We start from the raw sequence: 71,544 nt of genomic DNA, 5'->3' as shown, positions 1-71,544 counted from the left end.
TCACCAACCTCAGTTCCCGCCACTCACCGCGGTGTGCATCCGCAAGATTGAAGGTTGGCACTTCTTCATCATCATCTTGGGCGGCATGCTTATCCTTCTTCTTACCACCCACTGACTTGGTTCTTCTCCTCTCCGAGCTGCCAGTGTCAGTAGTATGATGAGCTGCAGGAGGAACACGACCACTAGACCGGCGGGGTGGATCAACAGTCCGGCCTCTCTTGGCAACAGTGCCCCGTGGTTCACCACTCCAACTTCCTGTGAATGCGAGAATAGAGCGAGGATAGCAGTGGGGTAAGTGTACATGTCATCAATAAGAGAGGAACCAAAAAGCATAGCATATATTCAAGTGTATTGATGAGATTGTGCGAAAAACTGGGCGATCCGGCGCACAGGCCGGTCCAACCGGGCGGCAGACCGGACAAGCCAGTTGCCAATCCGGTCAGACCGGACGACACGCCGGGCCGGCCGGTTGAGGGGCCGGTTGACCGGGCGGCAAACCGGATCTGTCGAGTTGTAATGAGTTGCCCAGATTTTCTACCACAAATTCATGCAAAAACTCAAGAACTTGAACATAGACTATAGCAATAGAGTGGAGTATGTGCTTTGTGTTGTGAGACACTCTAAAGGCATGAGGACTTGCAAACCCTAACCCTAACCCTAAGATCTCCTCAAATCTTGTCAAGAACTAGCAATGTGTGAAGAGGACTAGAAATTAGGGAGGAAGGGAGAGTACATTACCCGAAGACATTGTCCTCCTTGATCAAGAGAACAAGAAGAACACAAGGTAAGGCTTGAAAACCAAGAACACCAAAAATTCCCAAACTAGCTTGAGAGGGCTCAAATCCTTCGGTGGAGATGTCCCAAAGAGCCCGATCTATGGTTTGGTAGAGTTTGGGGGGTTCTTGTGGTGGGAAAGGGCTAGATCTTGGTGGAGGTGAGCAGGGCGCCGGCCATGGAGGTGTGGAGGTTGGGGAATAATGGGGAAGATGACCCCAAGGGGTATCCCTTCCCCTATTTATATCAGGCCGCGCGGCCGGTCGGGCGCCCGGTCAACCGGACCAGGCGCCGGCTGATCCGGCCCAGAGCCCGGTTGGTGCCCGGTCAACCGGACCATCCGGTCAGGAACCCGGTCCAACCGGGCCAGGAACCGGCCAGCCCAGATTTGTCTAATTTTGCCTCGTTTTGCCCCTATGCTTTGTGTAAATGTGTGTGAGTGCTCAGATGATGACATGTACATATAGATAGATAGATGATGATGAGATGAGCATAGACATGGGGTTGGAAACACAAAGTTCTCTAGGCATACCCATAGGAGAGAAAATCCAAACAAGATGTGAATAGCAACAATGGGCATGATTCGAAGTATATATCAAGAATCATAAGTCATTTGGAAATGATGTTTGCAATAAGATCATTTGGCCTTATATACTCAAATCAAGTTGTAATGAAGGCTCAATGAGGGGTGGGGGATTACTTCCCCTATGTGAAAGCGCAAATGTCATGAGACCTCGAAGAGACATGCTTGGGTCCATATAATGACATTGGGTCTATTTATGTTGCACACATAGGTATGCATCGTACCAAGACATGGTAGGATGACTATCCCCATATATATGTGCTATACCTCTAAGCTAGATAGCAAGATAAATGCAAGAATATAGTGCAAGAAGTTAATAAATCCAAGTTTTTAGGATCAAGAATACCAAGTTCTCCTCTCAAGTTAACAAAGCGGGCTTCATCCAAAGGCTTAGTGAAAATATCCGCCAATTGGTAGGTTGTTCCCACATGAGTGAGATCAATATCCTTATTTGCAACATGATCACGTAGGAAGTGATGGCGAATGTCAATATGTTTGGTGCGACAATGTTGAACCGGGTTGTTGGCGATCTTTATTGCACTTTCATTGTCACAAAGAAGAGGCACCGTACCAAGAGACACACCATAGTCTTTCAAGGTTTGCTTCATCCATAACAATTGAGTGCAACAAGATGCCGCGAATATGTATTCGGCTTCGGCGGTGGATAGGGCGGTGGAGTTTTGTTTCTTGGATGACCAACTCACCAATGACCGGCCAATAAATTGGCAAGCCCCGGAGGTAGACTTCCGGTCAACCTTATCACCGGCCCAATCGGAATCCGAATAGCCAATGAGTTCAAAGGTTGACCCCTTTGGATACCATAGCCCGAGAGTAGGAGTGAGAACAAGGTATCTTAGAATCCGTTTGACCGCCATTAAATGGCTCTCCTTGGGAGCGGATTGAAAACGAGCACACATCCCTACACTTAGCATGATATCCGGCCTAGAGGCACAAAGGTAGAGCAAGGATCCTATCATGGAGCGGTATACCTTTATGTCCACATCCTTCTCACCGTCACATGAGCCAAGTTGCCCCTTTACGGGCATGGGTGTCTTCATTGGGCTCACATTGGTCATGTTGAATTTCTTGAGCATGTCCCTCACATACTTTTCTTGAGAGATGAAGGTGCCTTTTGCAAGTTGCCTCACTTGGAAGCCTAGGAAGAACTTCAACTCTCCCATCATGGACTCTCAAATTTCCTAGTCATCAATAGCTCAAAAGCTTTGTTATGATTGGGGTTAGTTCCACCAAAGATAATATCATCAACATATATTTGACATATAAAGAGGCCACCCCCTTTAACCCGCTTGGTGAAAAGGGTGGAATCGACCGTACCCATGCAAAACCCATCATGTAGTAAGAAATCCCTAAGGAACTCATACCAAACACGTGGAGCTTGCTTGAGACCGTAGAGTGCCTTATGGAGTAAATACACGTGGTTGGGTCGGCATGGGTCTTCGAAACCCGGGGGTTGAGCCACATATGCGGTTTCTTTTAGGGGGCCATTCAAAAATGCACTTTTCACATCCATTTGATATAATTTGAAATTGTGGAAAGATGAAAATGCAAGCAAAAGACGGATAGCTTCAAGACGGGCTACCGGCGCAAAGGTATCCTCAAAATCCATACCTTCAATTTGGGCAAACCCTTGTGCCACTAACCTTGCTTTGTTTCGTATGACAATGCCATTCTCATCTTGCTTGTTCTTGAATACCCATTTGGTCCCAATGACATTGATGCGATGATCCTTGGGTCTCTCAACTAGAGACCATACTTCGTTACGAGTGAAACACTCCAATTCTTCTTGCATGGCAATTACCCAATCCGGATCGACCAAGGCTTCATGTACCTTAAGTGGTTCAAAACTAGACACAAAAGCATGATGTTGACAATAAGTGATAAGTAATGCATGGTGTCTACGAGTTACCACTCCTCTTGAGATGCTACCAAGGACTTGATCCACTTTCATGTCACTTGCCCTTGTAGCGGCCTTGATCTTCCGAACGGTTCCTTCATGATCAATGAATTCATCTCTTGCTAGTGCTTGATCATGAGGGATCACTTGAGCTTGATCATGAGTTGAGGATGTTTCTTGATCATCATCATAGTCTTGCTCCGTGGAATGAGGGTCTTCTTCTTGTTCTTCGGAACGTGACTCATCTTAAGTAGAGGATGGTTCTTGAGTTGCACTTGATGGTTCGGCTTGAGTTGAGCTAGGCTCCACTTGAGCCGTGCTTGATACATCTACTCCATCATCTTGATCATCATTATGAACTTCCATGGGCCGGATGTGTCCAATGCCCATGTGCTTGATGGCACTAGATGGATCATCATCATTATCTGCAACACATGGATCAAATTGCTCCACTTGGGAGCCATTATCCTCCAAGAAAACCATGTCACAAGATACTTCAATAGTCCCGGTGGACCGGTTGTAGTATCTATAGGCGTGAGAGTTCTCCGCATATCCAACAAATATACCCTCTATGGTTCTAGTTTCAAATTTACCGAGCTTTCCTTTGTTGTTCTTAACAAGGCATTTGCATCCAAAGACATGAATATACATGACATTAGGCTTGTTACCGGTAAGAAGCACGTATGGAGTTTTGTTGTGGAGAGGATGGAGGAATAGCCGGTTGGAGTAGTGGACGGCCGTAGAGATGGCTTCTCCCCAAAAGTTGTGGGGTGAGTTGAATTCACTCAACATGGTTCATGCCATCTCAATGATAGTCCGGTTCTTCCTTTCAACAACACCATTTTGTTGAGGGGTGTATGGCGCAGAAAACTCATGCTTGATGCCCTCATCATCAACAAACTCTTGCATAGTGTAGTTCTTGAACTCGGTGCCATTTCGGTCCTTATTGCCTTGATCTCGGATTCATACATACGTTGAGCTTTCTTGGCAAAGATGATGAACTCTCTATGGGTCTCGTCCTTAGACTTAAGAAGAAAGACCCAAGAGTATCTTGAGTAATCATCAACAATGACAAGTCCATACTTGCTTCCTCCAAGAGTATCATAATGTGATGGCCCAAAGAGATCCAAATGAAGGAGCTCCAAAGGCCTAGATGTGGTAACAATGCTCTTGATAGGATGCTTCTTCTTGAGTTGCTTTCCGGCTACACATGCACTACAAACACGATCTTTCTCAAACGAAATGCCGGTTAGTCCCACAATGTGCTCACCCTTTAGGAGTTGTTTAAGATTTCTCATGTTAACATGACCAAGGCGGCGATGCCACAACCAACCTTCGTCATGCTTGGCCGCCATTAGACATGTGGAGAGAGAGGGGCTCTCTTTCGAGAGGTCAACCACGTAAAGGTTGTTCTCCACATATCCAACAAGGACCAATTTGAGATTGTCACTCCTAAAGACTTTCACACAATACTTAGTGAAATACGAATTGTAATCGGCATCGGCAAGATGATATATAGAAAGTAAGTTATAGCCTAGGGATTCAACAAGCATAACCGTCTCAAGGCACAAGTCCTTAGAGATTGCTACCTTGCCATACCCAAGTACCTTTCCCTTTGAGTTGTCACCAAAGGTGATGCTTGACTTCTTGTTGATATCTTCAATGAATTGATCAAGCACACCTCTTCCTCCGGTCATATGATTGGTGCATCCACTATCAAACACCCATTTTGGACCACCGGAGGAATACCCCTACAAAATCAAGTAGAGGATTTAGGAACCCATCGATTAATGGGTTCCCTTGCAATGGAAACAATATCTTTCGGTACCCAAATTGAGTACTCTCTATAAGCATAGCCATTAGGAGGGCCAACATAGTTAGCATAGACATCACCATAATAATCAACAAATAATGCATAGTGATCGTTTGGCCCCGTGCGGTCACCACTAGTGGCTTTGCCCTTAGAGGCTTTGCCATTATTAGTGACCTTCTTGTTCTTATCTTGAGCGGGTTTCTCCTTCTTGTAGTTGTTCTTCTTGTGGGACTTGGGAACATATCCAAGTCCAAACTTTTGATTGTTTGACCTTTGCTTACTCAAGAGGTCATCCAATCCCATCTTGTTCTTGGCGGTGGTGAACTTTGCAAGTTCCTTTGTTAACCTAACATTCTCCTCAAGAATAGATGCTTGCTCACAAGAAGATTCATTAGGATGATAGTCGAGACCATATTTGGTCACCAAGGATTCAAGATATGCATTGGTCTCAACATGCAAAGAAAGTTCCTCTTGTAAACGAACATGTTCCTCAACAAGTTTAGCATGCTCACTAGTAAAGGAAGTGGAGGGACAAGCAAGCTTTTCAACATCAATGGGATCCTTCATTGATCCAAGAGCCCTTTTGTAGGATTCTTGGAGTAGATCATGGTTCTCTCCAAGTTTCTTGAGCTCATCCTTGACAAGCTTGTTAGCCTTTTCAAGGTGGTCAAGATCCCTAGTGAGAGAAGCATGAGCAACTTCAAGCTCCTCCTTTGAGGCATTGAGCTCTTGGGTCAATGATTGAGCCCTATCAATAGTTTCTAGGTCCTTAACTTTATCAAGTTCATAATTTTCAATTTGTTGCTTAATGCCTTGAGATATGCACCTTTCGTTTTTTAGCTCTTGTCTTAGGAGATTGAATCTCCGTTCCTTCTCATTCAAATGATATTCTAATTCCTCAATGGACTCATCCTTTTCTTTGAGTGAGTCCATCAAGAAATCAAACTTGACAAGAGCTTCACCACGAAGGGTGCATCTAACATCATAGAGTTCCTTAAGCACAATTAATTCATCTTGATTTTCGTTTTCATCATCAAGAACACTAGATAGGGAAGGTGGAGGTTCCAGTACCTTGGTTTCCCTTGCCATAAGACAAGAACCAATGATTGTAGATGAGGTAGAGTCATCGGAGTCATAATCTTCAGTTATCCTTGCCATGAAGGAAGATCCAACATCATTCTCCGTGGAGTAGTCCTTGGAGTAGTCATAGGTGAAGAGTGACCCGGGCTTAGAGAAAGCCAAACCGGCCACCCCGGCCTCTTCCTCATCTTCCTCTTCATCATCGGACAAGTACTCGGCTCCGACAAAGGCTCTTCCCTTGTTCTTCTTGTATCGATCATTGATTGGGTTTGGCTTCAATCTTGGCTTGACCCCTTTGATGAATCTTGGCTTGTCCACCCTTTTCTCATAAGGGCACTCATTTGCAAAGTGGCTATCTTCATCACAATTGTAGCAAGTTCTCTTCTTCTTGTCATTGAGGAGCATAGGGAACTTTTCCTTGTACTTCTTGGCAAAGAAAGAAAAGTCGGTAGCCATGTCACTAGTTGAAGTCATCTCTTCATGTTCTTCTATTTCATAGTCTTCTTTGCTTCCATGATCGGCCCTAGCTTTGAGAGCAAGGTTGTGTGGCGCTTCATGGTTGTGTGAGGCTTCATCAACACGGTTCATTGCCATGAGCCTCTTTCCCGCTTTGGCCATGTTTTCATTGGCGGCCACATAGGTGACTAGATCATCGGAGTTGAGGTCGGCACTCTTGGTCATGATTTGCAAGTTGAGTGCAAGATTGGTGTCTTCTTGTTTGGCGGCAATCATAGCAATGACCTTGGACTTTATGAATGCTTCATTCATCTCGAAGCCCTCATTGTACTTCTCAACACCAAGTCCCTTGACCCTTACTCTAAGAGCACCAAGTCTTGCATAAGCATCGGCCACGGACTCTCCTTCTCGAATCATGAATTGATGGGCCTCTTGCTTTGCGGTCTCATAAAGAGCGGATTGGATCAAATCGGTTCCCTCTTGGAGTACTATGATTCCTCCTCGAAATAGGCTTTCGCCCCGCTTTATAAATAAAGCCGCAACGGCCGAACCGATACAAGGTGGAGAGGAGAACCTCTTACAAAGCAGATCAAAGAAAAACAAAAAAGAGCACAGAGACCCCAAAGTTGCACGAGACCGAGTCAAAACGGGGCTCCACAACGACGCCCCCAAGAGGGAAAACGACGCGTTGCGCCGCCGCCGTCGAGACCACGAGGTCAAGGGTTTTCACCCGGAGCCGTACTGCAGGGCGGATACCCACAACGACGCCCCCAAGAGGGTTGCGATACCCGCAGGCACCACCGTCGTTGGCGCCGAGGCGCTGAGCTTTCGCCCGGAAGCATCCACACACCACGCCCGCTAACTCAGCCGCTCGCAGTCCCTAAGTTGGGCATCCCAAACACGATCTGGGGGTTGCCGAGGCCGAAGCGCCGCCAACACCAGGATCCCCCACCGTCCGCTCCACGCCATCCTCATGCCCGAAGAGATAGACCACCACCACCGCCGCGTTGCCCGCCGAAGAGCCAACCGCGCAGTCCACCTTCCAGGGCCGCCGCCCCGGCATCCCCACGATCTTGAGCCCATGGATTAACCAGCACACCGCAACTCGAATTGGGCAGGGTAGGAAGGCACCATTGACAGCAGCCATCAAAGCACACGGCAGCCCAAGGGAGGGGATCCACCCTCCGACACCCGAGGTGCCCGCCGTCCGGACGCAGTAGCACGGTCAATGTGGCCTAAATCAGGCCCGGCCGCCTGCCAGGCCTCGATCACGCCCATTAGCCATGCCACCACACTGCTACGCCTAGGTCACCGTCGCCATCCACCTGCAGCACCGGGCCGGACCAACCCTCGCCACCATCGAACCGCCACGTGCTAGTCAGACACCATGAGCGGCGTCGCCGCAACCTCACTCCTCGCAAACGGCCTTGGCCGAGACCGCGCACCGCCGCCAGGAAGCACCCTCGCCACGACGCCCGGGGACAGAGCCGCGCCGTTGTCGACGCCGCCATGCCGCCGGTCAAGCCGGACACTTTGTCGGCATCGAAGAACTCGCCGCCGAGCTCGAGCAAGAACCTCACCTCGGCTCTCCCGGACAGAAGATGGACCGCGCAGCCATATTGCCGAGGACCGCCGGATCTAGGCCCGCCTGGCCCAGTTCTGGCACCAGCGGCGGTGCAACCTGGGAGGAGCCCTGCCGGCGTTGGCCACCTCCACGGCCCTCCTGGCCCAGGACGCGACCCGCCTGGCCCAGATCGGGGCCCGCCTGGCCCAAACCCGGGCCGCCGCCGCCAGCAGCTTCCTCCACCGTCGCCCTCCGCTGTCGCCCTCGGCCATAACCTGCGCCAGCCCGCACCTCCGCCGAGAACAGCCGCCGCCAAGCCTCACCATCGCCGCCGGACCGAGCTTCGCAAGCCCCTAGGAGCACCGCCGCCGACCGTGCCTGCCTCGCGCAGGGCCCCTACGCGCGGGTAAAGAAGGTCCCGCCGCCGCCAGGACCGCGCGGGCTTTGCCCGGCGGCCCTCGCCAGCGGCGGCGGAGGAGGAGGGAGGGGGGAGGTCGAGGCTCGCGCGGGCTAGGGTTTGCCCCTAGCGTCGCCCGCGGGAGCGACGCGCAGGAGCGACTGTTCTTCAGTAGGACAATTTTCTAACGGAGTATTATGATTCGATCCCACAACTCTTTAGCGGAGTCTATGTCATTGACTTGATCAAGGAGCTTGCGGTTGATGCCACTCCTAATCTTGTCACGTGCAGAGGGTTGAGTTGACGGTTGTAGAATTCGGTGGAGGTCAACCGAATGGGATCTTGTGGCTCCCGGTATCCATGAACAATGATCTCCCACAACTCCACGTTGCAGCTGCGAATATGAGATTCCATAGAAGATTTCCAAAAAGGAAAGTGAGTTCCATCAAAATGGGGAACATTCCCACTATGGTTTATATGAGGCATGGGTGAAGTGTTTTTGGGATAGTCATGGTTGACTTTGCGATAGCTCCCTAGGGAGGCCGAAGCCGTACTAGGAGGCCCACTAGTCAAGTTCTTAAGCATGGCAGACATCTCTGCCATTTGGCTTTGTAGCTCATTCTCCTTTTTCTTCTTCTCGGCATCATATGCCAAGAATCTAGATTTCATCTCTTTAACCGAAAGGTTAGAGTCTTCATCTAGACCCTCGAATAGTTTATCCATCTCACTCTTAAGGCGGTGAAGCCCTTAATAAGAGTCCAGGCTCTGATACCAATTGAAAGTATAGAGATGGTAAACCTAGAGGGGGGGTGAATAGGTTTCTACAAATTTTAATTTCTTTCTTTGCAATATTAGGCTTTGCGGAATATAAAGGTGAGCCTAATGCAAACTAGGTGAAGCAACCTATATGAGGATACAACTAACTCGAGGACGAAGGCTCTCTCAGGCAGTTTAAATCATAAGTAAGGAGTTCGGTTAGAGATAACCGATAGCACGCGGAGACGAGGATGTATTCCCGTGTTCCCTTCATTTGCAAGAAGGTACGTCACGTTTGGAGGGGTGGAGGTCCCACGAAGGATTCCCCACGCCACGAAGGCTCACCCTATTCTCCGGAGCCTATCCCACGAAGGAATAGCTCACTCACTTGTGGTAGACTTTGAGGTAGCCTCCAAACCTTCACAATCTTGCCCGGAGCAAATCCACAGCCCCGATGCTTCCGGACTCCTCTTGCCCACCTAGGGTTTCCAAGGAACCCTAGGAAGCAAGCTTCTCGATGAATACAAGGGGGAATGAGATTTAGCTTGGTAGAACAGTAGATCGGGTCCTCCTCTAGTGATTCCCCGGAGGGATTTGAGTTTGGGTGGAGGAGGAGGGAGATCGGAGGCTTTTGGTGTTTTTAGAAATGGAGTAAGAGAGAGAAAGCTCAAGAACAGCTTGTAATGTAGTGCCTAAATGTTCTGAGGAAGGAGAAGGCCTATTTATAGTGTACTTCGAAATATGGCCGTTGGTCACTTGCCACCTCAGCTTTCTTCTCGTCAAACCCGGTCAACCGGACCAGTGACCGGACTGTCCGGTCTGTCGTCCGGTCCGACCGGACCAGTGACCGGACCAGCCGGTTGTGACCGGATGCTGGGCCGGATCCTCCTTTTCTTCGTCCAGGGGCTCCTCCGGTTGGCGCCCGGTTGGCGCCCGGTTGGCGCTCGGTCGACCGGACCGTACGCCGGACTCGCCGGTCTGGAGGCCGGCTGACCGGGCGGCAAACCGGATTCTTCAGCGTTGGTTTGCAGCCCGGTTGGCGCCCGGTTGGCACCCGGTCGACCGGACCGTGCGTCGGACCAGCTGGTCTGTGGCCCGGTCCAACCGGGTGACCGACCGGATTTCTTCTGTAGACCCCTTTTCGATTGTTGTTGAAGTGGGGGGTCTCCTTTAGCCTTCTTGTTCCTTTGATACACCATTTATGCCTCATATCCTAATACCTGAGATAATCCTTATAAACGTATTAGGTCAAATACTCTAGCACGGTGTCATTGTTACCAAAATAATGGATAAGGGTAAAATACCCTTACAGTATGGCAACAACTTTTGCGGAAAAAGTACGTTGGCTCAAAGGAGATATCCCAGGTTCTGTGGAAACCTGGAGATTCACACTTTTGGGCCGGCATAATGGCAACAAAGAAGTACTTTTTCCCATTTGGGTCCTTCTCCATTAAGAATAGGGCGGAGATATGTTTCTGGGAGGATATATGGTTGGGAACAACCACTCTTCGTGAACAGTATCTGGCCTTGTACACTATTGTTCGTCATAAAGGGGATACTTTGCAGAAGGTGATGAAATCTTCTCCCCCCTCTATGACGTTTAGACGTGATCTTGTCGTCCTCGGCTAGATTCCTGGAATGAACTGCTTCAGCGGTTAGGTTCTATCCAGTTGGTTCAGGGGACGGATGAATTCCGTTGGAGTCTCACCAAAAATGACATATTTTCGGTTAGCTCCATGTACAAAGCTCTATGCCTATCTACACAATCGGTTTAAATAATAAATCCATCTGGAAGATGAAGATACCTCTCAAAACAAAGGTCTTTGCATGGTATCTTTGTAGAGGTGTGATTCTTACTAAAGATAACTTTGTTAAGCGCAACTGACAAGGTTGTACGAAATGTGTGTTTTGTCACGAGGAAGAGACAATAAAACACCTTTTCTTCGACTGTCGTGTTGCTAGAGCTATTGTTATCACCAGAATTTAACCGGATCAGAGGTGGGCCGTGATTAAGATGGGCTTGGAGAATATACACGGAAAATATACATGAATCGGCCTTGTACAAGGAGTTTGGGCTAGATTGCCCGTGTATGTGTAAATATAGTAGGATACGTGTCGGTTAGGTAGAATTTGGCTCGTACACGGTTGGGATTATTCCCACGTTAGAAAGTCTACGGACTATAAATATGTATCTAGGGTTATTGAGAAAGAAGACAATCACGTTCACAACAAACCAATCTAGGCGCATCGCCACCCCTTGTTTCGAGGGTTTCTTCCGGGTAAGCATCATGCTGCCTAGATCGCATCTCGCGATCTAGGCAGTATACGTTTATTCGTTGTTCATGCGTTGCTCGTGCTGAAGCCTTGTTGATGGCGAGCAACGTAGTTATCGTAGATGTGTTAGGGTTAGCATTGTTTTGCCTTTATACATGCTTTTATCCATGCTATCCCTAGACATCTAGCCACCCTTGTACCGATCTGAGATGCAAGGGTGGCACCTTGCTTAGTCATTATTTAGTAGATCCGATCCGTTACGATTGCTCCTTGTTATTCAAGGATTAGTTTAATATCTACATAGTTAGGCCTTGCAAACGGGTTGAAGGATCCAGTAGCACGTAGGGTGTAGTTTGCTAGCCCTAGATAAGATGTTCCGGGAATCAACTTCATGTTGGTTTTTAGGCCTTATCTAGGGCTGGTTTATTATCATCTTGCGTGGCTGCCAGGCTCAATCACGTGTAGGATGTTCCGATTATGTGGTGAAAACCCTAAATCGTCGTAGGTCGTTTTAGCTTCATATTGATCAAGCAGGACCACCATGTTATCGTAGATCTCATACGAATCATGGGTGGATCGGCTCCTTGAGCCGATTCACAGGACAACCTGAGAGCCGATCGAGGCTCGTATTTAATGTTTACGTGTATGCCATGCAGGAAACTAAGCGAAGCAATCCATCACCTTCCTGACCAGGTATAGGTCAGGTGGCACGCCCTTGCACCAGCATCGGACGTGCGTGCCGGAGCTTTGCGGGCCGTCGCACGAGGGACCAGGGCCAACCGCAGTTCTGGGAGCCTCCCGGCTCTACGTGTTGCTCGTCGCTACTCGCCGGTGGGTTTCGGACGCCAACACATTCTGGCACGCCCGGTGGGACAATCTTCGACATCAACTGCATCGCCATCTGCATCTGAGATGGCGGAAGATCCAGTCACGTACGAAGATCTGACTGAGGAGCTCAAGAAGAAGTATGACGATGTCAAAGCTATCTTCGAAGCCGACCTCATCGGCTCTTTCCAGAGAACCCGCTCACACGGCATCAGGTGGAAAGGGTTCTCACCTGAAGGCGCGCTCGATGGAGTGGATCTATCTACCCCTTCAGAAGAACGCACCAGGTCTCTGCGTCAGGAGGTTAATCACATGGTAGCTCATTCGCTACACCGCCATTCTGAGAGCCTGGTGAACGGCTTGGAGCGTGTCGCGCTTCGCGTGGTCCAGGAAATCATGAAGCATCAGTACTCTCCATCAGGACCTGCTCTAGGGACTCACCAAGGAGAGATACCACTCCAGACCCGACCACCGCTGCCGTTCGCGTTGGCAGCACCAGAAATGCCGAGTTCACCGGCATTCATCGTCTACAAGATCGGTGGCGATCCTAGTGATTACCAGTTCTTGTATGAGGCGCCTAAGGAGATCCCGCACGGATGCACGTGCACATATGTGCCAGACTGCAGTAACTGGGCACTCACGAACCAGACTGCAACAGCAGAGATTTCTGGAACAGCAGGAGGGGCTTCTGGATCAGATCTTGAGAAGCAGGCGTGGCTAGCTAAGTATGCCACTCCAACAAACCTTCAAAGCTCAACTCCTGCAGCTAGCTCAGATCTTGAGAAGCAAGCGTGGCTAGCTAAGTATGCCACTCCAGCGAATCTTCAAAGCTCGACTCCTGCAGCTAGCACCGCAGATCAGATCAGTGCAATCTTGAGAGACCAGTTCGGCATGGTGCCGAAAAGGAGGGCAATCGGCTATTTCAAGCCGTACCCCAACGAGTACGATTTGATCCCACTACCACCCAAGTATCGGCTCCCTGAATTCTCCAAGTTTAGCGGGTCAGATGGCTCCAGTTCAATCGAGCATGTGAGCCGATATTTGGCGCAGTTGGGCACGATCTCAGCATCGGACCCATTACGTGTGAGGTTCTTCGCACAGTCCCTCACAGGATCGGCTTTCGGGTGGTATACCTCGCTGCCACCAGATTCAATCCGGACTTGGAAGCAGCTGGAAGAGCAGTTCCACATGCAGTATCACTCAGAGGCTTCCGAGGCTGGCATTGCCGATCTAGCCCAAGTACGACAGAAGCGCGGAGAAACAGTGTCAGAATACATCCAGCGCTTCAGGACCATCAGGAACCGATGCTATTCGGCTCGTTTGACTGAAAAAGAAGCAGTCGAGCTGGCGGTGGTGGGTCTTGCATCGCCGATCAAGGATATGGCTTCCCAAGCAGAGTACGCTTCACTGGCGCATATGGTTCAGAAACTGTCATTATATGAACAGCGCCACCCAGAGTTGTACCAGGACAAGTTCAAGCGCGCAGTAGTCCTGGTTGAGACAGAGGAAGGTGAAGGCTCTGCTGGAGATCAAGAGGTAGCAGTGGCTGAATGGGCTCGGGGGGCAAGCCCCGTGTCCTGCAAGTGGGTTAAGCCACAAGGTCCTCCAAGAGGGTTTGACTTCGACGTAAGCAAAGCTGAGCAGATTTTTGACCTCTTACTCAAGGAGAAGCAGCTAAAGTTACCCGAAGGCCATAAAATCCCTACGGCGCAAGAGCTGAACGGAAAGCCATATTGCAAGTGGCATAACACGTTCACCCATACTACCAACGACTGCAGGGTGTGGCGTCAGCAGATCCAAATGGCGATAGAACAAGGGCGTCTAATTTTCAGCCAGTACGCCATGAAAGTTGACACGCACCCCTTCCCCGCCATTAACATGGTGGAGTATGCCTACCCCGGGAGGTGCCAGCCAGGTTTCTCGTTCAACATTAACATGGTCGGGCCTGTGCACCACCCTGGTAAGGATAGAGACGAGGGCAGCCGCTCTCGTGGCAAGGACAAAGAGGAGGCCGTTCCACGCGACCGGCCCCGACACGATGGCAAGCGCTACATCACAGAGGGAGAAGTGAAGAATGTACGATATCAGCGACCTCTCTCTGATCATCTCCTCAACAAATATGAGCGCCAGTACGACCAACGCCGGCGATACAACGACGACGACGAAAGAGATCGTCGGTCTAGCGTAGACAACAGGAGATATCGTCGGCATGATCGAGATGACGAAAGTTATGAGCGCCATGCTAAGGAAAAGTCAAGAGAGCAGGACGACGTGGACAAGCACTGGGACTGTCCTTTCTTCAAGCATTGCTGGGATTCAGGGATGAGCCGATTGCCTACAATCGGCAACTGCCTAGAGTGTAGACAGAAGAAGAGGGACGCAGGAGACGTGTCAGTGTTCAAGCGTCTAGGGCCTCTCCCATCTCGGAACAAGCGAGCTGAGTCCTCTCGGGTGGAAGATCTCGAGGAGTTAGAAGACGAAGAAGAAGAAGAAGATAAATACCACCGTCCAAGGTGGTGCCCTGATGGACTCAGCCATTCCCAAAAACGTAGGGTTCAACGACTACGTTGCTTGGAGGAAGCCGAAAGGTTATACCTGCATACGTTGAGGAAAGCGCGGCCTGATCTGGCCGCGAAAATTCAACGAACTCTGGACGAAGAGGGTCGACCACAGAAGAAAGAGTGGCGCCCCAAACAAAAGAAAGCCGATGATGAGACATCGGCTGGCACAAACATGGTGTTCATCCTTCCGGCGGAGTTTTGTGCTCCTGGAACAGAGGAGGCACCTGTGGCACAACTTGACTGCGGCCCACGGCCAGTTATCTTTGAGAAGCCACGAGAAAGAAGTTATAGACACCTGAAGGCCCTGTACTTACGAGGTTATATCAATGGGCAGCCGGTCAACAAGATGCTGGTTGACACCGGAGCGGCAGTCAACATCATGCCATACTCCATGCTACGTCGTCTGGGACGCTCTAGCTCAGATCTGATCAAGACCAATGTCACATTGAGCGATTTCAACGGCCAAGCATCAGAAGCACAAGGTGTTCTGAACGTGGATCTGACCGTAGGAAGGAAGACCATCCCTACGACATTCTTCATCGTCGATAGCAAGAGCACCTACGCTGTCCTGCTAGGGAGAGATTGGATCCACGCCAACTGCTGCATTCCATCCACGATGCATCAATGCTTAATACAGTGGGATGGGGATGAAGTAGAGATCGTCCACGCAGATGAATCAGCCGAGATCTCAACGGCTGGCATGAACGTTTGGGAGATGGCAGGCCAAGAGCCACTCTCCGGCATCACTTTGGACGACTGTGAGCGCATCGACGTGACAAAAAACGGGGTGAGGCTGGTCTTATCCACCGGCCTGACCGTGTAACAAGAGCAAAGTCCATGGACGTACGTGACAAGGCCGATCCCCGCGATCGGCCCCAAAAAATAAAAAGTGATGATCTTGTCTCAAGCATGTCACGTAAAGCACGAACAAGATGTAAACCTTCATTGAGCAATGCAATCAAAATGGGGGCCGATTCCAGCAATCGGCCCATATTATCCTCGCCATACGTTTTGCCTGTGTTCAGTGTCGATCTAACCGGTGACGGAAAGCTAGGGTATGGGTTTACATCGGCTGATGAGCTAGAAGAGGTTGATATTGGTCCTGGGGATAAGCCACGACCAACTTTTATCAGCAAAAAGTTAGATCCACATCTCAGGAGCCAGATGATAGCTCTGTTGAAAGAATACCCAGATTGCTTTGCATGGGATTACACAGAGATGCCTGGGTTACACAGGAGCATTATTGAGCATCGGCTCCCGCTCAAGAAAGGATTTCGGCCATTCCAACAACGTGCACGTCAGATGAAGGCCGAAATTCTCGAAGAGGTCAAGAAAGAGATCGAGAAAATGTTAGCCGCCGGGTTCATCAGGCCATGCAGGTATGCTGAATGGATTTCCAGTATCGTACCTGTAGAGAAAAAGGACGGCCGATGGCGTGTGGCCATAGATTTCCGAGATCTCAACAGAGCCACTCCAAAGGATGAATATCCAATGCCTGTGGCAGAAACATTGATCAATGCAGCTGCTGGCCATATGGTGTTAAGTTTCATGGATGGCAATGCCGGCTACAACCAAATTTTCATGGCTCCAGAAGATATACACAAGACTGCATTCAGAGTACCAGGATCAGTGGGCTTGTTTGAATATGTGGTCATGACTTTTGGGTTGAAGAATGCCGGTGCAACATACCAAAGAGCCATGAATTACATTTTTCATGATCTGATCGGCAAGTTGGTAGAAATTTACATTGATGACGTGGTGGTCAAGTCTGTCTCCATGGAAGGACACTTGGATGATTTGCGACGCATCCTAGACCGAACTCGGAAATTCGGGCTGAGAATGAATCCAAAGAAGTGTGCCTTTGGTGTGACGGCCGGTCAGTTCCTAGGTTTTCTGGTTCATGAACGAGGAATTGAGATCGGCCTGAAAAGTCAGGAGGCAGTACGTACCATGCAGCCACCTACCACAAAGAAGGAACTCCAATGTCTTATCGGCAAGATCAACTTCGTCCGGCGGTTCATCTCTAGTCTGTCAGGGCGAATTGAGCCGTTTATGGCATTAGTGAAGATCAAATCTGATGACGAGTTTCATCAAGCGAGCAATGACGAGCGTTTGACGAGATTAAGCGGTATCTAACAACGCCGCCTGTGCTAGTTCCACCTCAGCAAGACAGACCGTTCTATATCTACTTATCAGTAGCTGACACGTCCATCGCTTCAGTGGTAGTGCAACGCTACGAGGGTGTTGAAAAGGTCGTTTTCTACCTCAGCAGAAGGATGTTGGATGCAGAGACAAGGTATCCTGAGGTCGAGAAATTATGCCTCTGCCTATTCTTCACATGCACCAAGCTTCATCATATCCTTTTGACGGCAGAAATCATCATCATATGCAAGTCAGACGTTGTCAAGTACATGCTGTCGGCCCCTGTTTTGAAAGGCCGACTTGGTAAGTGGATGTTTGCGTTATCGGAGTTTGATCTCCGGTATCAGCCTGCGAAAGCAGTCAAGGGACAAGCGTTGGCCGATCTTATAGCTGAACGGATCAATACTAATATAGCAGCACTATCTATACGTGCATGGGCTATGTTCTTCGATGGATCGGCTTGTGACGACGGTTGTGGCATCGGCATTCTGCTCGTGTCGCCTCGCGGGGCAACATATTCCTTCTCCATCAGGCTATCTACCCCTTGCACCAACAATATCGCTGAGTATGAGGCAATACGCAAGGGAATGGAGTTGCTTTTGGAAGCCGGGGCAGAAGCGGTGGAACTTTTTGGAGACTCGAAGTTGGTGATCTCCCAGCTCACGGATGAATACAAGTGCGAGAGTGAGTCACTCTTCCCATATTGGATGGAATGCCGCGAGCTGATGGCACAATTTCGGTACATCAACTTCAATTGGGTCCCAAGATCTCAAAATACCGAGGCCAACGATCTCGCACAAATGGCGTCAGGCTACAAGGACATACCAGACGGGTCAGAAGTTCAGGTGCAGTTCCTGGAACAGGATGACTGGAGAGCCGATATTTTAATTACTTGAAGGATCCGGCTCGGGGGGCACCTAAACGGATAAGGTACAAGGCCATGAAATATGTCCTTATAGGAGATGACATGTTCTACAGGACGTTGGAAGGGTTACTGCTCAAGTGCCTGGGACCAGCCGAGTCTAATCGGCTCTTACACGAGGTGCATGAAGGCGCCTGTGGAACTCACCAATCGGCTCATAAGATGAAGTGGCTGATCAGGCGATCAGGGTTTTACTGGCCCACCATGCTTGAGGACTGCTTCAACTACTACAAAGGGTGCCAAGCGTGTCAGATGTTCGGGAAGATTCAGATGGTACCCGCGTCAGCAATGAATCCCATCATCAAGCCTTGGCCATTTCGAGGTTGGGGCATGGATATGATCGGTAAAATCCATCCTGCATCGAGCAAAGGCCACGAGTGGATTTTGGCCATTACCGATTACTTCACTAAGTGGGTGGAGGCCGTCCCTATGAAGAAGGTGAAATCGGAAGATGTCATCAAATTTGTGAAAGAACACGTCATTCATAGATTCGGGATCCCCCAAACCATCACGACCGATGGAGGTTCGGTCTTTATTTCTAAAGAATTCAGAAAGTTCTGCGATGACATGGGAATTAAGCTGATCCGATCATCTCCATACTATGCTCAAGCCAACGGGCAAGCTGAAGCGTCCAATCAGAGCCTGATCAAGCTGATTAAGAGGAAAATTGACGAGAACCCTAGGGTTTGGCATGAAACATTGTCAGAAGCTTTGTGGGCCTATCGCATGTCATGCCATGGAGCTATAAAAACTTCGCCATACCAGCTCGTCTATGGGCAGGAAGCCGTATTACCTTGAGAAATTACGGCTGGATCGAGACGTGTTACGTTTCAGAATGACCTGACAGCTGAAGAATATGCAGCCCTGATGAGTGATACTATTAAGGATGCAACGGAACTTAGACTTTGGTCGTTGGAGAAGATTAAAGAGAACAAAGCCAGGGTGGCTCGCGCATACAATAAGTAGGTGAGACCAAAGGAGTTTCAAGTTGGTGATCTAGTATGGGAAGCCGTGTTGCCATTAGGAACTAAGGATAAAGCATATGGCAAATGGTCTCCTAATTGGCACGGTCCGTACAAAGTCGATCAGGTATTGAAGGGCAATGCATACATGCTCGAGCAGCTGGACGGTGTTAAATTCCTAGTAGCCGTCAATGGTCAACACCTCAAGAAATATTTCCCAAGCATGTGGGACGATGTACAGTGAAACATGGGGGCCGATGCATAAAATCGGCCAGTAAAAAAAGTTTTTTTATGCAAATCACAGCCGATGCACAGACATCGACTTTAGAAACATGGATACCAGTACAGCCGATGCTCGGACATCGACTTTAGGATAATAAAAAGCCGATGCATAGTCATCAACTCTAGAGGAATAAGCTAAGTTGAGCAGGTTAACAGATCAGTTTCAGGCCAGAGACCATGGCATTTGAGATGATTCTCCCATTGGATTTGCTGAGGAGTTGAATCTGCGCGTTTGAGATTGGAGGATGGCGTGGACACGGATTGGACCTGTTGTGGCCTTAAATCGCGTTTTTGAGTAAAAGCCGATGCCCTGCCATCGGCTCTTTGCGCGTTGACTTCGTTTGGCAATCGGCAAATTGGACGAGAAAGCAAAATCAATATAGGAATATTTTCTTCATTGATAAAGGAGATTTCTTACAAAGAAAGAGCCGATTGCTCAAGCGAGGAAGAACAAAAGAAAGGTCTATTGACCAATATGCTACTATTACTAGACCTATACTAGTAGAAGCTACCCTACAGGCCGTCGCTGCCCTCGTCATCGCCATCGGAGCTCTCATCGGCGCTGCTGCCGGCGGGCTCCTCGTTGCTGCTCCCATAGCCCTCAATGGGAGCCTCCTCCTCCTCGTCGTCGTCGTCATCGTCGTCATCATCCGATCCGGCGCGGAAGCGCTTCGCCGGCGGATAGTCCTCGAGGGAGTCGTCGTCGTCTTCTTCTTCCTCCTCGTCGGAGGAAGTGTAGCCGTCCCAGGAGAACGAGTCGTCCTCACTCGTCGCCTCCAGTTCCCCATCGGCAAGGAACTGGAGGTCATCGTCGCCGCTGGTCAAGGACTTGTCGTCCTCGGACCAGACGAAGGGGTCGTGGCCCTCCTTGTCCCACTCCGGTGGGGCGAGGATGTCGTGCGCCGCCAGCGAGCCCCACTCCGGCGTCGGCTCACGAGATGAAGAGGATTGGGAGGAAAGATCCGACGAGGTGGAGGAGGAGGAAGAGGACGACATTGCTACAGGAGAGGGGGGATTTCTGGTGCCGATGGCTAGAACAGAGCAAGGGGATGAAGAGGCGAACTGTTCGGCGCGTTAAATAAAAGGGGATATAGTGGATTTAATGCCACAGCAGTTTCCGAGGAAGTGGTGCCAAAAGAAAAAAAACGACTGTCAAATCACGCGGAGAAGTTGAGAAGGCAAGGCATCATGATGAAGGATACTGCGGCGGTTTTGCCCTGCCACGACGTGACCCAACGAAGAAAAGGCAGAGTGGTTTTGGAATTATCATTTCCAAAACCAGGGGGGCATGTGTTATCACCAGAATTTAACCGGATCAGAGGTGGGCCATGATTAAGATGGGCTTGGAGAATATACACGGAAAATATACATGAATCGGCCTTGTACAAGGAGTTTGGGCTAGATTGCCCGTGTATGTGTAAATATAGTAGGATACGTGTCGGTTAGGTAGAATTTGGCTCGTACACGGTTGGGATTATTCCCACGTTAGAAAGTCTACGGACTATAAATATGTATCTAGGGTTATTGAGAAAGAAGACAATCACGTTCACAACAAACCAATCTAGGCGCATCGCCACCCCTTGTTTCGAGGGTTTCTTCCGGGTAAGCATCATGCTGCCTAGATCGCATCTCGCGATTTAGGCAGTATACGTTTATTCGTTGTTCATGCGTTGCTCGTGCTGAAGCCTTGTTGATGGCGAGCAACGTAGTTATCGTAGATGTGTTAGGGTTAGCATTGTTTTGCCTTTATACATGCTTTTATCCATGCTATCCCTAGACATCTAGCCACCCTTGTACCGATCTGAGGTGCAAGGGTGGCACCTTGCTTAGTCATTATTTAGTAGATCCGATCCGTTACGATTGCTCCTTGTTATTCAAGGATTAGTTTAATATCTACATAGTTAGGCCTTGCAAACGGGTTGAAGGATCCAGTAGCACGTAGGGTGTAGTTTGCTAGCCCTAGATAAGATGTTCCGGGAATCAACTTCATGTTGGTTTTTAGGCCTTATCTAGGGCTGGTTTATTATCATCTTGCGTGGCTGCCAGGCTCAATCACGTGTAGGATGTTCCGATTATGTGGTGAAAACCCTAAATCGTCGTAGGTCGTTTTAGCTTCATATTGATCAAGCAGGACCACCATGTTATCGTAGATCTCATACGAATCATGGGTGGATCGGCTCCTTGAGCCGATTCACAGGACAACCTGAGAGCCGATCGAGGCTCGTATTTAATGTTTACGTGTATGCCATGTATGAAACTAAGCGAAGCAATCCATCACCTTCCTGACCAGGTATAGGTCAGGTGGCACGCCCTTGCACCAGCATCGGACGTGCGTGCCGGAGCTTTGCGGGCCGTCGCACGAGGGACCAGGGCCAACCGCAGATCTGGGAGCCTCCCGGCTCTACGTGTTGCCCGTCGCTACTCGCCGGTGGGTTTCGGACGCCAACAGCTATATGGTCAATCATTCAGATAGGTTCTACCTTGTATCCTCCCTGTAGCATTGCAAAGATTTTTGGTGGGCTTAATGAGGTGGATTCTAGGTACAAAACGATTATCATAGTGGGAGCGATTGCGGTTGGATGGTCGCTTTGGCTATGTAGGAATGATAAGGTTTTTAATGACAATTTTTTTTTCTCTTATGCAAGTCATCCACCACCGGTGTACGCCTTTGCTCCGTTCATGGTCGCCACTCCAGTGTTTGGAGGATCACGACCTCTTTATGGAGGTATCTACACGATTGGAGAACACGGCCACAGAGTTTATTTTCCAACATGGGTGGCTACATAGTAGGAGAATTGAAGCCAACAGAGTGTCATAGTAGTTAGCTTTTTTTTTTTATCGCAGGCTCTTAGACTTCGGAACGGCTGTGTGCATCTTGGTTATGCAGATGCTAGGTGTAATACTTAAAACTTTTTAAATAATAAAGTGCCCCTTATCGAGAAATGTTCTATGAATCAAACGGTAGATTTTTTTCCATAAAATCCAATTCCTACACAATTCTTATAGAAATCCTATGAATCATAGAGACCCTTATACTTAGGAGTGGGGGAGTAGATGAGAGGAAAAGAAGAATGAAAAAATTCTAAAGCAAGCGATGCATAATCCGTCGGTCTCGTCCAAAGCCGCCGATTCCGAGGGCCGACACACATCTCCCCGCGCCAAGGAGATCCGACAAGGACGCCAAGCTAGCTGCTAGCCGGTGCCGCTGTGCTCCTCCACCATCCAAACTTGCGAAAAATCGCGGTACCCGCCGTTCCCCATTTCTCCCGTCCCGTTCCCAACGAGAAAAATCCAAGCCAAATCGCCCACGGGTCCTGCTCTTCTTCTCTTCTCTCCGGGAGAGAGAGAGAGAGAGCCAAGTACACACTACATACACTGCCAAAGCTGCTTCGGTCTGCGGAGTGCGGCAGAGGAGAGCAAGACTTGTCACTTCACTTATCTCGCTTTTTCATCACGCCGGGCTTGATCGAATCGAATAAACAGTACTGCTGCTGAGAGGTCAGCTCTTGATCGAGTGGAATAAATTGATGCGCCCCGTGGGCGAGCTGTAGCTGTAGCAGGTCTGCTGGAGGCTGGAGCTAGAAGAAAGACAAGGGTAGCTTAAGCTCAGCTAGGCTTGTTGCTGCTTCCCCCCTTTTTCTGTTCAATCCAGGTTTGCTTTGCGGCTCATCTTGTTCGTTTCTCCTGAATGGATAGCATTTCTTTCCTTTTGGGGAGCTTTTCTTTCCGTGGCGAACTTTCTTGTTTTCTGTTTGGCTTCATTCAGCGTTCTTGTTTCTTCCAAGTAAATGCTTCCACTTGATAGAGATAAATGCACGGATTAATGGATAAGAGTGCTATCTTTCTTCCAGAGTGTGGATTTTTTCCTCCAAGAATCGTTGCATGGACGGCAATGGGAGATCGGCGGCGTACCAGAAGAAGCCTCTCAGGTAAAACATTTTGTGACACACATACCAAACGGGATTCTTTCCCCTTTTTATTCCGGCGAACCATCGATTGATCCGGCGGCAAACCGCAGCGCGGAAACCGATCTCGTGGAGCTGCTATGGCACAACGGCGGGGTTGTGGCGCAGCCGCAGACGCACCCGAGGCCGGCGGCGAACCCCTGCGGCGGCCAGAGCGCCAGCGGCCTCACCGGCGAGGAGACCGCCGCGTGGTTCGGCGACGTCGACGGGCTGGAGAACGAGATGTACGCGCAGCTCTGGCACAGCATTGCGGACGGACCCGCCCCGCTCCCGTGCCCTCCGCCGCCGCCGCCGCACCAGGCGGCGAGACCGCCAATGAGGAGCGGCATCGGCTCCAGCTGGACGGGCGGCGGCGACATCGGTTCGACCTTCTGCGGCAGCAGCCAGGTCCCGGAGGTGCCGGCGGAGGGCAGGGAGGAGGGGAGCGCCGCGCTGCCGTCCGAGGGCACGCGCGGGACGAGCACGCGCGACTGCACCGCCACCTATACCGGCACCGGCACGTCGTCGTCCGGTGGGTCAGGGAGCAACTTTGGGGGCTCCGGCTTGCCGAGTGAGAGCGGCCATGCCCACAAGAGGAAGGGGAGGTGCAGAGACGAGTCTGCCTGCCGCAGTGAGGTGTGTTTCTGCTTGGTCTAGTTTATTCATCTTGTGTTCTTGAGCATTGAGGTGTATGCTTGAGTCGATACTGAATTGAGCTCATGAAGAAATTGCAGGATGTTGAGTATGAAGCGACTGAAGAGACGAAATCATCTAGGCGACACGGGTCGAAGCGGAGGAGCAGGGCAGCTGAAGTTCACAACCAGTCAGAGAGAGTGAGATCATCATACCTTAACTAGTATAATCTTATTTCGAGCAGTGTAGCATGCCGCCGATGGATTCTTCTTAATTATAGCCCTGTTTGTGATTATATGTAGAGAAGAAGAGACCGGATCAATGAAAAGATGCGCTCATTACAAGAACTCATACCCCACTGCAACAAGGTAAGAATCGAGTATATATTATGCATCTTTTCTGATCAGCTGCAAGTCTCTGGAATTTATTTCCCTTGGTGAGTGCTGACATATCTAGTTTATCATGCACATATAAGTCTTTACTTTCAAATCTTTAATCTTTACTTGGGCAAACAATTTCAGGCCGACAAAGCATCAATACTAGACGAGGCAATCGAGTACTTGAAGTCCCTCCAAATGCAAGTTCAGGTTAGAAATCACTGCCTCCTCTACCTGAACTACCATACGCCATATTATGAGATCAATTTACAGGTACCTAACTAAGACTGTCAAATCTACCTCAGATTATGTGGATGACTACAGGGATGGCGCCAATGATGTTTGCTGGTGCTCACCAGTTCATGCCACCGATGGCTGTGGAAATGAATTCGGCATGCATGCCTGCGGCACAGGGTCTAAATCAGATGGCAAGAGTGCCATACATGAACCATTCCATGTCAAGTCACATCCCTATGAACTCATCTGGAGCAATGAACCCTATGTATGTTGCAAACCAGATGCAAAACATTCACCTGAGGGAGGCAAGTAATCACTTCCTTCACCCAGATGGTGGACAAGCAGCAGCGCCTCAGGTACAAGGGACTTCTCAGCCCTGTTTCATTTGTTCACCTAGCTTAGATATCAATTATTTGCAGGTAGCAGGACCATATGCTTATGCACCACATGTAGCACCACAAAACGGCATACCGGAAGTCCCAGATAGTACTGTTGTGCCAACTTGTGGGCCTGGACAACCACCTACCTCTGATGGAAGTTAGAATGACCGTAATCTTGTAAGAACGTATACTAATCCACACCTGTTTTTATTTTCTTAATGGCACTGGCGATGTCTAGATAACTTGATCTGCATATCTCCACTATAGTATCAGGATTCAGTAGTTATGCGATCATTCTTTGACAGCTTAACCTCTTGGAGTAACCATGCTACATAAGAAACTTACCAGTTTGTGCCTATGATTTTCATCTTGTATTTAGAAACCATAGCTGCATATCATTTCATAGTTTTGTCAAGAATGACTCTGGATGAGTAGTACAATGAAGACGTCGTCTTTCAGCTCCGTTTCCATGAAAGCTGGCCAGTTGTTCTCATCCGATCTGTCATCTGATAAACTGGTTGTTCATTACAATCGTTCTAATTTTGACATATTTTATCACTATCCATGAATTTTACAGTTGTGCGTCAATTTCGTCATTATTGAAGATGTCGATAACTTCAGAATTCAGAACCACTTGGTTTAACCATCCCTTTCTTGACATTTACAGGGTATGGGACTGCGTCGACCTGCACAGGAGCCGTCTTTCTGGAATTAGCTGAAAATACTAACATGATAAGCAGATAGCATCCACATTTCTGTTGTATGTCTCGATCAATACGTGTCTGGCATAAATTGCAGAAGTATTTCTAAATTAAGATAGCATTTTTCTTTGATGTCGGAAATATGGGTCAGTATGCGTCTAGCTCCAATTCCATGTGTATGCACTAACCATAATAATATTGAATTGCAGCTACTCAAATAGTGCTATAGCAACCTTTACCTTTACCTTTACCCTTCCTTTTCTTTTATTACTACTGTCTTTGAAACGTCTGGTTTATTCGAGAGAAAAGGAGGAAAAAATGAAAGGGTTTTGCTTGTTGTCAAATGGCCAACATCCAACCAACCAGACCCGAGGGGAAGGAACAGAACAAGTCAAAGCATTATGTCCTACAGAAGCTGATTCGATAGCAAGCCTTACTCTTCTCTAAATCCAAGGTACATATCACTCAAGATTGCCTTTTTGGCCACTACAACATGTAGCACTGGTCTAACCACCTGTGCATTACTCTTAACTCCACTTTCTTTTTGTGGAAAGATTTGGTCTGCAGGAGAAGAACTTGCCGGGCAGGACATCGAGCTGTCCGCCTCACGGTGTCCGCCTGTGCACGTACAGTCACTCCGATGTATGCTCATCGACAAAGTTTTTGGCATCGCTGCTCTTGTGGCTCACAGCAGCTGGATTAAAGTCTGGGAATTCCGTGTGGAGCCCTGGGTTTGCAATGCAAATACCGGCGTCTCTCTCAGGCTCAGCTGCAGGTGTAGAACAAGAGTTGTGGTTATCTTCTTCTTTCGCCTGATGTTTACAGCACCCCCCAAGTGCACGTTACTGTTGCTGCATGGTCCTCCGGTCTAGAGATGCTGCTGGCCATGGGATCACATCCCCTGAGCTTTCATGTGTACTGCAACTGGGAAAAATACTGGATGCCCTTGAACTTGTTGCTCATCCGTTGCTTTCACCGTGCGTTACTTTTTTTTTTCCTGCATTATGTATAACGCTGGTACTTCACTTGCTCGTTGTGGTAGACTGGTAGAAATGTAGAACGCTGCCAGGGCACTGCCTGTGTATGGATGGAGACGCCCTAGCGTCATCAACACTGATTTTGAATGTACCTTACCTTCAGCCGGGGGCATCCATCTTCTTTGGCGTTGACGCTGGCCAGGCAGCGTGCTGCTGTGCTCGCCGGCAGTTTAAGACTTTGAGACGATGTCCAAATGTCTGCTTCATTTTAGAGCTCCAGTGTTTTATTGATTCGTTTTAGAATTTGATGACGTTTTTAGCCAGCAGCGGCAAAGAGAAAATTGAAAAAAAATAATGGCTTCGCCCGGGTTCGAACCGGAGACCTTCAGTGTGTTAGACTGACGTGATAACCAACTACACCACGAAACCTAGTTGTGTATTAAACCAGGAATAGATTTAAAGAACCTCTACTTTGACAGGAAATCTGGCTGATTCCGCATCAGCATTCAGATATCTAGATTGAGCACAGCTTCTATTCTTCGTACACAATTCATATCCGACTACCAAATGAAATCCAAGAAAACGCGCTTTTCTGGACTATCTTTCTGGCAAACAAATCTCCGGAGCTGCGATCACAGTGGAAATAGGCGACCCTATTCAGACTAGTTTGACTGTAATTCCCAGTTCGGTTGACTCCAAACGATAGACAAAACGAAAACGTTTCCGGCACACCACAGCCGAAGAAGATGAGCAGTAGGCATCGAAATGATGAAATTGGACAGCAGTAGGTTCAGATACCGCAGGTTCTCATCATGTTCTAACAAAAATAAGACACAACAGTCCTCACATGAATGTTGATCTGCAAAAGCTCGAACAAATTACACACAATACACGCCGTTGCCTGCCTTGATTTCACAGTTCAATTCAGGTTCCGCAATCAATCTATAGATAGAAAGCAACCACAAGAAAATGTGTGTCTCATGTTTCTTTTTAGAGGAAAAGGGTCACGGCCCTGGTTCCATTGAAGAAACCGAAGTAATTAGAGCACTTCGGTAACGACAGCTATCTCACTCCACATTACGCAACAATAAACCATATGGTGTAAGCCCAAATAATCCCCCAAAATAAACTCTGTGCACTGCCAACACCACACCACACTCCGAGAAAGCCCACCAAAACGAAAAAAAAACTAAAAAAATCATTATTCTGAAGCCCTCTTCTCCAGAAGAAAACGCTTCAACACCAGACTTGCCCCGCTCGGATCAACGGAGGGCAAACCTCACAGACGGCGGGAGCTTAAGGCCGATGGCTTCCCTTGCGACGTTCCACGCATGATCCCTCGCCGCCTTGGCAACATCCTTCTCCCTCACCCATATACCCATTCGTTTCAATTGATGGTAGCGTGGATTGATTGTGAGGAACTTCAAACCAGGGGCCGCACCCACCAGCTAGGCACACCAAAAGCTCGATCACCGGGGGTTGCGCAGCGAAACCTCCTACAAGAATCAATCGGAGCTTCTGAAGAGAGATGCCCTCGGGCCAGCTAACTTGGACATTCTCCAGATGGTGCTGTTCTCCGCTGTATGCCTGCATCTGCATGCAAGGAAGACCCAACTGTTGTGAGCTCTTCACAATTGCCGGATTGTGACTTGACAAAAAACTTTATAGATCCACCGAAGTAATCATACGTGCAGTAACTACAAAAGCTACAAGGTCCAAAAAAGAAGTGAATGATTTAATCTGTCAGATATAGCACTACCCGTAACTCATAAAAAACTGAGACACTGGTCTCGTCATTAATATAGGTTATGTGTTGAAAATTTGGCTTGTGGTAACAAGCTCTCTCAAAAGTTGACCAATTACATGTCTTTGATTTAACTTACATAAATGCTTGATGCCGTTCGAGCCAAATTGTTTTATGATAATTTGATATCACAAGTGGTAGTGGTACCATATAATTTGTATTTTAGATGACCTCATCTCAGGACATGGAAACGAAACACAGCTTACTTAAAGACCAGTAGAGGGATAGCATATACAAACAGAGGACTAAGAGAACATTAACCATGGCCCAACTATGTGGCGTTCTAATTTTACTCCAAACAAAGAAAAAATGGAGAGCATTTAGGACGTACTTCTAGACGGAGTCTTGTGACATAAGGAGTTGCTTGAAGGAGATAAGCTACTGCAAGAACATTATTCCAAGATGGCAAAACATACAAGTTGATGTACTTCAATACAGTGAATTTCTTCGCATATAGATTGAAATTGGGCTCCTGCAGAAGATCAAATAAAGCAATTATTGCAATCGATTACTATGACAGTTAGAAACTGCTAACTCCAATTGGGTATGAACCATCTTAGCGTACCTTAGATGGTGAAAGGAATGTCAAGGAGACTTTCTTGATCATTTTCATTTTATTTAAATGCGTCGAGAGAGAACAATTTCTGTTCGAGAACTTTGTTACTATTCTCCTCATATTGGGAGAACTCGCATATTTGATGAGTACCTTATGTCCATCATACTCAAAGAAGGTTAGGCTGGTTGAATGAACCTCAATACTAACCAAATTCTTGCAATAACATATATACAAATGGAACAGTGTTTCACTAGAAATCCTTATGTTAACCAAATCATTGCAGCTCACCAATATCAAAATGCGGAGCACAGGGCAGCAAGAGAAAATACTTTGGGTGTCAGAATCAGTTATCGTGACACACTTTAGATAGAGGCTTATGAGAGAGGAAAATCTGCAGGGACGCATTGATGGTCCAAATATGCAATTCGTCAGCCATAGCCTCCGCAAAGAGGATGCTTGTCCATCACCGAAAAAATGCAAAGGGAAGTTATAAGGACTTGTAGTCCTGGAATGACCAGAACAGGATATTCCGCTTTTACACAACTGAAGTCTCACAGAGTGTGCATTTGACATTGACGCGAACTGGACCCATTTGTCAAGGTGGGCAGCATGGGTGGAGTTCAGATCAAAATGAACCTCAAACACATTAACACCAGTTCCCTCATGACACAGCAGCCGGTTGTTTACTCTATCAATGAATTTGTCTGATCTCAAACTCATAGATTCTGGATCATTGCATTTAATGGAAGTGGTGCAACCTGAACTTTCCTCAGAAAATACGGTGTGCTCACTAAATACGAGATGAGAGCCCTGTTCCTCCGATTGTTCGGAAACAGAAGTAGTAACTGCGGCATCTTGGATCGCAAGCGATGACAACATCTTTTCCAAATAATCATCCGGTAATCTGTTTAAATATCCAGCGGGTTCTTGGCCAGATTTCCTCTTCCTATTCTTGCAAAAATCTCCTGAAAGCAGTAAGAAGTAGATTTCTCACCCGAATCATCAAAGCAATGCACATCCTAATTTTACAAATTTTGTGACTCCTAAAAGCAGTAGAATGTCGATTTCCGGTACAGAGCGGAAAGAGGATATTTATCAAGCCTAAATATGCAAATTCGACCAGAAAACCATGGAACAACAAGTCAATGGCTGGCGGTGGCGCATCAACAGCAAATTTGTGACTCCTAAAAGCAGTATATAAATTCTTTTGGTATTGACCACCTAGCATCGGGTCGATGTGGCGCAACCTGAATTTCCTTCAGAGAGGATGCTGTCGATCGTTAACGATGAGAAGAGGCTCTCCAGATCTTCATCCGGTGGTAGTCTGCTACTTGACTCTCCGGCGCGGCCTTGCTGTAATCTCCTCTTCTTGTCATAGCGAGAATCACCTGGAAGAGAGTATAATGTTCATTGTTCCAGTACAGAACGGGATGTAAGGGCCAGCCGTACAAAAAAGTTACTCCGTAACTTTTTTTGCGAAAAAAAAAATCAATTTGCTAGTAGTAACTTCTTCATAGGCAGGCCACGCCGCCGAATCTAATCACCCTAACTGCCCAACATGGAAAAATCGCGATTGGTGACTACTGAAGTTGCTCCCTGAGGAACGATGGCTACGGTAGCAATCGGCATTACTAATCGAGATCTGGAAAGAGAGAGACCTTCTTGTTCTTGGTAGTTTGGCGGCGGTGGCGGCGTTAACATGCCGGAAGCGAGGTCGGCGTCGCAAGGGAGCGGCAGTGCGAGGAAACTCGGCACAACGGTGATTGCACAAGGCATGTCACCGATGTGCGGTGACATGCACTATGGGTCGTTGGATCAAAAACGAGCGGACCAGATTAAGTACTGTAGCGCGTCACTGTGCCCGTTCCTGTAGCAGGTACACTGTAGCGTGCGTACTGTAGCATATGCACTGTAGCACGTACACTGTAGCATAGTCATATTCATGTTCATCTGTCCATCGAGTTTGGATCCAACGGCCAAAAACTAGGTGCATGTCACAGTTACTGTTCATTGGTGACATGCTATGGGCATGTCACCGGATCTCAATCCGGGTGGGAGCCGGAGGACGGATTCCAATTCTAATAGGTTTTCCTGCCGCCCACTATCACCGACCCTAATAGGCTTCCTTTTTTGAGGAACAAAAAAGTTTATACCGACCCTAATAACCTAATCCGAGTTTTAATCATTTGATATTTTAATCGACGAAATTTTGATCTTACCCACATTTTTCCTTAGAGGGGTATTTACGAAAATGAACCAAGTATTTATAAGCATATGTTCTTAATTGTTTGCACATGAAAGACTCCTATTAGGCATTTGTCTAGTTAGTGAAGTCTAGTTTCTTCTTGTAAGCACACTAAATTAAGAGCATCTACAGTCGCGTCCCCAAACCGTCTCCCAAACGGTGCCGAATTGAGCGTTTGGGGACGTGTTTCGTTCGTGTCGCGTTTGGGGACGTCGATCCCCAGCCGCGTCCCCCAAACGCCACCCCAAACATTAAAATATTATTTTTTTGCATTTTTATTTCAATAAAGAGAAGAAATATTCCACAAACTAATACATAATTGGGAACGTGGTTTACACGAAGACATAATTTGGAACATGGTTTTCCATAAACTAATACATTGTTTGAACTATGGTTGACACAAATATAAAATATTGCAAAAGAATTAAACCTAACTAGGCCGAGCATCGAAGGTTTCGTGTGTTCCCTGCCAAGAAAGAACACTCGAGAGCACACCCAATCACCCAAACTGGAAAATCCAGCTGGTGAGGGTGCCCCTGTTGGTTCTTCCGAGGAAGAACAACCAGAAACCTTCGTGCATATATTCGCTGCGAAGAAACAACACTCTTCAGTTGTCGTCCTCGTCGGTGCCGTCGCCATGGTAGTTCCGGCGGCAACGCGTCTCGTCGAACACCTTGACGCTCATGTCCCTGTCGCCAAAGTAGGAGAACACGAGCACGAAGCCGGCTTCGAGGCGGTGGTAGCGCGCGACCTTCTCCCAACCGATGTGGAGGTACATCTTGCCGCGCGCGTCGTAGATCACGTCGACGAGCCACTGGTAGCAGCCACAGTCATCCTCCCGCAGATGCAGCGAAGTCGGCAAAGGTGTCCGGCAGCCTCTGGATGTCGTGTGGGTCGCCCTTGAGGACGACGATGAACTCGAACAGCACGGGCCCTTATCACATTGTACATGTCCTTATAGCACTTTTTGTTTTTTCATTCTATCATCTCGACGCCGTCGATCACAAACACAATCAATATGACGAAGGTCTAAGCAATTCCATGTTTGGAATTGCCAACAAAGAGATGGACAATATTCTTTCTACATTTTTTTTTTGAATTAAAGGGTTTTCCCTGATTTCACTTAAGAGAAACCAAATGTTGTTTGCTACAAATCTCAGCACCGCCACCAACCAGCCATGGAATAGAGAGTTTGTTTGAAAGAAATAAAGAAAGAAGAAACTAAACCGCCTAAGCCAGATGATGAGAATACAGAAGAGGAAAGGGGTGCATAGGTCAGAGACAACACATCCTGGAGCTACAAACCCTCACACTTGGAACATTCTCTCCTAGGCTACATGCTTCGACGACTTCAGTTCTTTGTTTTTTCTGTTTTGCCAAAATGTATTCTTGTCTACTTTTTCTACATTGCCAGCCTTGGGGTCCATGACACCGATCTCCTCCTGGGGTTGAACATCTTAGTTGCAATTCGCTCCACCAACTTTGCGAGACATTGTAGTCGATCCTTTGTGATGTCCTTCACCTGCAAAGAACTCCATAAATTAATCCAATAGCAAATTTTGTATATGACTGCAATCGGTTCATCTGGCCACTTCTTTTGAAAAACATGCTAGGTTTCTTGTTTTCCAGTCCCCCAGAAAACATCCGTTATCACCACCGCAACAAGCTTTCGGTTCAGATCCTACAACCCTTTAAGCCAGATGTTCACACAACTCTGGACATTGGTGAAGGGACGGGAAACTGAAAGCAACACTCGACACATTCCACACATATCTGGCTAAAGGGCGAGAAAAGAAAGATGGTCAATCGATGCATTGTTTCCACATAATAAGAAACTCTTCGAACATGACCCACACCTTTGCAATAGAACATCCCTCATCAAGATGCTACCTTTCAGCACTAGCCAAAGAAACATTTAACTCGCATAGGAATCTTAATGTTCCACATAAACCTGTACGGCACCACCCCATAATTCTATAGAGCGTAATAAAAAAGATTTCACACTGAAAGGCCCCCATGTCGGACAAATTCGAATATAGCTTAACTGAATCTTCTGACAAAGTCACATCCCCACACACACCACACATTCTTAGCCATTTTTATTTTCTTTGCCCAACCATAGCCTTTTTGAATCTGAGATTTATGATCCCGGTAGAAAATACTTTACAAATATTGATCTCTTGGTTTAGAGAAAATGAGTAAAGTCTAGGAAAAGTCACATAGAGAGGGCAATCATGGAGCCAATGATCTTCCCATATCCGTGTAATTTCTCCATTGCCAATCACAATTCTACAACAAGGCCAGAATAATTTTTTAACTTCCATCCAACCTTGCCAAAAATGGGAATCACCGGGTTTAACTTCCAATTGGCCAAGAGTTACTTAAGAAAGGAATTTGTTCCTTAAAATTTGTTGACATTTTCCATCCTCGCTGAAAAGTTTCCATAACCATTTATCCAATAAAGATATATTCATTAAATCCAAATTTAGAATGCCTAGACCACCTTGGTCTTTTGGAGGACAAACAATGTCCCAATTCACAAGATGATACTTTTCTTGTTTTTAACCTCCTCCCACTAAAAATGTGATTTTTGCATATCCATTCTTACTTACGGGCCTTTGGCCACTCTGTAGAAAGATAGTATATATAGCGGTATGCTTGAGAGTGATGAACTAATCAAACAAACCTTCCCACCCACAGCGAGCCATTTTCCTTGCTAACATCCTAATTTACTTTCCATTTTTGTTTTTAGCTAGCTTTTAATCATTATTTCTTATTCTTTTTACATTAGTGGGTACTCCTAGATATTTCATGGGGAGTGAACCCATTTTGCAAGTAAATATTTCCTCAAAAAAATTCTATCCACAACCTCCCCCAAACAAAAAAATCACTTTTGTGAAAATTAATTTTCAGTCCAGTCATTTTTTCAAATAAACAAAGCAAAAATTCCAAGTTTCAAGCTTGATGTAAACCATCTTGCAGTAGTAATTATTACAACAATTAATCCTGTTGGTGACCCATGCGGACACCTCCGATTGGTGCATTTAGAGCCGTTGGATCTCCACTTTAGATGATCTAGGTCGTCCGTTTAGTCTGGTTTTTTTTTAGGGAAAAGTGCGCTCTTTATTCAAACTTTAACATCAGTACATAAATATTACATAAATATTGCCGTATAAACTCCGGAACAGCACCATGAAAACTAAAAAAACTAGATAGTTCACTGGAACGAGCTAACTGATGAGCCGCACTATTCAAACCACGGGGAATATGCTTGAAACTGCAAGACTGAAAGGATGTCGCCATCAATTTGATATCTGCCACTACTGCACCCAGGCCAGATCGACCCATCGCTGGATCATTAAGCCTATGGATTAGGGATAGACAATCAGATGCCACAATTAGAAACCGATGACCCTGAGTGTGCGAAAAAGAGGTTGCTCGCCTGATGGCTAGCGCCTCCGCCAATTCTGGTGTCGTGACCTCTGGGAGATGATCACTGAAGCCTGCCAAACATTCTCCACGATGGTCTAGGATCACAGCACCAATACCCATACGTCGAGATGATGCAAAAATAGCGGCGTCTACATTTATCAAGATAGTGCCGGCCGGCGGCGGAGTCCATTTCAAAGGTGATGACGATGACTCACACCGGGAAGCCCGGGGCTTCTTGAAGCAATGCAGAACCACAATATCAACATATGCCTTCATCTTCTCGACAATTCTTCAAGGGTGTATAATCCCCTCATTATTCCTCGCATCATTCCTAGCCTCCCATAAATGCCAGAAGGTCAAAGTAATAGCTGTTGCTGAATACCTGAACATCTCTCAAGCACATCAAACAGTCATTGGCGAGGTGATAGGAAGAAACGACGTTGGAGATGAATGCCATAGCACTCCTTAATGGCCTCCCAAACCTCCTCAGCATAGCTGCAGAAAAGAAAGGTATGTTCTTTACGTTCCACCCGGTTGCAAAAAATGCAAGTATCGGGTGCTGGTATATGTCTCCGACAAAGTTGAAATCCAGTCGGAAGACAATCATGGGAAAATCTCCATAAAATAATTTTCATCTTCCGTGGCGCATTGATTGCCCATATTCTTTTCCATCCCTTCTCTTCTTCACATTGCCGTGAGCTAGAACCCTTGCAGGGATTACTTCTTGCACAATGAAACTGCTCAGTACGTGCTAAATTATAAGCTGAACGTACAGTGTAGCATCCAGTTTTTGTGAAGGGCCATGATACAAAGTCGTTCTCACCGTGTGAGCTGATAGGTACAGTTAGGATCTTGCGCACGATCTGTTCATGGAATACTTCACGTAGCCGCACTTCATTCCAACTCTTGGACTCACTATTTATCAAGGTATCAACAGTTTGTCCATCAGATAAAGGAACCATCGGGTTCACTAAATAGGCCGGGGTGTCAGGGATCCATTTATCCTTGGTGATTTGAATTGTCGATTCATTTCCCACACCCCAACGAATACCCCTGGATAGAAGATCCTTCCCAAACATTAGACTCCGCCAAGTATATGAAGCAGTTCTCGGACATGACGCAGACCAGAAGCTTCCATTTGGGTAGTATCTTCCTTTCAGAACCTTCGCACACAACGAATATGCGCCAACACTATTTTCCGAGCATCGCTTGATTAAAAAGAGACATATCACGGAACCCATACCACCAAGCGATTTTGGTGTTGAGAGCCACTCCCACGAGCGCCAGTGCATTTTCTTCTTCCCGTTCTCCACTCCCCACCACGAATTTGAGATTGTACATCTCATAGTATCACATGTGGCAACCGGGAGCTCAAAACAATTCATGACATGAGTAGGAATAGCCTGAATGACGGATTTCAGAAAAGTTTCTTTTCCCGCCCTCGACATTGGCCTCTCTGTATATCCATTTGATCTATTCCACATACGATCTGGCAAGAACTTGAAGGTGCTAGTCGGTGATCGTCCCACATGCGTGGGCATACCCAAGTAGGTCTCCTGCAGCGCCTCATTCTGCACCTCAAGCTTGGTCTTGACATATGATTTAATGACATCCTTGCAATGGGAGCCAAAAAACACTGACGATTTTTGCAGATTGATCTTTTGCCATGTGCCCGCACAATAAGTATTAAGTGTTTCCTTCAAGGCCTCCACACTACAGGGGTCACTTTTTGCAAAAAAGATACTATCATCTGCGAACAATAAGTGAGAGATAGCTGGTCCATTCCTCCCATTCTTGATGCCACTCAAAGCACCACTATTCTGCATGGCATTCAACAAACAGGAGATTCCTTCAGTGTATAACAGAAAGAGGTACGAACTGATCGGATCCCCTTGACGAATGCCTCGCGAGGGTACGATCGGCATGGTAAGGTCTCCATTGACACGCACTGCATAACAAACAGACGTGACACATCTCATGATCGTGCTAATCCATGCCGGGTCAAAACCAAGCTTCTCTAAACAACCATGGAGATAGATCGACTCCACACGATCGTATGCCTTCATCATGTCAATCTTCAAGGCGAAGTGTGGCTGCTTGGACTGTTGTTTACGAATGGTGTGCAAACACTCAAATGCCACCAAAGCATTGTCGGAAATAAGACGGCCGGGAACGAAGGCGCTTTGGTATTCAGAAATGAAATGAGGCAGAATCACCTTCAATCTGTTGGCTAACACTTTAGAAGCAATTTTATAAAGCACGTTGCATAAACTTATTGGGCGAAAATTTGTCAAGAGATCCGGATGTGCCACCTTGGGGATGAGTACAATAACTGAGTCACACATCCCCTCTGGAATTTCCCCTCCTTCCAAGAAATATCTCACAGCATTACAAATTTCCGCTTGGAAGAAATCCCAATGAGTCTGATAAAAAAGCGCCGGGAAACCATCCGGCCCTGGCGATTTAGTCGGGCCCATTTGAAAAAGAGCAGCCTTGATCTCACTGTCCGTGCAGGGTTTCAGAAGATCCTCATTCATATCTGGAGTTACTTTAGTCGGAATGGATTCAAGAACTGCATCAATGCTCGGACAAGGTTCAGATGAAAAAAGGTCCTCATAAAATATTTGCACCATACCTTTAATATCATCTTGCTTGTCACATCGTGAACCATCTGGTCGCTTGAGGTATTGAATCTTGTTCGTACGTCGGCGAGCCGACGCCCGAGCATGGAAGAAGGCGGTGTTCCGATCCCCCTCACGCAACCACTCCACACGAGACCGCTGCCGAGCCATCACCTCCTCATGCTCGAACAATTCACATAGTTGTCTCTCGACATGTCGCTCCTCAGCAACATTGGCCTGGGACACTGCAGCCTCACGCAGCCGTTTCAGCTTCTTCTCTAGTTTCTGAATTTTCCTGCGAACTGAACCGAAAGCCTGTCGGCTCCAACTTTGCAGTGACACAGCAACAGACTTCAGGGTCGACCATGTAGCTCGTAGGGACGTATTTCCATCCCTACTGTCCCGCCATGCATGTTCCACTGCCTCACGATAATCAGGTGCTCGCAACCACATGGCTTCAAAGCGGAAACCACGTTGGACTGGAGCACATGTCCTATCCAGGACATCATGTGCCCACGTAAGTAGTACTACAGCATAGTGGTCTGATGTGGAAGTGATAATATTTTCCACCCCAGCATCATCAAACATAGTAGAGAACTCTCCATTACAAACTGCTCGGTCGAGTCTCACACGAACTAGGCTACCATTCTCTTGCATGTTACTCCATGTCATCTTAGGCCCAGAAAAACCCATGTCTTGGAGATTACAATCCTCAAGCAACTCCTAAACAAAGAAATTTGTCTGTCTGTTCTGTCCCGAGGCCCAAAGTATTCATCATGTGACAAAACTTCATTAAAATCCCCACAACACACCCACGGTCCAGTCCACTGTGAACGAAGAAAACGTAGAAAATCAAAGAACTCATAGCGCTGTTCTCTTTTTGGTTCACCGTAGACACAGGTCACCCGCCACTTCGGTGATTCTTCTACACTGACATAAGCGTCAATGCATCTCGCATTACATGCCTTTACTTCCACCGTAATAGACGACGACCAGAAGAGGGCTAAGCCCCCACTCAATCCAACGCTGCTGACAGCATATGAACAATTGTAGCCCAACGACCACATAAACCTCCGGACTTTATCTTCCCTCATCTTTGTCACGGATAAAAAGAGGAGGGAGGGTCAAAATGTCTTCACTAACCAGCGAAGCTCCCCGACTGTCGCGTCCGACCCCAGCCCGCGACAGTTCCACGCCAAAAGACTCATTGCGTCTAGCGGGGCTGCTCCACAGCACCCGCCTGATCCGCCGATCCTTTCCTCATCTTCTTGTTCGAGTCAACATTGTTGTCACTAGCCGCTGCATCATGTTCCCCATCAAGAGTACCATCAGCTGCAGGGTGTATAGAGACACCTGAAGATTGTCCTACCGTAGGCCCTTCAAGGAGTAAAACAGGTGTAATTGGGGCCTTCGGTTGGTAAACTAATTGCTTTCGTTTCTGTCCAGAAACATTCCAAAAAGTGTTTACTCTTAATCTCTTGTTGATAAGTGTCGATTTCATCGCTCTGGTTTTTGTTGAAATAGTCGGGTGCTAAGCAAATCCATACTAACATCGCCGTGCTCTGAAGCCATGTCCTCGGGAGCGATTGCTGGGGTGTGGCTTGTTTGGACCTTTGGCTGCAGTATCTGAAGTTCATATGAACCAACAGATGTGGAGCTTCTTTTCGCCTGCTGTTATCTTCCGACAGATGTGGTGTAACATCCCAACCTTGTGTTTATAAATAAACGAGTGATCATGTGCATCTCATGCATGTAGTTTGCATTTGAGTAAATTCTACATCAAAGTTTAATAATTTTCAATTATGCAAATCTCTCTCTGTTTCTTCTCCATTCAAAATCTCTCAAGATTTTATAAATTAGGCAACATGGCATTGTTGTTATTCAATGAGCCATGTGTGTTTATTATTCTTTGACAATTTCTGAGTTCAAACAAAATTCAAAACTGAGTTGAAAATTTGAATTTGAAAAAAGAAAGAAAAGAAAACCAGAAAAAAAGGGGGAGAAACCCTCTTCTCTCTCCCCTGGGCCGCAGCCCATCTCTTCTTCCCTCTCTCCTCTCTCTGGCCGCAGCCCAGAACGGCCCAAGTGGCCCAGCCGCACCCCTTCACTAGCCCAACAGCTTTTCCAGGGGGTTAAGCGCAAAAATGCCGTCTTCCCCGCCGACCGAAGCAGCTCGGTGGAGAGCTGCCGGCCGAGCGATGGCGCCGGCGGCCACGATGCGCTCCGCCGCCCCCCGACGGCTACAAGTAGCTCGCCGCCGCGCCCTGGAACCCTAGCCCCATTCTCCCCCTTCCCCGTGCTCTCCCGCGCCTCGCCCAGACCTAACCCTACCTCGCAGGACCGGCCGGCCACCGTCGATTCCGGCGCCGGCGAGGCTCCCCGGCCGTCGCCGACCACGCCAAGGCGCTCGCGGTGAGACACTGCACCTCCCTGTCCTCTCGGTCTGCTCCCTCTCCCCCTCTAGCTTCGCCCCCACGAGCACCCGACCCGGCCTCCGCCGCTCCTCGTCGCCGGTCGCGCTCCGGCGACCAAAGGCGGGCGGCGCCGCCACCATTCGATTCCCCGCATCGTCGCGCGTCTTTTGCCCCCAACCGCGCGTCCTCTCGCCCACGGGAGCCGCGGATTGGAGCTCCACCGGAGCTCAATTGCGAGCTCATGGCCGGCTGACGTCATGATGACATCAGCATGATGCCATATTTAATTTTCCTATTTCTGTAATTCCTTTTTCTATTTCTGTAATTTCAATAAATAGAAATTAATTGACATGTGGGGTCCCCTGCTCAGGATTTTAATAATTTCATAAATATTTTAGAAAAGAATAATATTATGACATGTGGGTCCAACTTTATTATTATTTATATAATTTTCTGAAATTGATTTAAAATGAATTAAATTTTGGAAATTCATAAGTAATTCATTTTAAATAAGAAAAATATAAAATTATATATCAAAATGATCAGAAAAACAAATCCTAGTTGTTTATCCATGTTTCATACATCTTTGAACCAATTAAATATGAGCCTTAGTAGAAACCCTAATTTGACCCCTCTCATATGTCGGGGTTCGAAGCCGAACCCCTTTAATTTCCATCGATGCACCTAGGGTTACCCAAACCCCTTTAATATGACATGTCATCATATTCTATGTGCATTGCATTGTACCTTGTCTTGATTGTGCTTTTCCTTTCCGGTGTTTGGTTCTTCATCGATAGGGATCGAACGCGAACCCGAGATCAACGCCACCGAAGAGCAGCATCAGAACAACGAGGGACAAGGCAAGCCCTAACCTGGTTCATATATGGTTTCGAAATGCTTTACTTCTGGTTCTTACATATTGCATCCGCTTCAAATATGTTTTATCGGCAGTTCTAGATATCCTATGTGTGCATATTCCATCCTTGTAGCCCAGAGTTACTGATCCACCGCTCCCAGCAAAACTAGGTCTGAGCTTATTCGCATCGTTAGAGCCGTATATGTGTTATGCTTAGCCATGCTTAGCTGTTGAAGTCTGATCCATCCGGTTGATGAATCAGAGCACTAGTAGGAAAAGCCTCATCAGTGGCGCACGAAAATTTGATTCTGTGGCGCATGGAGGGTGCGCCACAGAAACGTCGCCACAAAAATAAGCTTTCTGTGGCGCATCTGGCCGTGCGCCACAGAATTAAGGTTTTTGTGGCGCACTTGGGCCGGTGCGCCACAGAAATAAGTAGTTCTGTGGCGCATGTGATATAGCTGCGCCACAGAAATAGGTGCGCCACAGAATTATTTTTTGGTGCGCCACAGAACTATCTACAGGTATACTCGATTTTGTGCTCCCTGGTGTATTATACAGGTTTTATACTGGTTTTATACACAGTATACAGATTATATACTGATATAATATAGACAGATATAATATGGACATATATAATCATCACATCATCATCACATTACTTAGAGCCCGATCGAGTTATACATATAGCTCCATACAACTCATAATCCATGCAAATTAAGAAAGTTCTCATCATCTCTAGATACAAACGAAGTGACACTGGCCGCCGCCTACACTAGGATGAAATAGAGTACCGCCGCGACGATGGTGAGCAAGAGCGAGAGCACAAGGAAGGTCTTCATCTTGCTCTTGTTCGCTTGGTGCGCCCTCCACTTGGCAACCGCCTCGTGTCTAGTCGGGTACCCTTTGTAGCAGCTTGCCGCCGAACTTGTGCACTGTTTCTTGCACTCCTCCCACTCCTCGTACACTCCCGGAACCCGCCCCTCGAACACGACGTAGTACGTCATCTCTATGGACACAAGGCATATTAGTATATAACGCAATGGAAAGAGTTAGAGGGTTCACATGCATACATATTCACAAGAATTAAAGCAAGGAAATAATAATAAACCTAAAAGAAATATAGCATCGGTATCACATAAGTAATATGGTTCAACGATAACGACTACAATAGAAATTGAAGTCCAACAACGACGACCACCGTTTCGAGCAAATTAAGCAAGTTTAGTTTACAACACGGTACAAATTGTCTATCGATTCAAAGTAATGCTAGGCACACCGGCCTCGGTCAACGAGACGTCTTCTTGAGCGGCTCCGGAACGGCTTGTACAAGTCCTTCGTCGTCCACGTCCTTCCATCACCCTGCCTATGTAGGCGTTCTTCGATATCCCTCTTAGGCAACGCTCTGGCTGCGTGTAAGAGCCCCGATCCGTTGGATACATCTTGTAAGATAATTTCCGAGAGCTTTACTTGGATGCGATGGAAGTCTTTTCTAAGATCATCATCACTGATTTCCCCCGACATTTTAATGGGGTCTCGCTTACTAGGTGGCAGAGACATCATCTCTGCATCCTCGACAAACCCTTTAAGGTGATGGAGGACATAGAAGGCCTCCTTAATGCTGCCACCGGCTGCTTGATACAAGGGAAGTTGATCACGTGCTTGAACCCGATCTTTTTAGTGTCCGGCCTGATATATTGCCCATTCTTGTCGAAGGTGCCTCCACTTTTGGAGTAGCCAAGGATAGCCTCATCGAGAACACCCCTTATTCTCGTGTAGTCTTTCTTCGTCGTCGTACTCGACGAGTCGAAATACCGGGCTAGTGACCACTTTGGATCTAGGATGATGAGTGTGCGTATTTGTCCCTGCTCAACACATGCAATTGAAATGGCATGTTGGAAATGATCGGCAATGGAAGAAATATATAAGAAATCATAAGTTACGACGGCCGTGAGCGGATGTGTACTTACTCGGGAAAGACAGGCAGAAGAATGGTGTTGCTCTCTTTGTGCACGAGCATGAAGTTCTGGAGGTACCGCACCGCCTTGGTCCGTGTCCTTGAGCCGTCTCTGGAGCTGGCTATCGCGCATGTAGTAGGGATCCGCTACCGCGATGTGGCGGGGTCTCTCTCTCTCGTTGATCTTCATCTGAAGATTGATCGCGTATAGGCGGACCAAGTTATAGTCGAGCCGTTTCGAGTGAAATAGATTGAAGACGTCCTCGAACGCTATGAAGAAGATATTCGCGGGGTCTTCATTGACGGTTCTGGTCGGACGGCACCTTGACCGAGAACACCGGGTAATTTGGATCCTTTTCTTTAAGAAGGACGCTCTCTTGATAATGAATAGAGTGCCGCAAAGGGAGCATTTGTCCACTTGCGAGGTGTTCCATGTCCGGAGGCGGTATAGGTTTACCAGCCTTCATGACACCGGGGCAAGCCATCCGGGGTAGGTGGTACCATGTCGTCGGCCCGGATCCTCTTAGGAGCAGGCTGGCTCGAAGATGCGCCCTTCTTGGCTCCTCTCTTCCTTCCCTTCTTCACCCGACCTACCGGGGGTGCTTGTGGTGCTGATGGTGGTGCTTCGGGTGCTGGTGGTGCTTCTGAGGTTGCTGGGGTTGATTTGGGTGGCTCCCCGATGATCGTCTTACGCAGCGTGTTAGGGCTGAAAACGGTAGCAGGCTTGACTTGAGCTGGATTGCCAGCCTCCGGAGGAGTGTCTTGAGAAAGACCCATGAAGACCAGGCGCTGCTACGTTACGCTCGGGGGACGAGTAAGTTCTTCGACGTCTGTGCGGAAGGCTTGTTCATCCATAGGAGGCAAGTACATATCTTGGCTGCAGCGCCGTTGTTGATGTAGGCATCGATGTCATCATCATCATCTACATCGTTGCCATCAAGTGGCGCCATGTCCTGGACCTTAGGTGGTGGCGGTTGCGATGCCGCCGCTTGGCGTACCGTGTGTCTAGTAGACGGTCGTTGCGGTAGCGCTCCCAACAACTGTTTGTGGCGTCTGGTGGTGACGGCGATCGTCGGTTCCTTCCGGGTGGCAGCGGCGACCGCCGGTTCCTTCAGTAGTGGGGCGGCGACCGCCGTTTCCTTAAGGGTGTCGTCGGCGCCGGCGATCTTGGGCCGGATGATAGGGGAGGTGGCGCCGGTGCTTTTCTTACCACTCGGAAGACCCCCCCGCATTTAATCTGGTTCTTCGGCCATGTCATAAGCCATGAGGTGCAATCCCCAAGGGGCAAAACGTCGCCTTCGTCTGTGCCCGGAGGTTGAAAGGGGGGATGGCGTAGCGGTACTCCGGCACTACCATTACCAACTTGACCTTCGCCACGTCTTTCGCCAATGTAGTGCCGTGCATAACGCGGGAAGCCATGACATAGCCGCTAGCAACTTCCACCAACTTGCCGCCGGGCTCCACCGTTTGCAGAAGTATGCATTGTTCATCCTGAGTCAGGGGCGCCATGTTGGGCATCGTGAGATGGCAGTCACGAAAGGCATATATAGTTAAAGAAGATGACGCGAAGGAGTAACTAATGAGTTTACCTCCTTGATGGCGTCGATCTCGGCTACTGTCGATACAAGGGCGGCGGTTGGGGGCGTCGATGCGACCAGTTGGAGCTGCGGCGGCGGTTGGAGCTGCGGCGGCGTCTGGTGGAGCCCCGACGCCGGCGTCGGGTGGAGCGGCACCGTCGGCGACACGTGGAAGCTTGAGTTGCCGCCGCTAATGCTGGGCACATGTATCGGCCCCACTTGACCTCCCGCATTCCAAGCAGCTAACCCCTCCATCAACCCAGGGGGATGATCTGCCGGATCTTCTCGTCCAATAACTTGTTCATCATCTCCGTGTTCTCCAGAGGCTTTTCGGCCACCAGCTTCTCTAGTGACTCCACCTTCTTCTTCAGCTCCTGAACCTCGGATTTATCCTTTGCCGATGACCTCCTCTCCAGCTTTCTCGTCTTGGCATCCGATCCGTAGTACTCGGATAGCTTCATACTTGTGCCAAAGCCGGACACACGGCCACCCGACGTCGGTGGCTTGTCTAGCTCCCTCTCCTTGTATTTGTTCATCGCCCTGTTGAAAGGCGTGTCCCACGGTTCCGTCGACCCCTGGGACGACAGGCCAGCCTTCGTCAACTCTTCATCCTTCAGACAAAGGAACTTAAGGTTAGCCCATTTGGCTTCATTGCCTAATAAGATGAGCGAAATAATATAGAACTATCCTTACCAGGTACTTCTCGAAATCCTTCACGTCTTCATGATCCGTAATAAATTCCCCCGTCTTCCAGTCTAAGTAGTAGCGGGACCGGACAAAGTTCCTAGCCTGTTCATCCTGGATTTTGTGCCAGGGGTTTTCTTTCCCAGACGTACCATCTCGGCATCCTCCTTGTCCCAAGTGGGCTGTTTTCCTCGGTAACCGCCGCTTCCGCAATGGTGGGTCCCTAAGTTCAAATCCCGCATTTTCTTCCCCCAGGCGGTCCATTTTTTAACATCGTCACTCTCTAAGTAAGACTTGAATGCATTAAAGTCTTCTAAGGAGAGCGATGGTTCTTTGCTACTTATCCTCTCCCAGCTTTCACCGGCGTCGATCTTTTTCTTCAGCCGGTTCTTCCAGCTGCTCAAGGCGGTGCTCATCTTCGTGAGAGCTAAAGAGTCCACCTTCTTATTGAACGGCTCCGGGAACGTGTATCGTTGGTGAAGCTTCTGGAGGAGGGATTGGACGATAGCCTCGTTCTCCTTGCTTCTGAGGTCATGAGTTAGGATCGGCACGGTTTCACGGACGATGCACCCTAGTTGCATGCCGTACCCTTTGGCAACCCACGAAGGCTCCATCGGTAGGCCACTTTGGGAGACTACCGTGACAACATCGGTGACGTTGGCGAGCACTTGCGGCCTCCGATCCCTCCTTGGCCTCCTCGCCGTCCTCTTCTTCTTACCCTCCTGAGGGTTGCCGCCGCTATCACCTTCCGTGCGGTTGGCCGCGTTCTCTTCACCGGTCGTCTCTTCACCGGTCTGGGCGGCGTCGTCCCAGGTATCGTCATCGTCGCCGGTGTCGGCGGCGGCCCCCCGGCCCTCTCCCTCGGAGGCAGTGTCCCGGCCCTCTTCCTCATCGTCGGGCGACTCGGCGGCGGCCTTCCGGGGCTGCTCGTAGCCCTCCCAGAAGTCCTTGTTGGCCTCTCTCGCTTCTTCGTTCTGGCTCCTGGGCTTAGAAGTGTTGCGCGACATGTTTATTTTTGCACTTCATTAAAAAGAGGCAACAAGTTAGTACAAAAGTCAACCAAAAAATTCGGCATGACCTTTGCTATTTTTTCTACGTAGGAGTGCCCATTTCTCAACCGAAACGGAAGTTAATCAACGCTTCGGGAGAAATGGGCAACTCAATGAAATCCCTGCAAAACCTGGAGCCCACATTCATCACCATATTCACAGATTCTAACCATGTTCATCATTATACAAAATTGTATCCAAATACTACTACATCAAAACCTGGAGCTACAACAACATCAAAACCTGGAGCATCAAAAACCTGAAGCATCAAAACCTAGAGCATCTACAACAAAACCTGGAGCATCAAAAACCTGAAGCATCAAACCCTGGAGCTACAACTACATCAAAATCTGAAGCATCAAAACCTGAAGCATACAACTACATCAAAACCTGGAGCATCAAAACCTGGAGCATTACACTTATACTTACAGTAGCACTAACCACTTATACTTACAGTAGCACTAACCAAAGTAGCATCATTAGCTTGAACCAAGAATTGCTAACAAATCCTAGCTAGCAGTAGCTAGCAATAAAGAACATCAACATATAAAATTCCAGAGATAATTAAATAGCAGAAGCTTGAGCATCATATGGAAATGCTAGTGACTTACAGTAGCATTTCATGTACTAGTAGCATTATTATCTTGAAACCCCAAGCGATAATTCAAAATCAACAAATCCTAGGCAAAGAGCATTTCATTTTATTAACCCAAGCATTTTCATTTTCTAAACCTAAATTTTCTACTGCCAACAAATCCTAGCATCAATTCAAAATCAACTAGGCAGTAGCATTTCATTTTATTAAAAAACCTACTGCATTGTATTGAAAAACCTACTGCATTGTTCATTTTATTGAACCATTAGCTCTACTGCAAGCAATGAATTTAAAAAAACAGCAAGCAATGAATTAAAAAAATAGCAAGAACTTTATTAGCTCTAGTGCAAGCAATGAATTAAAAAAAACAGCAACCAATGAATTAAAAAAATAGCAAGAACTTTATTAGCTCTAGTGCAAGCAATGAATTAAAAAAAACAGCAACCAATGAATTAAAAAAAATAGCAAGCAATAAATTAAATAGCATTTGACTGCATCATTTGCATTTACATTTAAACCAAAAGAGCATCATTTGCATGAACAAGAGAACCTAAATCAATTTCTAGCTTGTACATTTCATCATTTCATCATAGCATCATAGCATCATTTCATCATTTCCATTTAAACCAGTAGCATCATTAGCTTTCACCAAGAATTGCTAACAAATCCTAGCATCAATTCAAAATCAACTAGGCAGTAGCATTTCATTTTATTAAAAAACCTACTGCATTGTATTGAAAAACCTACTGCATTGTTCATTTTATTGAACCATTAGCTCTACTGCAAGCAATGAATTTAAAAAAACAGCAAGCAATGAATTAAAAAAATAGCAAGAACTTTATTAGCTCTAGTGCAAGCAATGAATTAAAAAAAATAGCAACCAATGAATTAAAAAAATAGCAAGAACTTTATTAGCTCTAGTGCAAGCAATGAATTAAAAAAAACAGCAACCAATGAATTAAAAAAAATAGCAAGCAATAAATTAAATAGCATTTGACTGCATCATTTGCATTTACATTTAAACCAGTAGCATCATTTGCATGAACAAGAGAACCTAAATCAATTTCTAGCTTGTACATTTCATCATTTCATCATAGCATCATAGCATCATTTCATCATTTCCATTTAAACCAGTAGCATCATTAGCTTTCACCAAGAATTGCTAATAAATCCTAGCAGTAGCATTGGAGTCATTATTCTATTTCATGAATGCTTGTTCAATGGAGATGTAGTCACTACAGCATGCCACCAAAGTAGATATAGGTCATTTGTTTCTACATCTAGCTATGGAGCCCCTGAATTTCATCACATAGAAAGAATATAATGCCATAACCAAGAAATTAGCTACTGTTAGGATCATGGCAATTCTTTGATGGCTTGGATGGCTTGGATCATGGCAATGCAAACAACAAGAACATGAGACAATACAAAATCTGACCAATGTTGCCCTTCTTCTCCGAAATTCGGGCACAAGACAGTGGGGAGGGGGACGAGTGGGGAGGGGGAGAGGGACTCTCACCGAACGGCGGCGGTGGCAGGGCGCGGTGGTGATGGCGTTGTACGTCCTCCTCCTCTGCGGCAGCGACTCGGGCTGCGCGTCCTCCTCCTCGATCTGCGGGGCGGCTCGGGCTTGAGCGTCCTGCTCGGCGGTGGCGTGGCGGTCCTCCTCCTCCTCCTCTGCGGCGGCGGCTCGGGCTCGCGCGTCCTCCTCCTCGATCTGCGGTGGCGGCTCGGGCTTGGGCGTCCTGCTCGGCGGTGGCGTGGCCGTCCTCCTCCTCCTCCTCCTCCTCGGCGGCAGCAGCGCTAGGTGGCGGCGCTTGGCGGTGGTGGTGGTTGCAGTGGCGCTAGGGTTGTCGGGGAAGAAACTGCTGTTGTGAGTGGGGAAGAAAGGGTCGATCGAGTTATTTCACCAAGTGTCTAAATTCTGTGGCGCACCCCTCCATGTGCGCCACAGAATTAAGCATTCTGTGGCGCACCAGCTCTGACATGCGCCACAGAATCCCTTAATTCTGTGGCGCACCTAAAGGGGCGTGCGCCACAGAATTTAGGCACTTAGCAAAACAAAATGGTTTACTGCTGTGTACTGACAGTTACTTAGCACTAGCCCAGTGGTTAAGGTCAATGTTAGCCCATTAGTAGCCAGGTTCGAACCCTGGCTGCCACACAATTTTTCTTCCTTTTTTTCATATTTTAGTTACATTTCAATAAATAACACAACATTATTTAGTAATTAGTAGAGTATTATAAATTAATTGTCTCATACAAACATGTACGTTCTTGTTTCTCTCACACACACATGGATGTACTTGTCTAACACACACTCACACACATGTGATAGACCAAAAAGATCTTCTTCGTCCCGGCTTCGAGCTCTAGCTAGCGTCTCTTCGCAATCTTCTTGCCCTTTCGGTTGTTGGCGGTTGAATACTTTATGCCGGCCACCTTGAGATTTCTTCGCGTGAACGGACAACCTTTAGAGGGTAGGGAGGTCTTCCTTCTTACTTTACTAGTAGTAGGCATGTCGAAGTGCCTGTCGAATTCCTCCTCAATCTTCGGGTCACCGTTCTTGTCCAAGTCTTCCTCGTTGGCGTCTCCTTGCATTCCTATGATGCTCCTCTTGCCCCTCCTGACGACAACACGGCTAGGCCTCGACGGATCGGTGATGAAGAAGCATTGGTCAACTTGGCTACCGAGTACCCATGGCTCATTTTTCGCGGATGCGTTCTTCGATTTTGCATCGGGTATAACCATGGTTGTGAAATATCGGCCTTCTTTTTCGACCTTCTTGGCCCATCTCACACGAAACATTGGCACCGTCTCTCCACAGTAATTGAGCTCCCATATCTCCTCGATCCTTCCAAAAAATCTTTCCTTGACATTAGTCTCGTCATCGGCGTATGATAGCATAGTTACTCCTGAGTTTTGATTTTCACTATTTCTGTCCTTTTCCTCGGTGTAGAATCTGTAACCGTTGATGTCGTACCCCTGATAGGTCCTTACGTTATGCGCGGGTCCCTGTGATAAGGTGTATATGAGTTTTTCATCTTCGGTAGAAGGCGTATTTCTCTGTGCTTCAAGCAGTTGAGTTTGCTTGAACCAACGCGTGAAGCTGGAGTTGTGCTTTTTGGTTACGTCTCCCATCTTCCTCGGCCGGCCCATATCGATGTAATTCTGCTCGACCATGCTTTTGTGCTCTTGCACGAAAGGTTCGATCAGTTTTAAGTGTTGTAGCGCGACCCGGTGAGCCCTGTCAAAGTCGTCGCGTCGATTTTCAATGCCGACATGGACTGAGCGGTAGCCCTCGCGGTGACCGACTCCAGCGAGCCTCCCGAGGTGTGTCCTGGGGGGTAGACCAACATGATCCTCGTCGTCCTCGGTGCTTAGATAATTCGCGTAAGGAGATGCACTCGTAGGTTAGAAACCCCTTGGCCATGCTTGCGTCTGGACGGGCCCTATTGCGAACGTATCCTTTCATGACACCGTTCTGCCTTTCGAAAGGCATCATGTTGTGGAGGAACGTTGGGCCGAGCTGCTTGATGTCTTCAACGACATGGAGAAGGAGATGGACGCATATATCACAGAATGCAGGCGGGAAGTAAATCTCGAGCTCACATAGTATCACCATGATCTCATCCTGTAGCATCTTGAGCTGCCTCACGCCGATCGACTTCCTGGTGATAACGTCAAAAAAGTTGCATAGGCCAAACAGCGTATCACGGACGTGCTCGTCCATTATGCCTCGGATCGCAACGGGAAGTATCTGCGTCATTAGCACGTGGCAATCGTGAGACTTCATCCCGGTGAACCTCTTCTTCGCTACGTCCGTATATCTCGCTTATATTCCCCGAGTAACCGTGAGGAACTTTCACTCCTAGGAGGCACCTGAAAAACTGCTCGAGCTCCTCCGGGACTCGTTGTGAAGGTGCAGCAGGAAGCTGCACCGCGTTCTTCTTAGCCCTTTTACGGAGACGTTGAGTCCCTTCCGTCTGATCATCATCATCATCATCATCGTCAGTATCGGGGGCTTGAAGATCTTTCCTGATGCCAAAATGTTTAAGATCGTATCTTGCTTTCGGTCCATCCTTGGACTTTTCTGAGTTGCAAAGAGTGCCAAGCAGACTCTCGGTAACGTTCTTCGTAATGTGCATGACATCGAGGCTGTGGGGCGTGTGGAGGACCTTCCAGTACTCCAAGTCGTGGAAAACAGACCTCGCTTTCCATACACCGAGCAGCGGCTCTGGCTTCGGTCGCTTCTTTCCCGGTGCTGGGCACTCCTTCCAATTTTTCAGAAGATCATCGATTTCTGCGCCGCTCCTCGGGCGTGGGGGTCCATCGGGCTCATCTTTACCATTGAACAGATCACCGCGTTTTCTCCACGGGTGATCCAAGCGAAGCCACCTTCGAGCACCTGGGTAGACGGTTTTCGAGGACCCGGGATCCCTTGGTAGTTGTAGATGCGGGGTATCGTCCATGCACTTCACACAGCCGTTGAATCCGTGGCCCACCTGGGCAGATACATATGCGTAACCAGGATAGTCCGTGACCGTCGTGATCAACGCGGCTCTCATATCGAAATAAGTTCTAGTGTAGGTGTCCCACGTACGGGGTGGCGTCTTCCACAACGTGTCTAACTCCTCTTTCAGCAGCCCGAGATACAAATGCATGTCGACACCTGGTTGTTTCGGCCCCTGAATGAGAATACTCAGGTGTATGTACCTTTGCTTGGTGCACAGCCACGGGGGTAGGTTGTAAGGCCATACAAACACAGGCCAGGTGCTATGCGTGCTACTCTGGTTGCCGAACGGATTGAGTCCATCGGTGCTCATACCCAGGCTGATGTTCCTTCTGTCGCCCCCGAACCTAGGGAAGGCGATGTCCAATGCTTGCCACTGTCCAGCGTACGAAGGGTGTGTCGGACATATAGCCCATCTCCGGATCTTCTTCGGGCTTCTGCCTTTCCGCGTGCCATTGCATGAGCTTTGCTTCCTTAGGGTCCACGAAATACCGCTGCAGACGGGGAGTGATAGGAAAGTACCATACCACCTTTCGAGGTACCTTCTTGTTCCCAACCTTGTACCGTCCGTGGCCACACACCGGACATGTGGTTCTATCCTTGTACTCGCACCTATAAATCACACAATCATTAATGCAGGCGTGGTATTTTTCGTGCGGTAGGTCAAGGGGACACACGACTTTCTTGGCCTCCTCGGTACTACTTGGCAATGTGTTCCCCTCCGGGAGACGATCGTGCCAGAATTTTAAGTTCTTGCTGAAGCTGGAATCGGTCCACTTGTTCTCGCGTCTTCATCTGCAGGTAATCAAGCGTTACATGCAAGCGCGTATCCTGCGGACGACACCCAGGAAAGATCGGAGTCATCCCGTCTTTCTCCATTTGCGACAGCTTGGCTCTCTCTCTAGCTGCAACTCTATCGTTGCTCGTCTCCTGGAGGAGAAGATCTTGAACATGAGAGTCCCGCAAGGCCGAAATTAGCGGGGTCGCGCCGGAATCTTCTTCTTCATCATGATGATGTTCTCCGCCGGCATCTTCTTCTTCATGATGATCTTCTCCGCCGACTTCTTCTTCATGATGATAGTCCCCGTCGGCATGATGATAGTCTTCTTCATGATGATAGTCATCTCGCTCGACATGGTCTTCATGCGCACCATTTGATGGGGCCGGCCGCGCCTGGTTGTCTTGCATGAAACCGCGCCTCAGCAGTGCTCCTCCGGTTATGCGGAATCAGGGTTGATCCAGCGCTCGAGTTTGCATGATCGACACGGACATCTTATCTGGCGCCTATTGTTCCGAATCATGTCCTCCTTCGCGTCTATCTTGTATCTAGAGATTCGAGCGGAACTCATCGAGAGGACCATGCTTGCCTGCAAATGGTATACATAGAACAGGAAATCAGAACCGCACCAAATGCACACACATGCATGGGCCGTACCTCTCCTCAAGGTATTACATGGAGCGGAAAAATTCGGCATGACCTCTCCTCAAAGTAGGACATATGGGTAGTGCAAAACTTGCCGAAACGGAAATGAATCAACATTTTGGCAAACATCCATGCACCACACCGGCACACACAAGCGCTTCACCTGCAACAAGCATCCATACACACGACGGCCACACAAGATCTACAAGCATATGCATGTCTCCTCCAAGCATATGTATGTCTCCTCCAACTACTCACCTTCTAGATTCGATACCGAGACGAGACCACGATCGATGAGTTCGAGAGGAGGAGAGAGTATGGAGAGCCTTCTCCTCAACTCCAATTAAGTATCAACCAAAGTAAGTGCAATAAATACCCAAGCAAGTGAAAAGTAGAGTCAAAATGGTATGAGAGAGAAGGGGGGGACGAGCTAGATGGAGGAAGAAGAATGACTTGTGTAGTGTGGTAGGTGGGAGGTTGGCTCACTTTTGTATATCTGGTTCGCTAATTCTGTGGCGCACCTGAACAAATGCGCCACAGAATACCTTATTTCTGTGGCGCACGAGCCAAGCTGCGCCACAGAATAGCTTATTTTTGTGGCGCACTGTGGCCGTGCGCCACAGAATATCTTATTTTTGTGGCGCACTGTGGTACGTGCGCCATAGAAATAGTAAAACCAATTATTGGGGGTGTCAGCTGGTGGGGCCCACCAAGTTTTTGTGGCGCACGGTTCTTTGGTGCGCCACAAAATTAAGCTATTTTTGTGGCGCACCTTGCCTGGTGCGCCACAAAAAAAGTTTCTGTGGCGCATTTTTCGTGGTGCGCCACAGAACTAAGCTCCGCCTATAAGGGTTTTCCTACTAGTATACGAATGAACCTAGTTTGACAGGATGACGTGGTAAGATCAGTGATGATGTTAATAAACATGCTAAAGGCTTGGATGGGCCGCCACATGGGGATGTGGTGATTTGACTCGTTCTCGCCGATACTAGGACCTGAGTTCTCGCCTTCGGAACCAAGACTGAGCGTACAGCCACACGGGGCCCATGGGAACCCCTTGGCCCGAACTTACCTAGCTTACCCATGAGTCAATTAGTTTGCGAGTTCCATTTGCCATACGCATGGGGGAAAGGTGGAAAAGGTTTTCAAAGTGCATCATACAGGGCGTGGCCGGGGTGAAGGATGCTGGAGGCATTGAACTGGATCCCCTGCACACAATGACCGGGACCGCCTCGAAGAATGGCTACCTACGATGACGGAGCTCCCCAGTTAGTTTGACTCATGGGATAGGCGAAGTAAGGGAAAGGTTTTGGTCGACCACCCTCTGCCGGCACACCAAGGAGGTGTGTTAATCTAGTGGCACTAAGAGTCGGTCGGCGCGTGTGGGTAAAGTTGTACACCCCTGCAGGGTAAATCTTTTCGAAAAGCCGTGTCCACGGTTACGGACGACTTGGTGATGGATTCTGTGATCATAGACAACTTGAACCTAATCGTAAAACTTGATGTCAATGTGTGATAAGGATCCCTTCTCAGGGTGTCGAGGGGGTGATCCTAGGTGATAGGTTCAGGTGATGATGAAGATTCGGTGGATTCAACATGATGATCTTAGAGCTAGATTTGATATCGCTCTCTTATCCCTTTTGAAAATGGTCTGAAGAGACGAGCTTCTGCTCCCTCCTGTTTACAAAGGAAAACTGGCTTTTCGCAAAATAAGCTCCACATAAAGCCTCGCATACCCGCTTTGCTAACAGGTTGTACTAAGTCTTGCTGAGTCCCTGTACTCAGCCTTGCATGCTTTGTTTCAGACGAAGTTCTTCCAACTGATGGTGGCTTCTACCTCGACGTCGATGAGTAGTTCGGAGTTCCTTAGGCGGCAGCCTGAGACTTATGGGGTGGGACGTCGCCTTATGTTATGGCCTCTTAGGCCTTTTGCAGTCTTGTTATCTAGATAACATAATTTGCTTTCCGTTGCTTGTTGAATTGTGGTCAGTGACCTCTGCGTGTAATAAATTTGGATCTTAACTCTGCTAAGAGTTGTAATATATTTGCTTTCAGTCGTAGAGTCACTGTTGTGTTACCGATTCTCACCCTGTAGGCCCTAGAGATCTAGGTTAGGCTTATGCCAGATGTGATATCTGGGTTTGTCTAGCCCCAACCTCCGGGGTCGCGACAGGTTTTGGTATCAGAGCAGGACTGCCTATAGGAAACCCTTTCGATTGGTCGATGTTGAGTCTAGTAGTTGTGAAAACTATTTGAAAGCTAAAAGTATTTGCAAAAGCATCTGAATAGGATTCTTTTTACTCCTTATCTGGTGTCATTCCAATGCTGAGTCATCTTACCTTGTTTTGATTGAAAAAGGTTTTACCTCTACCCTGATATTTCCAAACTTATAGGATCTACGAGTTTGGGTTGTTTTCTCTAAAAGTACTCCGTACTTGGTTGCTTAGCTCAGTGTTCCTAAAGTTACCTCAGTTAATATGAATCTTGTTCCTTCCATTCAGTGAATGTTATCATTCCGTTGAATCCTTCCAAGGAATCTATTTCTCATGGTCTTTGTCTTTCTCTTCAGGATGGCTGGTCGTGGTCGTGGTCGTAACCGACGTGGACAAAACAATGCTGAACCGGAACTGCCGCCACCTCCCACAATGGCGCAGGTTCTTAACAACATTGAGACAAACCGCCTGAGGAATGAACAACTCCTGGAGCGTGTAGCTCAAAACACCGAGCGTCGTCCCGACAACTGTGTCACACTTGGGGACTTCATCCGTGCACTGCCTCCTGTCTTCACCCACCCCAAGGAGCCTCTTGATGCGGATGATTGGCTTCGCACCATCGAACGCAAGTTCAACGCTCTTCATGTTCCACCAGGTGAACGCGTGAACTTCGCCACCTACCAGTTAGAAGGTGCAGCTGGTTCTTGGTGGGAAGGTTTTCTGGCTCTTCAAGCGCCAGGACATGATGTTACCTGGGAGGAGTTCGTCACAGCTTTCCGTGCAGCCTATATCCCCAAGACGGTCATGGACATCAAAAGGAGGGAATTCCTGGATTTTTCTCAGGGGAAGCTGGATGTGGAGACATATGGACGTGAGTTCACTCAGCTGTCTCGCTATGCACCCCGTGATGTGGTTGATGATGCTGATAAGCAAGATCTGTTCCGCAAGGGACTTAACCCTGAGCTTCGCTATGAGATGCTGCCTTTCACCTTCCAGTCATTCCAAGACCTGCATAACCGTGCTCTTCTGATGGAGAACGGAAGGAAGGATATGGAAAAATCCAAGAAGCGTGAAGAAGGTGATTCTCGTGCGTCTTCCTCTCACAACAAGAAGCGCCGAGTCTGGATCCCTTACAGTGCTGTACCTCGTGCTCCCTATGCACCAAGGTCTTCTGGCAATAACTCTAAGCCACCCTCTGGTGGCTCAAGCTATCGTCCTGCCATGGGTACTGTGCCCAGTGGTGCCTGCTACTCTTGTGGTCAGCCTGGCCACTACTCAAAGGAGTGCCCCCATAAGCCAGCTGGTCGTGGATATTCTCAGCCCAAGAAGGATGACAAATATTCCTCTGGTCGTGCCCGTCTGACCCATGTCTCTGCTGATGAGGATGAAGAGGATCCAAGCATCCTAATGGGTACGCTCTATATAAACTCAATCCTAGCTACAGTTCTGTTTGATTCCGGAGCATCGCATACATTCATATCTCAAGAGTTTGCACAAAAGCATGATATAACCTTCAAGACAATGCCCTCCCCTCTAGAGATCACAACTCCCGGGTCTCGTTGGCAAACCATTTGGATTACCCGTGAGGTCATAATCAGTATAGGGCATCTGTTGTTCCCCACCTCTCTCATTGCCCTCAAGTCAACTGACATTGATGTCATCTTGGGCATGGATTGGCTAGTAAAGCATAAGGCTGTCATTGATTGTTCAGCCAGGTCTATTGTGCTGACCGATCTTTCTGGCAAAAGTATTCTATACTGGGCTCCATCCGCAATACCTCCATCGGCAAGGTTTACCCCTGAAGCTGAGTTGTATGCCGTTGAAGCCCTGCCTAAACCAAAAATCTCCGATGTTTGGGTGGTCCGTGACTTTCCAGATGTCTTCCCTGAGGAGTTACCTGGCATGCCACCTGATCGAAGTGTGGACTTTGTCATTGAGTTGGTTCCTGGAACTGCCCCTGTTTCTCGAAGAACATATCGTATGCCTCCGGAAGAGTTGGTTGAACTGAAGAAGCAGTTAGAGGAGTTGGAAGAGAAGAAGTTCATACAACCCAGTACTTCTTCCTGGGGTTGCCCTGCCCTCTTTGTCAAGAAGAGAGATACAAACATTCCGCGGCTGGTTGTTGATTACCGTCCGCTCAACGCAGTGACAATCAAGAACAAATACCCTCTTCCTATAATCAATGATCTTTTTGATCAGTTGTCCGGTGCCACAGTCTTCTCAAAGATGGATTTGAGATCAGGGTACCATCAAATAAAAATCCGCAAGGAGGACATTCCAAAGACAGCGTTCACAACTCGTTATGGTCTTTACGAGTACACTGTCATGTCCTTTGGCCTTACAAATGCTCCAGCCACGTTTATGCGGCTCATGAACTCTGTTTTCATGGAGTATCTTGACAAGTTCGTCGTGGTTTACATCGACGATATTCTGATCTACTCCAAAACCGAAGATGAACATGAGGAACATCTCCGTCTGGTGCTAACTAAACTTCGTGAGCACCGTCTCTACGCCAAATTCTCCAAATGTGAGTTCTGGTTAAAAGAGCTCATATTCCTTGGTCATGTTATCTCTGAAAAAGGTGTTGCAGTCATTCCAGATAAAGTTCAAGCCGTTCTTGACTGGAAGACACCTAAGTCAGCTAAGGAGATTCGGAGTTTTCTCGGTCTAGCGGGTTATTACCGCCGATTCATTGAAAATTTCTCCAAGATTGCCAAGCCAATGACCGATCTTCTCAAGAAAGACAAGAAGTTCGAATGGTCAGAAAAGGCTGAAGAAAGTTTCCAGGTTTTGAAAACCAAGCTGACTACTGCTCCTGTGCTCGTCCTTCCGGACACAAGCAAAGACTTCGTTGTCTATTGCGATGCCTCTCTCCAAGGGCTCGGATGTGTGTTGATGCAAGATGGCCATGTGGTGGCCTATGCCTCTCGACAGTTGAAACCACATGAGCTCAATTATCCTACTCATGATCTCGAGCTTGCAGCTGTGATCCATGCTCTTAAGCAATGGCGACCTTACCTTTATGGTAATCGTTGCGAGTTGTACTCAGATCATCAAAGTCTGAAGTATATTTTCACCCAGCCGGATCTGAATCTCAGACAGAGAAGATGGTTGGAAGTCATCAAAGATTATGACTTGGGTCTCAACTATAAACCCGGCAAAGCCAATGTCGTTGCTGATGCGCTAAGTCGGAAGTCCTATTGCAACAATCTGATGGTTAAGCAAGCGCAACCTTCTCTCTATGAGGAACTTGCAAAACTCAACCTTGAGATTGTTCCTAGTGGATACCTTGCTAATCTAGAGGTGAAGCCCTCACTTGAAGACCAGATCAATAAGGCTCAGAAGCAAGATTCTGGCATTACCGAGATCAAGAAGAACATTGCTAGCGGAGTTGCTAAATGTTTCTCCACTGATGATCAAGGTACCGTTTATTTCGGTAAGCGTCTAGTCGTGCCGGATAAGAGCTAATCCTTAAAGAAGCTCATGATTCACCCCTTTCTATCCATCCTGGTAGTACCAAGATGTATCGGGATCTCCGCCAAAGATTCTGGTGGTCCGGGATGAAGCAAGAGATCGCTAAGTTTGTTGCTGAATGCGATGTTTGTCGCCGCGTAAAAGCTGAACATCAAAGACCTGCTGGCACTCTCCAACCTCTATCAATTCCAGAGTGGAAATGGGATGAAATTGGCATGGATTTCATTACCGGTCTCCCCAAGACCAAAAATGGAAGAGATGCTATATGGGTAGTCATTGACCGTCTATCCAAGGTTGCTCACTTCCTTCCTATCCGAGAAGACATAAAAGCTAGTCAACTAGCAGATCTATATATCTCACGGATAGTCACTCTTCATGGTGTTCCTAAGAAGATCGTCTCTGATCGTGGAAGTCTTTTCACCTCAAAGTTCTGGTCTAGCTTTCAACAAGCTATGGGAACTCGTCTTTCCGTCAGCACAACCTATCATCCTCAAACCGGTGGTCAAACCGAAAGAGTGAATCAAATTCTCGAAGACATGCTCAGGGCCTGTGTTATATCCTTCGGTAAAGATTGGGAAAAGTGCCTTCCATTTGCCGAGTTCACTTATAACAACAGCTTCCAATCTAGCCTGGGCATGGCACCTTTTGAAGCTTTGTATGGCAGAAGGTGTAGAACTCCTTTGAACTGGTCCGAAACTGGAGAAAGAAAGTTCTTTGGACCAGATATAATCAACGAAGCAGAAGATCAAGTTCGCATCATTCGCGAGCGTCTGAAAACTGCTCAGTCACGTCAAAAGAGCTACTATGATCGCCATCATCAAGAAGTGAAGTATGAAATTGGTGATCAAGCTTATCTTCGAGTCACTCCTCTCAAGGGTGTTCGTCGTTTCGGTATCAAAGGCAAACTAGCTCCTCGCTATGTTGGTCCTTTCCGCGTCCTTGCCAAGCGTGGTAATGTTTCCTACAAGTTGGAGTTACCTTCCAACTTTCCTGAAGTTCATGATGTCTTCCATGTATCCCAACTCAAGCGTTACTTCAAAGATCCTATTCGTGGTGTTGATCACGAGACTCTTGACCTCCAAGAGGATCTGACTTATCGAGAACATCCTGTTCGTATCCTTGATGAAGCCGAGCGTAAAACTCGACGTCAGAGCATCAAGTTCCTGAAAGTTCAGTGGTCTAATCATTCTGAGCAAGAAGCAACCTGGGAACGAGAAGATCGTTTACGATCTGAGTACCCTTCCTTCTTTTCAAAAATCTAGGAATCTCGAGGACGAGATTCTTGTAAGGGGGGTAGAGTTGTAACATCCCAACCTTGTGTTTATAAATAAACGAGTGATCATGTGCATCTCATGCATGTAGTTTGCATTTGAGTAAATTCTACATCAAAGTTTAATAATTTTCAATTATGCAAATCTCTCTCTCTGTTTCTTCTCCATTCAAAATCTCTCAAGATTTTATAAATTAGGCAACATGGCATTGTTGTTATTCAATGAGCCATGTGTGTTTATTATTCTTTGACAATTTCTGAGTTCAAACAAAATTCAAAACTGAGTTGAAAATTTGAATTTGAAAAAAGAAAGAAAAGAAAACCAGAAAAAAGGGGGAGAAACCCTCTTCTCTCTCCCCTGGGCCGCAGCCCATCTCTTCTTCCCTCTCTCCTCTCTCTGGCCGCAGCCCAGAACGGCCCAAGTGGCCCAGCCGCACCCCTTCACTAGCCCAACAGCTTTTCCAGGGGGTTAAGCGCAAAAATGCCGTCTTCCCCGCCGACCGAAGCAGCTCGGTGGAGAGCTGCCGGCCGAGCGATGGCGCCGACGGCCACGATGCGCTCCGCTGCCCCTCGACGGCTACAAGTAGCTCGCCGCCGCGCCCTGGAACCCTAGCCCCATTCTCCCCCTTCCCCGTGCTCTCCCGCGCCTCGCCCAGACCTAACCCTACCTCGCAGGACCGGCCGGCCACCGTCGATTCCGGCGCCGGCGAGGCTCCCCGGCCGTCGCCGACCACGCCAAGGCGCTCGCGGTGAGACACTGCACCTCCCTGTCCCCTCGGTCTGCTCCCTCTCCCCCTCTAGCTTCGCCCCCACGAGCACCCGACCCGGCCTCCGCCGCTCCTCGTCGCCGGTCGCGCTCCGGCGACCAAAGGCGGGCGGCGCCGCCACCATTCGATTCCCCGCATCGTCGCGCGTCTTTTGCCCCCAACCGCGCGTCCTCTCGCCCACGGGAGCCGCGGATTGGAGCTCCACCGGAGCTCAATTGCGAGCTCATGGCCGGCTGACGTCATGATGACGTCAGCATGACGCCATATTTAATTTTCCTATTTCTGTAATTCCTTTTTCTATTTCTGTAATTTCAGTAAATAGAAATTAATTGACATGTGGGGTCCCCTGCTCAGGATTTTAATAATTTCATAAATATTTTAGAAAAGAATAATATTATGACATGTGGGTCCAACTTTATTATTATTTATATAATTTTCTGAAATTGATTTAAAATGAATTAAATTTTGGAAATTCATAAGTAATTCATTTTAAATCAGAAAAATATAAAATTATATATCAAAATGATCAGAAAAACAAATCCTAGTTGTTTATCCATGTTTCATACATCTTTGAACCAATTAAATATGAGCCTTAGTAGAAACCCTAATTTGACCCCTCTCATATGTCGGGGTTCGAAGCCGAACCCCTTTAATTTCCATCGATGCACCTAGGGTTACCCAAACCCCTTTAATATGACATGTCATCATATTCTATGTGCATTGCATTGTACCTTGTCTTGATTGTGCTTTTCCTTTCCGGTGTTTGGTTCTTCATCGATAGGGATCGAACGCGAACCCGAGATCAACGCCACCGAAGAGCAGCATCAGAACAACGAGGGACAAGGCAAGCCCTAACCTGGTTCATATATGGTTTCTAAATGCTTTACTTCTGGTTCTTACATATTGCATCCGCTTCAAATATGTTTTATCGGCAGTTCTAGATATCCTATGTGTGCATATTCCATCCTTGTAGCCCAGAGTTACTGATCCACCGCTCCCAGCAAAACTAGGTCTGAGCTTATTCGCATCGTTAGAGCCGTATATGTGTTATGCTTAGCCATGCTTAGCTGTTGAAGTCTGATCCATCCGGTTGATGAATCAGAGCTACGAATGAACCTAGTTTGATAGGATGACGTGGTAAGATCAGTGATGATGTTAATAAACATGCTAAAGGCTTGGATGGGCCGCCACATGGGGATGTGGTGATTTGACTCGTTCTCGCCGATACTAGGACCTGAGTTCTCGCCTTCGGAACCAAGACTGAGCGTACAGCCACACGGGGCCCATGGGAACCCCTTGGCCCGAACTTACCTAGCTTACCCATGAGTCAATTAGTTTGCGAGTTCCATTTGCCATACGCATGGGGGAAAGGTGGAAAAGGTTTTCAAAGTGCATCATACAGGGCGTGGCCGGGGTGAAGGATGCTGGAGGCATTGAACTGGATCCCCTGCACACAATGACCGGGACCGCCTCGAAGAATGGCTACCTACGATGACGGAGCTCCCCAGTTAGTTTGACTCATGGGATAGGCGAAGTAAGGGAAAGGTTTTGGTCGACCACCCTCTGCCGGCACACCAAGGAAGTGTGTTAATCTAGTGGCACTAAGAGTCGGTCGGCGCGTGTGGGTAAAGTTGTACACCCCTGCAGGGTAAATCTTTTCGAAAAGCCGTGTCCACGGTTACGGACGACTTGGTGATGGATTCTGTGATCATAGACAACTTGAACCTAATCGTAAAACTTGATGTCAATGTGTGATAAGGATCCCTTCTCAGGGTGTCGAGGGGGTGATCCTAGGTGATAGGTTCAGGTGATGATGAAGATTCGGTGGATTCAACATGATGATCTTAGAGCTAGAGTTGATATCGCTCTCTTATCCCTTTTGAAAATGGTCTGAATAGACGAGCTTCTGCTCCCTCCTGTTTACAAAGGAAAACTGGCTTTTCGCAAAATAAGCTCCACATAAAGCCTCGCATACCCGCTTTGCTAACAGGTTGTACTAAGTCTTGCTGAGTCCCTGTACTCAGCCTTGCATGCTTTGTTTCAGACGAAGTTCTTCCAACTGATGGTGGCTTCTACCTCGACGTCGACGAGTAGTTCGGAGTTCCTCAGGCGGTAGCCTGAGACTTATGGGCTGGGACGTCGCCTTATGTTATGGCCTCTTAGGCCTTTTGCAGTCTTGTTATCTAGATAACCTAATTTGCTTTCCGTTGCTTGTTGAATTGTGGTCAGTGACCTCTGCGTGTAATAAATTTGGATCTTAACTCTGCTAAGAGTTGTAATATATTTGCTTTCAGTCGTAGAGTCACTGTTGTGTTACCGATTCTCACCCTGTAGGCCCTAGAGATCTAGGTTAGGCTTATGCCAGATGTGATATCTGGGTTTGTCTAGCCCCGACCTCCGGGGTCGCGACATGTGGTTATCTTCTTTTTTCGCCTGATGTTTACAACACCCCCAAGTGCACGTTACTGTTGCTGCAATGCTGCATGGTCCTCCAGTCTAGAGATGCTGCTGGCCATGGGATCACATCCCCTGAGCTTTCATGTGTACTACAACTGGGAAAAGTACTGGATCCCCTGGAGCTTGTTGCTCATCTGTTGCTTTTGGTAGGGTAATAGACAGCTTGTATTATCAGGGGGGCCAAATGCCACAATATATAGTACACGTACAAGTGTAAATATGCAGGAAACCCCCTAACAAATGGGGAAACTATACAAATATATACATCTAACACACCCCCCCTCCCTAAACTTATGGTGGATCCACAACACTGAGTTTGGAGAGTAAGAAGTCATGCTGCGCTTGGGTTTGTGCCTTTGTAAAGAAAATCCGCCAACTACAAATCTGAAGGCACATAATGAAGCGCAGCAACCTGAGCCTGCACCTGAGCACGTTTATAAAAAGCATCAACACCAATATGCTTGGTAAGCTCATGCTTGACCGGATCACGTGCAATACTGATATCACATGTACTGTCAGACAAAAGTGGAGTGAGTGTCGTAACAGAGACCCCAAAATCTGCAAGCAACCACCGTAACCAGGTCACCTCGGCAATAAACAAAGCCATAGCCCGCAGCTCAGCCTCAACACTCGAACGGGAAACCGCTACCTGTTTCTTCGTCTTCCAAGCAACAAGCAAACCACCAAGAAAGACACAGTAAGGAGAAAGTGAACGATGATCCGTAGGATCACTCGCCCACATAGCATCCGAGTAGCACTGGAGATGGAGAGAGCTGGAACAAGGAAAGAAAAGGCGACGAGTGATCGTGCCACGAAGATAACGAAGAACACGGAGGATATGACTGTAGTGAACGGTGGTAGGAGCTGAGACAAACTGATTCAGAATATGAACAAGATAAGAGATATCAGGACGAGTGACAACAAGATAAAAAAGACTCCCAACAAGATGGCGATAACGTGTCGGATTAGGCATCAGTAGGACGAAACTTAACATTAAGCTCCATAGGAGTCTCAACAGTGCGCTCATCCCCAAGAGCACCACGAGCAAGAAGATCATAAATATACTTTTCCCGAGAGATAGAAAAGCCATCAGAAGTGGAGGAGACCTCAATCCCAAGAAAGTAGCGAAGAGGACCAAGATCAGTCATAAAAACTCACCAATAATGATCATATCATCAACATAGAGAAGGAGAAGAGTGCATCCACGAGGAGAAGTGTGAACAAATAGCGCTGGATCATGAAAGCTAGGAGAGAAACCAGCAGCAGTCACCACAGAGGCAAAGCACTCAAACCAGGCCCAAGGGGCCTGTTTCAGGCCATAAAGAGAACGCCGAAGACGACAAACCATCCCATCGGGAACAGAATACCCAGGAGGACGCTGCATGTAAACCTCCTCACTCAACTCGCCATTAAGAAAAGCGTTCTGAACATCAAGCTGGGACACAGACCAGCGTCGAACAGAAGCGACAACGAGAAGAGTACGCACAGTGGTCATATGAGCCACAGGGGCAAAAGTCTCATCATAGTCACGACCGTGCTCCTGCTGAAAGCCACGAGCCACAAGACGCGCTTTATAGTGCTCAAGAGATCCATCAGAGCGGGTCTTAATTTTATAGACCCACTGACACGTGATAGGACAAACACCAGGAGGGGGAGAAACAATATCCCAGGTGCCAGTGCGCTCAAGCGCAGCAATCTCCTCAGCCATGGCAAGCTGCCATTCAGGATGGTGCTCCGCATCCTGATACGTCTCCAACGTATCTATAATTTCTGATGTTCCATGCTTGTTTTATGACAGTACCTACATGTTTTGTTCACACTTTATGATGATTTTATGCGTTTTCCGGAACTAACCTATTGACAAGATGCCGAAGTGCCAGTTCCTGTTTTCTGCTGTTTTTGGTTTCAGAAATCCTAGTAAGGAAATATTCTCGGAATTGGACGAAATCAACGCCCAGCATCTTATAATTCCACGAAGCTTCCAGAACACCCGAGAGGGACCAGAGGAGGGCCACAGGGGGCCCACACATGTGGCCGGCGCGGCCAAGAGGGGGGCGCGCCCCCCTATTGTGTGGCGGCTCCGTAGCCCTTCCGACTCCGCCTCTTCGCCTATAAGAAGCCCCCTGACCTAAATCTTCGATACGGAAAAGCCACGGTACGAGAAACCTTCCAGAGCCACCGCCATCGCGAAGCCAAGATCTGGGGGACAGGAGTCTCTATTCCGGCACGCCGCCGGGACGGGGAAGTGCCCCCGGAAGGCATCTCCATCGACACCACCGCCATCTTCATCACCGCTGCTGTCTCCCATGAGGAGGGAGTAGTTCTCCCTCGAGGCTAAGGGCTGTACCGGTAGCTATATGGTTAATCTCTCTCCTATGTACTTCAATACAGTGATCTCATGAGCTGCCTTACATGATTGAGATTCATATGAGTTTTGTATCACTATTCATCTATGTGCTACTCTAGTGATGTTATTAAAGTAGTCTATTCCTCCTCCATGATGCAATGTTGACAGTGTGTGCATCATGAAGTACTTGGTATATGCTATGATTGTGATCTCTTGTAGATTATGAAGTTAACTATTACTATGATGGTATTGATGTGATCTATTCCTCCTTTCATAGTCTGTCGGTGACGGTGTGCATGCTATGTTAGTACTTGGTATAGTTGTGTTGATCTATCATGCACTCTAAGGTTATTTAAATATGAATATCGAATGTTGTGGAGCTTGTTAACTCCGGCATTGAGGTGCTCTTGTAGCCCTACACAATTAATGGTGTTCATCATCCAACAAGAGAGTGTAGAGTGGTTTTATTATGTGATCAATGTTGAGAGTGTCCACTAGTGAAAGTATGATCCCTAGGCCTTGTTTCCAAATACTGCAATCACCGCTTGTTTACTGTTTTACTGCATCTCTACTTCCTGCAATATTACTACTGCACGCCAGCAAGCTATTTTCTGTCGCCGTAGACAGTCAAGTATTTTCTGGCGCCGTTTCTACTGCTCATATACATTCATACCACTTGTATTTCACTATCTCTTCGCCGAACTAGTGCACCTATACATCTGACAAGTGTATTAGGTGTGTTGGGGACACAAGAGACTTCTTGTATCGTGATTGCAGGGTTGCTTGAGAGGGATATCTTTGACCTCTTCCTCCCTGAGTTCGATAAACCTTGGGTGATCCACTTAAGGGAAAACTTGCTGCTGTTCTACAAACCTCTGCTCTTGGAGGCCCAACACTGTCTACAGGAAAAGAAGCGTGAGTAGACATCAAGCTATTTTCTGGTGCCGTTGCCGGGGAGGAAAGGTAAAAGGTACTCACACTCCGGATCTCGGCTACTAAGCTATTTTTCGGCGCCGTTGTAAGTGCTCGAAGCTATTTGCTTTAGATCCAGCAATTGCATCTTTTTGTTTCTTGTTTATCACTAGTTTGGCATAATGGAAAGCAACATGAGCTTTTTAATCTTTTTCCTGAGTTAAGACATGGATGGTTTGATGCGAAAATTAAAAAACCCATGGAACATATTAATATGAACACTTTGAACACCCTTGTTGCTAATGATATGGAAAATTCTAAGCTTGGGGAAGCTGGTTTTGATGAGCATGATATTTTTAGTCCCCCAAGCATTGAGGAGAAAATTTTCTTTGATGATACTTTGCCTCCTATTTATGATAATTATAATGATAGTAGTCTTTTGGTGCCGCCTGTTATGGAGGATAAATTTGATTATGATTACAATATGACTCCTATATTTGATGATGAGAATAATAATGATAGCTACTTTGTTGAATTTGCTCCCACTACAATTAATAAGAATGACAATGCTTATGTGGAGAGTAATTATTTTATGCATGAGACTCATGATAAGAATGTTTCATTGATAGTTATATTGTTGAGTTTGCTCATGATGCTACTGAAAATCTTTATGAGAGAGGAAAATATGGTTGTAGAAATTTTCATGTTACTAAAATAGCTCTCTATATGCTAAAAATCTTGAAGTTGAGCTTTTCTAGTTTTCCTATGCTTGTTGCATTATGCTTAAATGACTTGTTTATTTACAAGATTCCTTTTCATAGGAAGTGGGTTAGGCTTAAATTTGTTTTGAATTTGCTTCTTGATGTGCTCTTTTGCTTCAACTCTCATCTTTATGAGTGCATCATTTAAACTGCTGAGCCCATCTTAATGGCTATAAAGAAAGCACTTCTTGGGAGATAACCCATGTTTTTATTTTACTACAGTAATTTTGTTTTATATTTGTGTCTTGGAAGTTGTTACTACTGTAGCAACCTCTCCTTATCTTATTTTATTGCATTGTTGTGCCAAGTAAAGTCTTTGATAGCAAGGTTGATACTAGATTTGGATTACTGCGCAGAAACAGATTTACATGCATCACGAATTTGGGCAGGGTTCTCTGTAGGTAACTCAGAAAAATCTGCCAATTTACGTGCGTGATCCTCAGATATGTACGCAACTTTCATTCAATTTGAGCATTTTCATCTGAGCAAGTCTGGTGCCTCTAAAATTTTTGTCTTTAAGGACTGTTCTGTTTTGACAGATTCTGCCTTTTATTTCGCATTGTTTCTTTTGCTATGTTTGACGGATTTCTTTGTTCCATTGACTTCCAGTAGCTTTGAGCAATGTCCAGAAGTGTTAAGAATGAGTGTGTCACCTCTGAACATGTGAATTTTTGATTATGTGTTGGGGGGATGACCCCCGGTATGCCAAAGGCATGCCAAACCGGATGGTTTGAGCCATCAAGATACCGGTTTAATATTCTTACCGGAGTATAAAGATAAGAGCTTGGCTAGGTAAAGGCATGCCGGTATCCCCAGAGGGGTATACCGGAACCGGATGAAGAAGATACCGGAAGGAGGGCAGGTCGGCAAGACCAGTCAAAGATTCCCTTCAGAGCTAGAAGACAAGGATGAGCTAAGCAAAGTGACTTTAATCGGAGCCCTGGCGCCAAAGAGAGAGGTGACGCTGAAAGAAGCCGGAGGACGTCAGCGTCCCTGATTAAAGAAGACCCCGGTGTCATCCATGATTAAAGTAGCTTTGTAAAGTAGTTTGTCCAGTCAAAGATGCCATTAGGGTTTCTTGCTCTGTAAGCCACCCTCTCCCCTATATAAGGAGAGGGGGCATAGCCTCTTGCGGGCACGACCTGATAGAGGAGATTAGATGAAGAACCTTGTATCCAGAAACCTGTAACCATGTTAAGATCAATGAAGCTAGCGATCTAGAGCAGAGTTCTTCCTCTTGTCTCTCTTCTTGCATACCGGCCTTTGGTTGTGTTCTTGAGGAAAGCATCCGGAAGTTCATCCCATCTAGTCGCAAACCCTCCCCCGAATCCTCTAGCGCCCATTCGGCCCCAACTTAAGCCATCCCATGGCATCTGCTCGTTCGCCACGACGACAGTTGGCGCCCACCGTGGGGCATGAAGTGGCGCTTGCTGGAGTTCACATTCGGGCGGGCATCCTCGACGTCGCCGGCCAGCGTACGGTCTCCGTGTTGGTGCAGCGCATCTACGCCATGGACTTCATCAACAACAACGCGGGCTGCTTCGCCAACGACGGCATCTTCCCCAAGAACGGCCGCATCATCGAGTTCGGCAGCCACCGCATCTACTTCGGCACCGTCCCTATGCGCCAGTGCCTCTCGCCGGTACTGGTGGCGCCGGATCCGCCAAGGTGGCTACATGCAGGCCGCGCTCCTGGCAGCGTGGAGGTGATGATGGCAGGTGCGGTCGACGCCGGCAAAGAAGCTGCGGAAGAAGGCGCTCGGCGTGCGGTTTCGACCCGTGCGGCCAAGCCACCGCTGGAACGCGGCGCAGGCGCTGCGGGAGCATCATCCGCACCGCCGGAAACACCACTCCAAGCGGCGTTGAACGTCCTCGCCACCGCCATCGCGCAGAACATCGATCCGGCAGCGGCTCAGGCGGAGCTGGAGGCGCAGCGCCAGAAGATACTCGAGAGCGGCAAAGACATCGTCAGGGTGCAACGCGAGCTGAACCTAACCGTACGTGAGTATAACGCTGCCCATGGCTTTGCTTCTGTTAGCGCACATACTGCTAGGATGCCGGAAAACCGGCTTAAGCCTCGCAATCTAGATCAGGATCTGCGCAAAGAAATTGCTGCCGGCAAGAGCACATCTGCATCTGTAAGCATAGTAGAAAAACCTAAGTACAGTAGCCCGGATAAAACTATAAAAGCTGCTAAAGCTGCTGTAGCGCTGTGTGACTCGCTTTCCGGGGACGCTCTGGCAAAGCAACAAGAGCGTGTCCGGGAACTTCTTGAAGCTATCGAGCAGCAAAACGCTGAACAGCTGGTTAAGCTAAACAAGGCTGTGGCTTCAAAATCCACGCGTTCGACAAAGAATGCCGGCAGCAAGTCCCATGGGCAGGCTTCGTCCCCCCATCCGGACAGAAGAAGAGAAAAATAGGTGAATGCGCAGCAAATGACTGTGTATGATCCGGTTCTTGCCGGAAAACAACAAGCCGGGCAATATGATGCCGGCAGAAAAGGCCAAGGGGCAAACAGAGGCTATGCCAGGGAAGGCTATGCCGGAAACAATCATGCCGGTAGACAAGAAACCGGGCAAAACTATCGAGCTGCAAGGGCGGCGTACGATGAGGAGGAAATAGATCCCCCAAGGTACCGGCAGGCAAGGGCCGCGGTACCGGAATGTTATGATGAGGCTGATTCCGCAAGACCGGCAGCATACCGGAACCCGTTGGGAGAACGCTTGGGAGAAAGATACCTACCGGAACGGGATGCGAGGCACCGTATGGATAGAGTATACTTGTCAGAAATGATCGAGGAAGAAGGTCCCCCGGGCCCAAAGTGTTTTGGTCCAAGGATCATGAAAGAAAAACCACCAGTTCGCAACTTTATGTTGCCTCGTGACACAAAAACATATGACGGCACCATGAAGCCGGAAGACTGGCTCGCGGACTATGTGACCGCGGTATACGTCGCAGGCGGCGGAGGAACCGTAGCTGGAGGAGGAAACCGGCGATGGGCTGTAAGAATCATACCATCATTTTTGGTTGGACCGGCAAGAATCTGGCTAAACAACTTGCCGGCAGGAAGCATAAATGGCTGGTTGGACTTTGAGGAAGCTTCCGTGAGCAACTTCAGCAGCACCTATCAAAGGCCAAACAGGCCGCAGCAGCTCGCTCTGTGCATACAGCGCCCAAATGAAACAGACCGGGATTATCTGGCCCGGTGGAACACTACAAGGAACTCCTGTGAAGGGGTAATCGAGGCACAAGCCATTGCTTGGTTTAGCAGTGGGTGCAGGAGAGGTTCACCGTTGTGGCAAAAGCTGCAGCGGAACATGCCGACAACGTTGGCAGAGATGATACGTGTGGCGGATAGCTATGCGTTGGGAGACCCAACGCAGCCGGCGGTACAACCTGAGCCGGAACAGCAGCGCCAAGAGCAACACCGGGATAACCGGAATAACAAAAGAAGGGAAGATTTCCCGGATCGAAGGTACGGTCCGCAGCAAGTTGCTGCAGTGCAAGAAAACTCTGAGGCCAGCGGCAGTCAGAGGCAAAGAACCGGATCGCAGCCATGGGCGGGTCCTAAAAAACAGTGGGTAGAAAAGAAGCCTTGGGTTCAGAAAAAGAACTGGCAAGAACCCGAAAAGTACACCATGGAAGCTGCCATGGACCAACCTTGCCGGTGGCACACACCGAATCCGGCACACCCGTCAAACCATCTGATGAAGGATTGTACCTGGACCAAGTACTTGATGCAAAAGGGAACGGTAAAAGATGCACAACCGCCGCAAGACATGCCGCGGCAACAACAGCTACCACCACCACCACCGCTTACCGGGGCAAACTCCTTACCGGTGCAGCCAAACCGGCAACAATACCAGCAAGTTAACCAAGTGGGAGAAGGCAATGGCCAACCACCTCCACCGGCACCTTTGGGCCGGAATATTTACAAAGATCCAGATATGTGCTGCGTTGTGTTCATAACTGAGCCAACCGACAGACAGAGCCTATATCGCCGTTCTATGGAAGTGAACGCGGTGATGCCGGCGGTACCAAAATACATGCTGTGGTCTGATCAAGAGATCTCGTGGTCGTTCAAGGATCACCCTAAGATCATGCCTAACCCGGGTGGCTATGCTCTCGTCTTGGACCCAATCATGCAAGGGCCAAACGCTCGAGTCAAATTCAGCAAGGTGCTGATAGACAATGGGAGCAGCATAAACATCATGTACCGGCACACCATGAACATGCTGGGCATAACAGAAAACATGCTTCAGCCAACGCGTACAACGTTCCATGGAATCGTTCCGGGACTGTCCTGCGCACCGGTTGGAAAAGTCCGGGTGGATGTGTCGTTTGGAGGACGTGACAATTGCCGGGTTGAAAACCCTGAGTTTGAGGTGGTGGACTTGGATAGTCCTTACCATGCTTTGCTGGGAGACCAGCGTTGGCTGCTTTTATGGCCTCGACTCACACGACATATCTCAAGATGAAGATGCCGGCACCTCGTGGACCCTTGACTGTAGTGGGAAACTACAAAGTCTCACTGGAAACAGCTTCTGCCGGATCAAACCTGGCAGAATCGCTGGTGATCGCTGAAGAAAAGAGGAGGATGCAAACTGCAGTTGCGCTGGCTCAGTCCTCTCAGCTGAGTTTAGTGGCAATGAGTGCAAACCTGGGTGCACCGGTCTTCAAGCCGACAAAAGAAAAAAAGGACATTGTGTTGGACCCGGCTTACCCTGAGCGCATCGTTCGTATCGGTGCCGGCATGAATGAGGCATAGGAAAGCGCGCTCGTCAGCTTCCTCCGTGAGAATCGGAATATCTTTGCCTGGTCTACAGATTACTTGGTAGGTGTTCCGAGGGAGCTAGCTGAGCACTCATTAAATGTCCGGAAAGATGCAAAGCCGGTAAGGCAGCCGCTGCGCCGGTTTGCTGAAGACAGGAGAAAGATCATTGGAGAAGAGGTGACAAAGTTGCTGGTTGCCGGTTTCATTGTGGAGGTACTGCACACTGAGTGGCTAGCCAATCCGGTGCTGGTCGAGAAGAAAAAAGAAGAGAACATGGAAGCAAAAGCTC

The 71,544-nt window shown here is 47.9% G+C and overlaps 2 protein-coding genes and 1 non-coding gene across 5 annotated transcripts; 1 reads left to right on the top strand and 2 right to left on the bottom strand.

Annotated features, from left to right (window-relative positions):
• The first annotated feature begins 22,461 nt into the window (after positions 1-22,461).
• On the top strand, positions 22,462-26,540 carry LOC127292562 (transcription factor PHYTOCHROME INTERACTING FACTOR-LIKE 13). Of its 3 annotated transcripts, none has more exons than XM_051321981.2 (10): positions 22,476-22,958; positions 23,158-23,235; positions 23,325-23,886; positions 23,976-24,083; positions 24,186-24,251; positions 24,405-24,470; positions 24,566-24,853; positions 24,917-25,054; positions 25,545-26,032; positions 26,133-26,540. In XM_051321981.2, exons 2-8 carry the CDS (start codon positions 23,189-23,191, stop codon positions 25,037-25,039), a joined length of 1,260 nt encoding a protein of 419 aa, XP_051177941.1. In that variant the 5' UTR covers positions 22,476-22,958; positions 23,158-23,188; the 3' UTR covers positions 25,040-25,054; positions 25,545-26,032; positions 26,133-26,540. The 3 variants fall into 3 exon arrangements, with proteins under 3 accessions (XP_051177943.1, XP_051177941.1, XP_051177942.1); XM_051321982.2 differs by having other exon boundaries at positions 22,483-22,958; positions 23,985-24,083; XM_051321983.2 differs by lacking the exon at positions 24,917-25,054 and having other exon boundaries at positions 22,462-22,958.
• Positions 26,541-26,910: 370 nt separating this feature from the next.
• TRNAV-AAC (transfer RNA valine (anticodon AAC)) lies at positions 26,911-26,984 on the bottom strand. The gene has a single exon. It is a non-coding gene; the product is annotated as a tRNA-Val (tRNA).
• A 449-nt stretch (positions 26,985-27,433) lies between these two features.
• On the bottom strand, positions 27,434-30,691 carry LOC127346792 (uncharacterized). Its single transcript, XM_051373055.2, has 5 exons — positions 30,574-30,691; positions 30,163-30,303; positions 28,925-29,880; positions 28,691-28,831; positions 27,434-28,148 (listed from the first exon to the last, which is right to left on the bottom strand). Exons 1-5 carry the CDS (start codon positions 30,689-30,691, stop codon positions 27,852-27,854), a joined length of 1,653 nt encoding a protein of 550 aa, XP_051229015.1. The 3' UTR covers positions 27,434-27,851.
• Positions 30,692-71,544: the final 40,853 nt, after the last annotated feature.

This window comes from Lolium perenne, chromosome 4 (genome assembly GCF_019359855.2).
Source record: "Lolium perenne isolate Kyuss_39 chromosome 4, Kyuss_2.0, whole genome shotgun sequence".
NCBI lineage: Eukaryota > Viridiplantae > Streptophyta > Magnoliopsida > Poales > Poaceae > Lolium > Lolium perenne.
Note: the sequence above shows the minus strand (reverse complement) of the source record. Positions and strands in the feature narration are given on the sequence as shown.

Bases quoted from the DNA above. Each gene is read 5' to 3' on its own strand.
- LOC127292562 (XM_051321981.2), top strand. From the start codon at position 23,189: ATGGACGGCAATGGGAGATCGGCGGCGTACCAGAAGAAGCCTCTCAG. The intron at 23,887-23,975 runs GTGTGTTTCTGC...GAGCTCATGAAG, and splicing joins AGTCTGCCTGCCGCAGTGAG to AAATTGCAGGATGTTGAGTA. The intron at 24,854-24,916 runs GTACAAGGGACT...AATTATTTGCAG, and splicing joins GACAAGCAGCAGCGCCTCAG to GTAGCAGGACCATATGCTTA.
- LOC127346792 (XM_051373055.2), bottom strand. From the start codon at position 30,691: ATGCCTTGTGCAATCACCGTTGTGCCGAGTTTCCTCGCACTGCCGCTC. The intron at 30,304-30,573 runs GTCTCTCTCTTT...ACTCTCTTCCAG, and splicing joins AAACTACCAAGAACAAGAAG to GTGATTCTCGCTATGACAAG. The intron at 29,881-30,162 runs GTTGCGCCACAT...TACTGCTTTCAG, and splicing joins CCTCTCTGAAGGAAATTCAG to GAGATTTTTGCAAGAATAGG.